Source organism: Vitis riparia, chromosome 15 (genome assembly GCF_004353265.1).
Source record: "Vitis riparia cultivar Riparia Gloire de Montpellier isolate 1030 chromosome 15, EGFV_Vit.rip_1.0, whole genome shotgun sequence".
Classification (NCBI taxonomy): domain Eukaryota; kingdom Viridiplantae; phylum Streptophyta; class Magnoliopsida; order Vitales; family Vitaceae; genus Vitis; species Vitis riparia.
In genome coordinates, this window is record NC_048445.1 from 5349728 (window position 1) to 5401627 (window position 51900).

General features: G+C 32.4%; 4 protein-coding genes across 7 annotated transcripts in view; 2 read left to right on the plus strand and 2 right to left on the minus strand.

Moving 5' to 3' along the window:
- LOC117932444 (histone deacetylase complex subunit SAP18) overlaps positions 1-3159 on the minus strand; it is a 13940-nt gene extending 10781 nt beyond the window's left edge. Inside the window, exons 1-2 of the mRNA XM_034853698.1 lie at positions 3034-3159; positions 2101-2133 (exon numbers count right to left, since the gene is read on the minus strand). Of these exons, the coding sequence (XP_034709589.1) occupies positions 2101-2133; positions 3034-3144 (144 nt within the window). The 5' untranslated portion in view covers positions 3145-3159. The remainder of the gene's footprint in view (positions 1-2100; positions 2134-3033) is intronic.
- A 7766-nt stretch (positions 3160-10925) lies between these two features.
- On the plus strand, positions 10926-24442 carry LOC117931608 (agamous-like MADS-box protein MADS3). Its single transcript, XM_034852593.1, has 8 exons — positions 10926-11281; positions 21677-21752; positions 22623-22684; positions 22917-23016; positions 23504-23545; positions 23680-23721; positions 23819-23961; positions 24184-24442. The coding sequence occupies exons 1-8, from the start codon at positions 11100-11102 to the stop codon at positions 24269-24271; spliced, it is 735 nt and encodes a 244-aa protein (XP_034708484.1). The 5' UTR covers positions 10926-11099; the 3' UTR covers positions 24272-24442.
- Positions 24443-27002: 2560 nt separating this feature from the next.
- LOC117932226 (probable fructokinase-7) lies at positions 27003-30967 on the plus strand. Of its 3 annotated transcripts, none has more exons than XM_034853356.1 (8): positions 27003-27229; positions 27943-28139; positions 28311-28523; positions 28697-28894; positions 28995-29135; positions 29276-29392; positions 30417-30558; positions 30683-30967. In XM_034853356.1, exons 1-7 carry the CDS (start codon positions 27115-27117, stop codon positions 30549-30551), a joined length of 1116 nt encoding a protein of 371 aa, XP_034709247.1. In that variant the 5' UTR covers positions 27003-27114; the 3' UTR covers positions 30552-30558; positions 30683-30967. The 3 variants fall into 3 exon arrangements, with proteins under 3 accessions (XP_034709247.1, XP_034709246.1, XP_034709245.1); XM_034853355.1 differs by having other exon boundaries at positions 27004-27229; positions 30417-30578; XM_034853354.1 differs by having other exon boundaries at positions 27005-27229; positions 30417-30967.
- Positions 30968-31188: 221 nt separating this feature from the next.
- Positions 31189-44175, minus strand: LOC117932227 (MADS-box protein SOC1). Of its 2 annotated transcripts, XM_034853358.1 has the most exons (8): positions 43810-44175; positions 43497-43706; positions 33237-33321; positions 32685-32746; positions 32486-32585; positions 32359-32400; positions 32075-32116; positions 31189-31601 (listed from the first exon to the last, which is right to left on the minus strand). In XM_034853358.1, the coding sequence occupies exons 2-8, from the start codon at positions 43676-43678 to the stop codon at positions 31458-31460; spliced, it is 657 nt and encodes a 218-aa protein (XP_034709249.1). In that variant the 5' UTR covers positions 43679-43706; positions 43810-44175; the 3' UTR covers positions 31189-31457. The 2 variants fall into 2 exon arrangements, with proteins under 2 accessions (XP_034709249.1, XP_034709248.1); XM_034853357.1 differs by having other exon boundaries at positions 43497-44175.
- Positions 44176-51900: the final 7725 nt, after the last annotated feature.

The window sequence follows — 51900 nt, forward strand, 5'->3', positions numbered from 1 at the left end:
GATGTGTGGTAGAGGTACAGTCTTAAATTCAATTCCTATCATTGGTTGAATGTCCTGGATTACCTAGTGCTAGTTGTGGCAGGTACTATCAACACCCCCGAGATTTGGGTATTCATGGGGAGTTCAAAGGGCTCAACCATGGAAGGTTCCTCACTCATTAAAAAAAAAAAAACCCAAAGAACCTTTAGATCAAAGAAAAAGGCAACACATGGAAACATCTATCAAGGATTGAATTGAATGCTCCATCCAATCAAAAGTCCTAAAATTTCTCTCTTGTTGAATAGTCCAAGAAAACATACCGAGGACATTCTTCATATTTTGCTTCTTTTTCCCCCACAAAATTCATATCTCACCCTAAGAAAACCTCCCTTACCAACCTTGGCAGCAAGCGAGAAACTCCAAAGGGGCCAAATACCAAATGCCATAAGCTTTCCACTATGTAATAATGAATAAGGATATGGTTTATTGATTCATCATTCCTTATATACATGCAACACCAGCTTACTAGAGGCCTCCTGCTGCTTTGTATTCTGAATCACCTCTAAAAGAAGCCTCAATTCCGTGGAGATCCTTGAATGCCAGACTTCTTTAGTTGGGAAAGGAACTTGAAAAATTGCTTCCAAAAATCTAAAGAAAGTTTGACAAAGAAACTCTCATCCTTAGTATCTTTCCACACCAACCCATCCCCACATCTCATACTCATCATTGCTTCTTAACACCACCCTCCCTCTTCCTCACCAAATTTGCATAAGATAACCCATTTCCAAAGCTTCTCCCTATTTTTTTTTGATAGGTAAAGAAAATTCATTAAGAGCCAAAAGGCTAGAGAAAGGGTATACACGTAGTATACCAAGTACAAATCAGCAAAAAACAAAAGGACGAGCAAGCCTGACCCTTACTTGGTGGCTAGCCAGTCAACGAAATCTATCAAAGACAATGTATGATCCTCTATGTATACCCTAACCCAATTCACAAAAGTGTACAAAAAAATGGATTTAATATCTTGATCGTTCCTCTCAATATCGTCGAAAGCCCTTCTATTCCTTTCTTTCCAAATGGTCCACATTAGGCAGAGGGGGGCAGCTCTCCAAGCTTTCTCTCTTTTCTTGCCCACAAAAGAACCATGCCAACCCAGGAGGTTTCTTTTCACAGAGGAGTGCATCACCCATTGCACCCCAAAAAGGGAAACTATAGCATATATCTAACTTCATTTACCCAAAAGTGCCGTGTTGAGTAAGGAAAAGCTTCTAATGCATAGACTAGGTTTGTCTTATTCTAATACATGATTAATCAATTAACTAAGTCAGGTTTCTTGTCCAAAGAATTGTCTCCCTACAAGAAATCATATTGAATCTTTTCTAATTTCACACAAATCACACTTGGAATAATAAATATAGACCACTAGTAGACAGACAAACCAGACAAAGTGTTCTTCATAATGGTTAATCTAACTTTTAAGAACCCTCTCCTCCACAACTTCCCATATGGAAAAAGATTTAAAGATGCACCCAAAGGAAGACTAAGATAGGTATAAAGTAATTTTAACCACCTCACAACCTAGCAAAAAAGTTGATTCCTTGATACTAGGGACCCCCTTTACTAGCATAATTTCACCTTTCTCCAAGTTCATACTCAACCCTAAAACAACTTCAAACCAAAAAAGAATTCACCTAAACCACAATATCTGATTATTAAACACATCACAGAAAAGTAATATTTCATCAGCCAAAAAGAAAAAAGAAAAAAAAAACACCAAAGGAATGCGTGGACTTCAATACGTGCTCATCAATTAGGGGCATGGTCAATCCTAAACGGTGAATGTCGAACCCCATCATCCATTCACCATGTTCTACTAGTTAGCATCAAAGAAGGACATTGAAACCCCAAAAAAAACAAAAAAAAAAATACATTGACTAAAAGGCAAGAAGAAAATTTTGAGCTTCTTAATTCGCAGCACAATGACAAACATTCTAAAAAAACATTAAAAGAAGATACGAGCGATATAACTTCAACACTCAACTGAAATATGTTGGTAAGAATTTTGAGGACAAAAACATCTAATTGAAGGAAAAAAGGTTATAGTCCAAAAGGCGAACATACCTTAGTGAAAACCCGAAGCAATAAAGGACATGTCTGCACCCAAGGGAAAGAATCATATCAATCATAAGTAAAGATTCAAAGTGCACTATTTAAAAATAATAATAATAATAATTAAAAAAATCGATATTCCCACATCTATCAGCAAACAAAGATATGAATTATCGCTTTAAAATTATCATCTTTTAATATCTTATTTACAGTTGGTCTCAAGCCATAGTAGAGGAGAAACGTTGTGGAAGATAGTTGACTGATGCAAAACATATAGTGGTATCATATTGACATGAAGACATGAAATCCCATGTTTGGTTGAACCTAAGACATCACCGACCAAATCAAACATGGAAGAGGATATGTTATCCCACCAAACATTGAAGAGGATATGTTATCCCTCTCGAATCTAAGTATCTAATCTCGTGCTATACACAACCAACCAACCAGATATAGTCAAGTTTATCATAGAATCTCTAATTGCCTCCCCTATACTTCAAAAAGTAGACACATTCCCCCAAATAGCAAAAAAACCTACGCCTAGATAGGAAAGGAATTTCTGGCTTTATAAATCAACCAGTTAAGCTAAACATTTAACCTAAAATCAGCTAACAGCTAACACGAAGTGATTACATTTCAGTCTTCTCCGGTCCCAAAAAAACCAAAATAATCTAAGGCTCGGAAAATTCTTTTAATATCTTCCATTTTTCCTGCATTTTCTAAGCAACCAAACAGAACATAATACAAATACACTAGATTATTCATAGATTCTGATAATATACCGTTAACATACATTATCAGTACTTCAAATAATCATGAAGAATAACTTTAAAACACTATAAAACTCCTGAGAGAAAGAGTCAAGCTTCAAAACCCTAGAACTAACCACGCGGTTGAGTTAAAGACATGTAGCGAGAGTTATGATTCCAAATTCCAAAACTTAACCTTTTCTCGATCGACGGGTTCGAAACGAGGACGAGGCGGCGGCGGAGGGCCTCTCCCCGGCGGTGGTAGAGGCCTCCCTGCTCTTTTTGGGCCTTCTCCGGCTCCTGCCATTTCTCTCTCTCCAGGGCGTCTATGCGTTCTCACATATAAAGCAGAGGCCGGGCCATTGGGCTCACTTCCATTTTGGGCCTGATCCATGGCCTGAAGACCAAAATGCTGTCTCCTTCTAAATATTGTCAATTCTAAACCAATAGTTTAATTGTATCGCTATAGTTTAAATACACACCCACCTAACTATCAATCACATGCATTACAATCTTTATAAATGAGTGGTCTATTAGATATAGAATAAATGAACAATATATAATTTTTCAATTTCCATATTTGCTTTTGTCTTCGTATTCTCGTAAATAATGAACACTTTGAATTGGAGAACTTGTATAAAATTTAGAATGAGGAAATTGTAGAAAGGAGATCGGAGATTAGAGATGAGAGAATAGAGAATTGTGTGATAAAGAATTAAAATTAGAGGTATTTCGAGAAAATTATTAGTCAATTATTTACTTATTTATCCTAAAATTAGCTTTGATATGAAAAAATAATAATAGCAAATAATTTATTTATTTATTGTTTAAACTAGCAATTATATAATTGTTGAAAAAGGTAATTTAAACATTTGAGATGTTCAAATTAGTTGTTATATAGTTATTCAACGAGATATTTACGATATTTGACATGCAAAAAAGAAAAAAGCAAAAAATAATATTTAAATGGTCTAATAGGCAGACAAGATGGACCGACTCAATGGGTTGACATGATGGACTACCATGTAATGTTAACATGAAATGACATGAAGTACTAGCACTATGGATTGACATAATAGGCTAACACAATGGGGTTGCCACGTTGGCAAGACGAGTAATGCCCTTAGGCCTAGCACAACCCAAAGGACTAGGTTGAGCCGGCCTAGCTAATTTTTTTTTCATGTGTCAACCCATAAACCAAACTAAGCGGCGTGACCATTTGATACCTTTAATTATTATCCAATCTAAGCCCAACCACAATATTTTCCTCACTTTTATATTAAAAAACAAGGAAAAAAAAAGAAAAAAACACTAGTCTTTTTCCATCCTTTCAGTGATCTTAAAATTGTGCAATATGTCCAAACCTGAGGTCTGCCACCTTATGTGAGAATGGGGCAAAATTTAAGGCAATGGAACCCACACACATGAGGTGCAGTGCCCCATGAGAGCAAGCAGACCATGCCACACCAAAAAGAAATAAAATTACCCTAAACTTCAACCTACTAGGCTGGCAAGAACAGCACTGCCCCACAAATTTATACACACCCACATCACCATTATTCCTTCCAAAATTTGGTAAAGAGACAAAAGAAAGTTGCAAGAAAGTCTCATTTCACTGACCACTGTTTTTCTCTTTCTCTCTTCCCACTTGATCACAAGGAATATCTATGGGTATTGCCCCAGTGATAAAGACTGAAAGCTCATTTTTCAGCTGAGAGGGAAAGGCCCTGAAGGAGGCTGTGGTTGAAAATGGTAATGTTCATTTAATGGCTCTTCTTCAGTTATCAATACCATTCCCTTTAGGGCAAACCCTAACCACCACCACTGCAATGGCATTAGACCCCCCCAAGGATGGTTCATCACTGTTTAGGGTAGTGGGTGCTGCTTTAATGCTATAGCCCTATAACCATCCCTTTTGTTTGACCCATCTTTTCTTGTCTTACTTTTGGTTTTCCTTATTTGTATTCACATTTTTGCTAATTGGGTTTTTGTCTTGCCCATCTGAGATCACCCTCAATTATCACTTCTTTCTTACCTTGTAGGGTTTTAGACTTCTTCTTAAAAATGGATTTTTAAGGATACTTGTAGGAACTTGTACTCCATCAACAAATGATCAAATTCCTTTTGAATGGTGCTTAGTGAGTTTTTGAGAGAGGGTGATTAATCATCTTTGGCTACTTTTGTATTCTATATCATAAAAATCAAATATAAGAAAATAATTATTTTAACATTTTTTTTTTATACTTTTCAAGAAGCCAAAATAATTTAAAAGTATGTTTGGATTTTAAAAAAGCCGAAGGAGGTGTAGACCCCTTTTGGTGGTTCAGATTCCTTACCGAAAAGGAGGAAAAGTGAAAGGAAAATAAAAATTATATTTTAAGAGAATACATTATTTTGATACGATTGTTTTAACCTAATTTATTTTTTTTCCATATAAATATTAAATAATTTAATATAAATTAGTCTTCAACTAATTTTAATTATATATATATATATATTTAATAAAAATCATTTTTCAAATATATTTTCATTTTTTAGTAATTTTTTGGAACCAAATATAACCTAAGAAAAGAAAAAAAATTAAAAATTAATTTTCTCATGTTTGATTTTATTTTAAAAAATAAAAAAAATTAAATATAATTAAAATTACTTTTAAAATAGTTTATTAATTTTTAAATATACATTTTTATTCTTCTTCCACTTTTCCTTTTTTTTTTCTTTTTATTTCTCTTTAAAATATTCAAAAATAAAATATAGTCTTAAAAGAAAATTTCTTAATCACACCTTTTGTTCTTTTTTTTCTTTTTAGATTTTTTTCTAATAAAAAATATTTTAAAAATTACAAAATATCCAAACCCTAATTATAATCTCAACTTCTTTTCCACCCTCTTCCCTTAGTGTTTCCTATTATTTTTTCTATTTATTTCATCTTTTCAGATACCATCAATCATGGTTGTTGCCGCTGTCGTGGAGCAACTTCTTTCTCTTTTCTTCTCTTTTTTAAATTATTATTATTTTTTCAATTTAGAGTGGGAAATTGATGGAATAATACGAAGAAATTTTGTTTAATTTTTCAATTTCAAGGTTAAATAATTTTAAAATGGGTCAAATTTAAATTATATTTATTATTTTTATATTTTTCATGATATAGTTAAATATGGAAACCTTTTTTTATACTTTTTTTTACCAATGGTTTTCGATAATCAAACATAATCTTTATGACAAAAATTGAGGTAAAAACAAAAATATTCAAATTAATAAATTATTTTTATGTTTATCTTAAATTAATTCTTTTATAATATATAAATATATATATATATATATATATATATAATATCCATATTTCTTAATATTTTGTTTTATTATTTGACACTATCCTCCCATCATTTTCTACCACTTTCTCATGTGGTCCAGCGACATCACCTTTCCAATGTCTTCTTGCTGTGGAAATCACATGAGCTCAATTCCACCTTCGTTTGCTTGGCTTGTACGAATAGTATTGTGCTTACTTCAGATTCGACCAATAATAAGCTGACACGTTTGGACGGAAGCCAATTATCGCTACTCACCACATGGTGGAGTACATTTGGCCACGATTTATTTGTGGACAAGATCCCAAGTGGTTTCCCAAAAATGCCCCTCAGTCTCCCTACTTGTTCAAAAAAAATATTTGAAATGATAGGAATGTTTTGTTTATTAAATATATGCTTTTTCCCTTCAATATGTGATATCAAAATTACCCTTTATTTATATATAATATTCCCGTTATGTCCTATAAAATTAGGGAATCAAATAAACAAAAATTTCTTATATGATCAAACAAATAAAGATTCACATCAAAGTTGATGATCGATTCTGATACTGTTTGTAACGATTCACTTTCAATTATATAGATGTTATTTACTTTTAATGCAATAAACCTTCTTAGATTTAAAACACATTTAAAATATTAAAACAAATTCATACATATATAGTATAAAAAACTTTCATTTTTGTAACATACGTCATCAATATCCTAAGATTTGGGTTCTTATGACTAGTTTGAATGGATCAATCATGAGACGTTCTCAATTATAATAATAATAATAATAATAAAAATAATTTTCAAAATCACTTATGAACCAAATCTAAAAACACTTAAAACACGCCCCTCTCTCTTTGTAATTATATTGTAGAAAGTGCAATTTCATTATTATTCTCTTTCATAGGCAACTATAATTAAACACCTAGCATATAATAAGAAATCAGAGGTAGAGTGGGCATACTACTAAGAAAGACACTAATGGGGCAAGTGGGCACATGCCTTAGGGAGACATGAAAATAGAGAAACAAAGTGGTTTCCCTATGCCTCATCCATGTTCTACTTTTTGAGTTAAGATTGTGATGGCTACGTTATTCTTCGGTGAGAGACCTTTTTCCTTAATTAAGGCAAATCTTTATGTTATGTTTGATTCTCGATGTTTTAACATATGAGTAAAAAGAAAAAAAAATATTAAAGTGTGAATGGTTTTATCAGGTTTGATTTTATACGAAAAATCAAATTTGATTAAAATTAGTTAAAAATTTGTATATTTTAAAATATTTATTATTTATATAATAAAAGAAAATAAATAAAATGAATTTAAATAAACATATAAAAATAATTTATTGATTTTGAATATATATATATATATATTTTTTTTTTTTCTTCGTTTTTTTCTTTCACTTTTTTTTTCTCTCACATTTTCCCTCAAAACTTAGATAATCAAATGTAGCATTAAGCTTATTTTTTTTCACATTTTTTAAAATTGTTACAAAAAAATATTTTCTAAAAATGATTATTAATTATTTTAATCAACAAAATTTTGTATGAAAACTAAAAATATGATTTTTATCATAAATACCTAAAAATAAACAATTATTTTTATAGAAAATTTTATCAAATATGTTTCTATGTTAAAAAACCATTTTTAGTTTCAAGATGGATCATCAATTTACATTTATACTGTTTTGCCTTTCTTTTTGTACTTTTGGGCTATTCTCTTTCTTTCATTTGATCTTATTTGGCTTAGTTTTTTATTTTTTGTTTTAAGTTATAAATTCTTTAAGAATATTTTTAATTATTGAAAAATATGAGAAAAAACTCAAGGAAATGAAAAAAAAAAGAAAAAAAAAGTGAAGCAAAATAAAAAATAAATTTAAAATTAATAAATTATTTTATATTTTCCCTTTTTATATAAAGATTAAATAATTTAAATATATATAAATTTCAACTAATTTTAATTATATTTGATTTTTTGAAACCAAATATAAAAAAAAAAATCATTCTCCTTAACATTTTTTTTCTTTCCCATATTTATATTTTTGTTTTAAGTTGAAGTAATGAAATAAATATGATTTTCTTCTTATATTTTCTCAAAGTGGTTAAACTCAATTTTTTTTTTTTTTTAAAAAAAAACTTATTTCTACATAAAGGTTTGTTAGTAAAAAGAAAAATAGGCATTGTGTTTTTTTTTTCTTTTTTTGAGAATATGTTTGACTATGTGATTCAAAAACAGTTTTCGATTTTTAAAACTAAAAAACTATTTTTAAAATTTTCTAACACTATTTAGTCGTTGTTTTCTAAAAACATTTTTAAAAAACAAAGTGAAATAAAGAAAAAAAATTTAAAAAGCAGATAGGAATTGTTTTGACCAGTTTTTTTAAAACAAAATGAAAACATGATCAAATAGGCCTATTTTTTTAAAAAAATTATTTTAATTTATTTTTTGGTGTTTTTATAATTTATAGTATGATACCCAAGGTAAAAAATCTCATTTATTTTCTATGAAATTGTTCTTATTATAAGTTGAAGGTGGTGAATTAATAAGGAAAATGATGTGACATTTTAGCAACAAGAAATGTTCTTGAATTACACAAACCCTAGGAGAGGGGTTATTGTTTTCAAACATGGGTTTTGCCCAATATAAAGGGGAATGATGAGAGGTATGTGATTTTGGGATTTGTAAAGGGTATATTGGTATGTTCGTGGCTAAAGAGCTGAAGTTGACTTGACGGCGTTAAAGACGGAGTGAGTGGGACGGGACTGATGGATCATTTGACATAAGTACCCCTCTCCTCCCGTCACTGACACGTGTTAGGGTACTTCCCCCTATAAAATTTTCGTCCATAAATTGACGCGTGGAGGTGTACTTGCCTGTATTCATTAGGCATCACATCTACTGTTCCCTCACCCCATAATTATTTTGAATTTTTGCTTAAAAAAAAAGAAAAGAAAAAAGAAAAGAAAAGTTAAAGTCCTGCGCCTTTGGAAAATCATTTTTTTAGTTATTTTCATTTCTTTTTTAAGAATTATTTTAAAAAATAATTATACAAATAATTAAAAATAAAATTATAAATATAAAAATGATTTTTAAAATATATTTAAAAATATTAAAAGTAAATTAAATATATTTTAGATTCGTAAACGGTTTTTTATTTTATAAAATATTATAAAACAGGTTTTAAAAATTATTTTTTATAATTGTTTTAAAAAATAGTTATCAAACAAAGTCTTATTATTTTTTGTATTTTAAAAAATAAAATCATTTTGAATCTTATTACGTGTTATTAAATAATTTAACCAAAAAATAACATAATTTGTGGATTGATTAAAAATCATGATCACAAGAGAACAAGACATGAGAAAACAAAAGTGGCTTGACATTTCATTTAAGAAAGGTGGACTTACATTGTCTAAAATTTCAATCCATGATTGGGCATTTATTCCCCTACTAGGCACATTGGGAATTAAGAAAAAAAATATCCCAATTGCACTCATTACTTAAATATCATAATAAATTTTTGTGTTGTCATTTTCCCCGTATTCCCCGTTTACTTAATGTCCTTTAGATATGTTTCCGTTTTTAATTTTTAATTTTGTTTTTTTAATGTTTAAAAACAAAAATAGTAATAATTTCTATTAAAACATAAAAAATTCATACAAGCTTACATTAAAAATGTAGTAAGTATTAATAAATGAAGGTCTTAAAATTTGTTTAATACGGACTTGTTAGAGAAATGATTTTACAAACAGGTTTTTGTTCTCCAAAACAAAAACACAAAAAACATATCTGATAATAAAAAATTATTTATCATTTTTTGTTTTTAAAAATAGAAAATAAGGTATCTTCAGATAATATTTTTTTAATTATTTTATATCATTTTCACTTATTTTCGGATAACTATTTTAATAAATAGTTATATAAACATATAAAATATTTAAAGATAAAACATTAAATATAAAAATAATTTAAAAACAAGTTAAAAACATTTTAACTTTTCAAATTGATTTTTGTTTTACAAAAATTAGATCTACAAAAATCAGATAATAATTATTTTTTAAATTATTATCAAAAACTAGTTTTTAGAATTGTTTTCGTTACCAAACAGAATTTTGAAAATTTTAAAACTTATTTTTAATGATATAAGATAAACTTAAATATATTTTTAGAAGTTTTTAAAAAATAGAAAAAAAAAAGTATTCTCAATGAAGCATTAATAATTGAATTTAGTTTAAAATAATTAATAACTAAAAATTAAAGGAGGCATATTAATTGATGCCTTAAAATTGAATCAAAAGGTACAATCCAAACAGAACATTTAAAAATTAAAACATCCTTCTTATTTTTTTTCCATATCTAGTCCAACTTCTAAACCCAACCCAGTAAATTTCTATATCAAAATTGACTTCTTTTCAATTGAAGCATATTCTATGGTTCTAATTTTTCAAACTACTTACTAAAAATATAAAAGATATAAAATATTTTTCCCTTAAAAAAAAATATTTTATTTTTGTCAATATTAAATGGAAAAAGTTGTGGCCTTTATTGAGTTGTTAAATTAGAGTAAGAGGACAGATGAAAAAGCTGCATGCACCATGGTGAGGGGGGTCATCGTGGGCCCACGCGCCACTGAGGCACGTAGGACTGAGACGCATATCCAGAAACTGACGGAAGAAGAAAAGAGAGAGAGAGAGGAATAAAGGGAGATATTTCCAGATTGATACAGTTGTAAATACAGAGGGAGAGAGGTGGAATTCCTAATTATAAATACACAAACTCTTAGTTTTTATTCAGAGACTGAAGGAGAATTATCAGAACCGGCCCTACCCTACTATCATTCTCACCTCCATTTTGGTACAGTACCATCACCTCATTTTCCAGTCCTCCAAGCAAGCCCAAGAAAAATTATAGAGGAGCATCTGGGTTTTCACTCAGAGTGGTGTAAGGAGAGAGAGAGAGAATGGGGAGAGGAAGAGTGGAGCTGAAGAGGATAGAGAACAAGATCAACCGTCAAGTTACCTTCTCCAAACGCAGAAATGGTCTGCTCAAGAAGGCCTATGAGCTATCTGTGCTTTGTGATGCTGAGGTTGCTCTCATCATCTTCTCTAGCCGCGGCAAGCTCTATGAGTTTGGCAGTGCTGGGTATACACGCCCATACATATGCTTTTCTCCCTCCTTTCCTCTCTTTCTTTCTCTTTATATACATAGAGATATTGATATATGCAGTAAATGGAGTATCCACATAGATTTCTCTTAGATTTTTTGTACTTTGCTTCTTTACCATCTCCTCCTCCTCTCTCTCTCTTTCCAAAAACTGTTTGTGTGGTGCATCAACTAACGCTTGGCTCTGATATTCGGTTCTTTTCATTGGATGCTGTGGTGGGATTGGAGTTTGACGTTTGGATCGAGAAAAGTATGTTCCACTCTGGGAAAGAAAGGAGGAGAAGACCCAGTGAGCGCCAACGGCAGATCGACACGTTTCGCAGTCATTTCCTGCACTGCCTTCCCCTCTCTACTGCGTTCTTTCATCGATATGTGTTCAGTAGTACGACCCCACTTTCTTCCCTGATTTCAACTCAGTTCATGAGTCATCACTCTGAGGTCGAGGTTGTTTTAACTACATCCCTTCAAGATCTAGGGTTTTCCCCATCACACTCTCTCGCTTTTTCTCTCTACCAAGTATTCATATTTTAGTCGCATAACAGATAACACCAAATCAAGCTCTCTCAATCTCCAAAGCTCCAATATCTTTTGCTCCTTGGATCTTCTGGTTTCATCACTCTCATCCACAAATGCTTGTCTTGTAGTTATAGAGGAAAGCAAGTACCCCAGAGTCTGAAGCTAGCCTTTTCCCTTGGATTTTCTGGTATCATCATGACTGATTTTAGGGTTTTCTCTTCTCAAATATATACCTAATATTTATAAAGAGTGATTGCAGGATACTGAGTAAACTAGTGTAATTGTATAGACACGACAACAGTAAGTTGTGTGTTTAATGCTGAGAAGACATGGGGAAAAAAAGGGAAATCAGTGTGTGTGCACTGTGCAATCTCATGTTTTTCGCCTTTTTAAGATCTGAGCGAACAAAAACCTCATCAAGTGAGCCCAGGACAACTCTTTGACTCAATTGAGATGAGTTTCTCATGGTTTCCCAGAGGGGCTAAAAGGGGATGCTTATATATTCCACCCAGATACAGATATATCTAAATTTTGCAATTTGTCAGTGGATAAAGTGGGTATATATTGCTGCCACTTTTCAGGCAGATGTGGGCTTTTGAGTATAGCTAATCCGAGTCCAGGTTTTAGATTTGTAGGCATTAATGTTTTTATATACAGATAAAATAGTTATTATATATGAGCGTGTATGTTTATATGTATATATAATTCATATTTCATGCTAATAAATTATATTTCCCTTTACTCCAACAGAACTAAATGCATGATAGGGCTAAAAGAGCTCTATTACCAAATAAGTTTTGCAACTGTCTCACTTCTTTCCTCTCAAGACTATACTAATGTAGAAATTTTGCCTATTGATTTGATTTCTTTTTATTTTATTTTATTTTTTTCTGTTAGATAATTAGCATGATCAAGTTGGGAGTAGGGGTTTCTAACTAAAGTGGTTGGAAGAGTTGCATTTACAGCTCCTTCTTTGTGATGCACCCTAGCTCATAAGACACTTGTCCTTTGCAGGAGAATTTTCAATTATGTGAGACTGTATGCAAACTAGATTTATTTTGAAATGATAGGTTTGTTTGACTCTCATTAGGAATTTAGATGACAATCCCTATTCTTAGCCTATTTCTAGTTGCCAGGTAAATTATTTCAGCTGGTTTTGATATTTGCATGGCATTTGAAATTTATGTTACAGTTTTTGTCTTTTGATATTGCTTGTAGTTTCTAGTCACTGTGCCAGTGAACAATGGGATTGCAATACTCCTCACATGATACTATGTTACATAATCAGTACTGTTTAAGTGATATTGATGTGATAAGCTTAAGTTCACAAAGAGTTTTGGCAATTAATTGTAAGAATGAAATTCTGGTGAAGAAGTGTAATTAACAAAGGGTTCTCTAGTGAATCCAATTGATCCTCATGAGTTATCTGTGGTTATGATCAAGTGAATCCAACTGAGATCTGGTTTCTGACAGTGAGAATAGCTACAGACATTAAGAACTTGGTTTTCCATTTAATTTATGGAGTTTTCCATCAAAGAAAGAGGGTATTGAACATCATAACAATGTTACTGCTCTGAAGACATTTCTTCAACTTTTATGCCTTTCATTTTTATATAGGAGTGCTAATTATGATACAAATAATTTGATGTGATTATAAACATTTTTGCAGGAATCACATTGAGCTCTCCTCAGTGGTGATTAACCTAGGTGGATTTTGCTTCTTCCAATCTATGGGAATTGTGAAGGGTATGAATGAGGTTAAACTGCACAACTGAGAGACTCCTCTCCTGACATCAATAGAGTTCCCAGTGAATTAAGGAAGAGTTCATCTGAAAAAAGCCAAAGCATCCACCCAATTTAACACTTTTAGGTCCTTGCAGTGCTTTGTGATAGCAAGAGCCAAACAATTAGCTTGATAAATTTTGGTGGATGAAAGAGGGGAAATTGATTAAGTGTGTTGTGTGATCAATAAAATCCATGTGCCACCTAGACACTATTGACCAAGGAAAAGTAAAACTGAGAGCCAAAACAAATCCGAGAGTCAAAAGAATTGAGCGCTTATAAAAAGGTTAAGTATGATAACACTATGAAGCTTTACTGTATATTGATTAGTTCTCAACTATTAAGGTAGCTGCTATAATTTAAATGTTCATTATTTAAAGCCTACCTGGGGATGGCTCTTAAGGGGGCATTGCCACTTTACAATATTTTAATGTCATCTTGGGTCATTGTAAAACACACATATAATATTATATTTCAAGGATCTTCAAGCGACTCCAAGGGGTTGTTGAGATGTTTAGAAAACCCGAAGAGAGACAACAATGTAGATTTATACAGAATTGGGGGTGAACCACAACACCCTCCATCATTACTTGGTTCAGTACTGATGTCTTTGTGTGGAACTTATGAATTGTGACAAAGCATTGGCTAAGACACATTTAGTTCTACACTTAGGTGTGTGTTACTTTGTTATAAGAGGAACTCCCTATGGTCTAGCATTGTGTTGTGTTACTATTTCTTTTACCTTGAGCTTATTGCATGTTGCTTCCCTCTTAGTACTTTTTTTGAGATTTTATCACCTTGATTTCTGTCTTTTTGTTGAGTTTGATTTGCCAGGGCACCTTGTCGTATTCTTGTCGTTGTGGCTGTTGATCTCCACCTTTAGGTCTAACTCTTTCCTTTTACGAACCCAAGACAAATACTTCGTTGAAGTGTGATTGGTTTTCTCACCTTTTGAGTGGATTACCCGGCCATTTCCTTTTTCTCAGTGACTTTTTTAGTTGCATGCTAGAGATGAGTGCAATATCAACTTAATTCTTATTTCTGTTAGAACCATGCAATGTGAGAAAGATAAGAGCACCACTCTAGTTTTCCCTAGGAAATCCATGCCAAATACTACGTGTTAGTAATTCCTAGAAGCAACAATCATGTCAGTCTCTTGTTCCATGATCTGATGCGTAGCTTTACCACACAAGCTGTACTATGGAAGGGCATAGCCACTTAGTTGGTGGTCCTAAGCCCCTTGGGCACCTTGCTCATCTTCAAGTCTTATTATTGCTTTCCTTTTTCACTGAAACAAAATTGCCAGTAGTATCAATATCCATCATGGCATGTATGTGCTTCCTTTTAATGTGTTCTACGACAAATATTAATTCTCTATTTTGACGGTTCTTTGACATTACTTCTGCTTTGATGAAGTCTAGCAATAAGATCTAGCATGTACCTCTTTTTGCTCGTTTGCCTTTATCAATGTATCAAGGATCTTTTTCAATAGTCCCTAGCTCAATACGGACCATCATACAAAATGTTTTTTCTTGGGGGATGGACTACCTTTTCGTCTTACTTTTCGACTCCTTATTTGTAGGGAGTAGGTTGATTAGTTCTTAAGGACCTTTGGCCCTTTGGACTTTAGCTCACCCCCACCTAAATGCTAGTCACCCACAAGTTCCTTTTGCCTTGGGAAGTCATTTTACTTATAGTCCACCAAGGGTTCAACCATTGCCATGGTCATGCTAAGATCCTTCAACCCAACTTCCAAAATTTATCTATTATGTTAAAAAAAAAAAAAAAAAAAAAATCTTTTTTTCTATTAAGTTTGGGATCTCTAGCTAGTATGAGCATGATCAAATCCTTCCTATGATCTGAAATAGACCTAGTATGTTTCAGCCTTTTCATACTCTTATAAGCTAAGTAAGCTACATTCTTTAGGTAGAATTGCTTCTTGATTTGTCTCTTGAAATCATCTCAACCATCCATATTGCAGATGCTGATTCTCTTTATTGGTATACCTTTAAGCCACAATGTACTGTTGGTATCAGAATGATGAATAGTAATAGAACATAAGTGGTTTGCTCATTTGTGAGGGATGCAGCTCAAAGTAGTGCTTAATCGCCGTAAGTAATTGTCAAGCTCCCTGGGTCTCTTCTTTATTGTGGACATGGGACTTAGGCACCTCCACTTTAAATGCCCTTTGCATAACCATAGCTCCATCGATTATAGTCTTCTTGTATGCAATAACGCCATAGCAAAATTCCTCAATGTAAGTCTCAAAGCTAAAAAAGATCTCTAACGACTCAACTTAAAAAGAAGATAGTTCCCATATACCTCATGTGTAGGAATTCAGACTATACTCAGTATACCCTTCTTGAGCTCCAGAGTTGCTATTGGACCTAATCCATGCTTCCAAAAATTGATCTACTCCTTAGTGCCAATCCTTGGTGTGGTGTGATTCTACAGCCCGTGAGCATATCACATGACTTCTTCCTCTAACGTCTAATGGTATTAGTTTCCTTACCATGAGGTGGCAAGTTTAAAGCTGTCTCTTCTATATATGTTGAAGTTAGACATAATTGCTAGCATTCTCTTTTCCCTTGTTACAAACCTTTCATAACATCAACTTAGATACACTTGGTAGATTCTTGATGCAAAACCTATGCATCACCTAGGTGTTGTGCTTTGACCTAGTTCCATAGGACTTAAATTTGGCAAAATTATCCATTCAATACCAATTTTCAGATTTAAATATTCTCTTACAAGTGAACTAACCATCACCTCCTCCAAATGTGCTTTCAAATTCCATACACCCAAAGGTGTTCAAACTCGCAAAGTATTAATTGAGTCTTAACAATAAAAGGAAGGTACATCATCTATTACTGAATTGCATATGCCACCATATCAACAACTCGTGTAGGTGTTCAAATCTCTCTTCTTAGTCTACTAACTACAATTGAATCTTCTTGTTGTGGAGGAACTTGAGTTGAATCATTTTCTTTATCTATGATACATTCACCTATCATTCAAAGGTCACTATTTATTTTTTTGACATTCGTCTTTTCTTAAAAAGATAAAGTTAAGAAAAGAGTTAAAGGGTAAGGAGCACGGGAAAATGAGAAATATATTTGTTTTTTCACAGTTTGAAAGGGAGCTAAAGAAGTTAGAGAACTCCATTAATTGTAATGGGGAAGCAATAAAATAAGGAGGAAGAGGTAATGAAGGATAGAAAATACTACAATTTGCAAATAAAGTCAATAATTTTGTCTTGGAATGTGAAAAGGGAAGATAACACTAATAACACTAATAAGAGAAAGGTTATCAGTGTTACAATAGAACTCTTAAAATCATAACATGATGTAATAAATTCAAAGTTTATCGATTATTTAATAAAGTTCCAATTGCACTTTAATCTATCCTTATTCGATATATTGTACCTTATGAACATTTTAACTTACATCTCTTGTATTGTATATAACTTGGGTGCATTAGAAGTTTCATGGAAAATCAAAGTTATGGGTTCCTTGTAAATAGATGATTTATTCACATCCGATTTATGAACTTAGACAATCCATTTTAGGTTATAATACACTACTTTTTAATTGGAAGGATGATTGGTCTTGGTCATTAGGATGAGGTTCCCATGGTGAGTTCACTAGTGTGTATGATTCCACATTGGATAGAACCTATGGTGAGTCATAACTTAAGGTTATCAAGTTTTCATGACTTCACCAAATTACTGTATTGTATTGTCTCTTAATATCGAGAGAATATTAAGCTTGTGCAGAATTTCATAGTGACTTTGACCTACGAATGAGATCCTAAAGTGTTAGCTTTCACTTTGTTAGATTGTAGACTCTAGTTTATGAACGATTATATACAACAAATAGAAGGACACTTAATGTTTTGTTATAATATACATAGGGTATTGGAATGCAATTAACTTATTATAGTAAGATGGTGAGTCAACTTTAGAATTGGATTTTGAGAAAGTTAATATTGTCTTATGAGTTCTAATGGTTATCGTTCAAGCTTATTTTCCTTAATGACATGGTTTATAAGAGTTGTATTGACTCTCTGTTCACTTATGTGTATAAAGGTGTTTTGGTAATTACATAAAGTTACGTAGGTGTTCAAATCTCTCTTCTTAGTCTACTAACTACAATTGAATCTTCTTGTTGTGGAGGAACTTTAGTTGAATCATTTTCTTCATCTATGATACCTTCAACTATCATTCGAAGGTCATTGTTTATTTTGTTGACATTCGTTGGGTCAATTGATGTTATCTCAAACTCCACCTATTGAAGTACTCACATATTCTTTTCTTCGAAATTTTATTTCTTTACATGTTTCGATAGAGTATATTCATCAAAAGTCATATCTTTGCTCAAAATTATTTTCTCTGTATTTGAATACAAAGATGATACCCTTCCACACTTATATTGAGGCCCATGAATAATACTCTCTTTATCCTTGAATCTAATTTGGATTCCTTCACATGAAAAAAAGCAATGGAACTAGAAATGTGTAAGAAAATCATAATCACTAGTAGGTTCTCTAAACCATACCTAATAGGATTTTTTTCTCCTCAATTGGAGTCAATGGTGTATGGTTGATAAGATGTCATGTGTATGTAAATAATTGCCTCGACCCAAATTCTTTTGCTTAACCTAGCACTTGACTATATACATCAAACTTTTTTTTTTTTAACAAACTTTGATTTATATGCTCTATTATGCAATTCTACTATGGTGTATCTCTAACTATGAAGTATCGAATAATGCCCTCATTTTATTCAACACCATTATTTGATCTTAGTAATTTCATCTTCCTACTAGTCTAAGTTTCAATTATTTTTTTCCATTTCATAAACATTTCCAAAATTTCATTTTTAGTCTTCATGACATACATCCAAACTCTTTTTGTGAAGTTATCAACGAAAGTAACAAAATAGTGCACTCCTCCCTAGGAAGCTACTTTGGTTGGTCTCTCAACATATGTATGGATAAGATCTAAGATACCTTTATTATGCTCATAAAATCCTAGTTTGCAAAAGTGAAATTTGAGACTACACCAAGTTTTGTGAAGCTTTTTTACTTGCATGTCCACACTGCTTATGCTATAGTCTTGTAGTTTCTAATTCTCCATCGTCTTCAGTAGCTATAGTTGTTGATTTGACAATTATACTCCCGTGAAAGTAGTACTAGTTATTCTTCCTTGTTCTTTTCATCACCACTAGTGCATCTAGCATAACTTTCAAAATCTTATCTTTCGTAATAACAATGAACGCTATGGATTCTAATACTCCCAACAAGAGGAGGCATTTCTTAGAATTTGGCACATATTGAACTTTTGTCAAAGTTTTAGTTGATCAATTATGCCAAGGATGAGTTTCAAGAAGGAGATTATAACTTTTCTTAAAAAGATGAAGTTAAGAAAAGAGTTCAAGGGTTAGGAGCATGGGAAAATGAGGAATATATATTTGTTTTTTCATAGTTTGAAAGGGAGCTAAAGAAGTTAGAGAACTCCATCAATTGTAATGGGATGGGGAAGCAACAAAATAAGGAAGAAGAGGCAATGAAGGATAGAAAATACTACAATTTGAAAATAAAGTCGATAATTGTCTTGGAATGTGAAAAGGGAAGATGACATTAATTAGAGAAAGGTTATCAGCGTTACAACAGAACTCTTAAAATCATGACATGATGTAACAAATTCAAAGTTTATTGATTATTTAATAAAGTTCCGATCGCACTTTAATTTATCCTTATTCGATGCATTGTACCTTATGAACATTTTAACCTACATCTCTTGTATTGTACATGACTTGGGTGCATTAGAAGTTTCATGAAAAATCAAAGTTATGGGTTCCTTGCAAGTAGATGATTTATTCACATCCAGTTTATGGACTTGGACAATCCATTTTAGGTTGTAGTACACTACTTTTTAATTGAAAGAATGATTGGTCTTGGTCATTGGGATGAGGTTACCATGGTAAGTGCACTAGTGTGTATGATTCCATATTGGACAAAACCTATGGTGAGTCATAACTTAAAAATATCAAGTTTTCATGACTTCACCAAATTGTTATATTGTATTGTCTCTTAACATTAAGAGAATATTAAGCTTGTGTAGAAGTTTGTAGTGACTTTGACCTACGAATGAGATCCTAAAGTGCTAGCTTTCGCTTTGTTAGATTGTAGACTCTAGTTCATGAACGACTATATACAACAAATAGAAGGTCACGACTCGAGCACTTAATGTTTCGTTATGATATACATAGGGTACGGGAATGCATTTAACTTATTATAGTAGGATAGTGAGTCAACTTTAGAATTGGATTTTGAGAAAGCTAGTATTGTCCTATGAGTCCTAATGGTTATCGTTCAAGCTTATTTTTCTTGATGACACGGTTTATAAGAGTTGTGTTGACTCTTTGTTCACTTATGTGTATAAAGGAGAAAAGGTGTTTTGGTAATTACATAATGTTACATAAGAGTTAGTAAATGATATATTTGGAATGGGCTAATAATCGACTAATTGATTAATTAGAGTTCTACTAAGTTAATTAATCAATTATGACTCTTTTTAGGCTAGAGTAATTGATTTAAGTCTAAGATGAGTTCAAGTCATTTAAGCCCAATAAAAACCCTATAAATACTACTTACGAGTTAGGGTTTTTGTTTTCCACCTCCATTATCCCAATATTCCACATAGAGAGAGTTATAATCTTCACTTTCCAGACTTTCACTGTATGAGTGCCAAGCTTCGAGGTTGAGTCACCAAGCGAAAGATCGTGGATCTATGAGATCATATTTGACTTCTAGATTATTGTATGATAATCTTCATCACAAGGATTAGATCTAGGTAATCTCGCTATTCTCATGTTCTAGATCTTGAAATTGTTTTTAAATGCATGTTTTCCATTATGTGTAGGATCTAAATGAGCCTAAGGAGAATTACATGCACCTAACTTGATTCTAGGATAGGGAATGGAGTAGTCTAACGTTTCCTACAATCAAATCATTTATTAGGGCATAAAAAGCAGACTTGGTTGGTTTATAGGAAACAAAAATTCAACCAATATTGAAAACTCTCTATAAAAGTCAATATATATCTACCTATCTTACAAATTCATTCTCTAAGTCCTCTACTTGGAAGTTCTCAAAGGGTTATACAACATTCTCCTCTTCCTTGTTGCCTCTCATTTCCCACCTCACTATCCAATAGTCAATCTCTTTTCTTCTAATTAAAGAGCTCATTATAGAAATAAAATAAATTAAGAACTCGATCTATAATAATTGCTGGAATTGACACCCTAACTGACAATATTTCGTGACATGTTTCTGCATGGTCCAAACGAGATTATGGGTTGCCAGGTCAAGAGTCTTAGTAATCATAGTGATCAAGCTTCTAAGTCATGAAATTTTGTTGGTTTCAAAGATCTCAACTATAAGATAAACTGATTGGAATCCTTTCTTTACATTTGAATGGTCGAGATAGTGATCTAAGCATGAGACTATGTATTCAAAAATAGAATTTCTCACATCTATCAATATCTTATTTTTGAATAGTTTTATGCTTCCAGGATAGGCTTAATTATATTAGTAAATTCTTATTGAAACTTGCACTAGAAGAAAAAAAAGGAAATAATGAGGCACCAAGAAAGATAAAAGATGGTGCTTTCTAGAAGTGTCACCTTCTCCCTTGCCATTTTATATTTTAATGTACAATGACGCTTCTAGGAATCGCCATCTTTAATTACTGCTTTCAATGATGCTTGAATCCAATTGGAATGAGAAGGAATTTAAGAGAATATATACATGTGTGTGTGGAGATGTCATGATTTCTAAACTGGCAACTGATCAAGGACACATTTGGCAAGTTTAGTTGTCCTCATTCCTCATTCTTTATTCTTTTACTTTATGATGCTTTATCCTTTTGATATCGCTGAATCCTTTTCTGTAAGTTGTTATTGAGTGACGATTAACCTACAAGCATATCCTGCTATGATTTCTTTCACCATTAATTATGAACAACTATGCTTTCACAGGTTGCTATATAGTTACCAATGTTCTATTTTTGCAGTACTACCAAAACCCTAGAGCGGTATCAACGTGTCTGCTACACTCCTCAAGACAACAATATGGAATGTGAAACACAGGTTAATGTTCTGCAGAATATTCCTCTTAAACACCTTATACAGTGTGTTGAATGTTTATTGACGTGTGGAACATAATCATTTTGTCAACTGACCAGCCATGAAGCTTCACTCTTTATTGGAGCTTGTCAAACTGTAATCAATCAAGCAAGACTGCCTTGGATTTCAATGGAAGACATGAAATGAATTAGAAAGAAAAAGGAAGTTAGACCTTAAATAGTTCTTCAAAATGTGGCACTACAATTCCTTCTCTTAGAACTAACAAATTCCATTCAACTCTCTAAAGATTGATTGAAGTGAATGTTATCTAGTGTGTCCCATGTTGGTTTGATCAATCAAAGTTCTTTTTCCGTATTTTTCCCTCTTTCTTTTGGTGTTATGAATTTATATAACATGGGGAACCTTTTACTTCTGCGCCAACCATAACTTCTAGATTGATTTTTGGGATATGATTGAACATTCTGTTGAGTAACTTCTTTTTCATTCAAGAAATTTATGTTCAGAAACTTATTTAGCCCCTATAGGTCTTAGATTCCATCTTTTATTTTCCCCATTTATTTTATTAATTGGTGATCATATGGGGGATTTTCATTTTTCTTGCAGGATGACAAATTCAATAACCAATTCACTAGTTTCTAAATATTTGCTACAGACTAACTTTTGCAGGAGCTTACTAATCTGCAATCCAAATTCTAGATTCATGCCTTAATGATAACACTTAAAGTTTGTAGCTGTGCTGATCATCCTGTCAAAGTCTGATATTTGAGCACTGCTTTGTCTTTCTTATTCTAGGAATTGGAATATGATAAATTTTCGATTAATTAGCTCCACCCTTTTCTTATTATCTTATGTTGTTTTTGGTTATCAATGCAGAGTTGGTACCAAGAGGTGTCAAAGTTAAAGGCAAAATATGAATCTCTCCAGCGCACCCAAAGGTTATTCATTTCCTGATAATTTCCATATGAATTTATCTTCATGCCTACAACTAGCACAGCAGATTTTCTTTGCAGCCATCCAAGTGCCATGAGGAAACTTAATCAGATCATATATACATACATAGATCTTTTGTGTTTATTGAATTTAATTGGGTTATGAGCTGGTCCAATGAAAATCCTAGCAATTGTCTAAGAATCTAATACTTAGCTGGTCATCATGTAATTTTTGAAGGCATTTGCTTGGAGAAGATCTTGGACCTCTGAGTGTTAAAGAACTGCAAAATCTTGAGAAACAGCTTGAAGGAGCTCTAGCACAAGCTAGGCAAAGGAAGGTATTCGTGTCGATTTATATATAAGTTTTATAGTAATTGCACTGAAGAATTTTGGATCTTGTGTACCCTACAGATGTGCATGAACTAGAGATTTTGATTAGAAAAGAAGTGATTTTGATTAGAAAAGAAGTGTTCTTCAAGTTGCTTCTTTTTTTTTTTTAACAATTTATTTCCCTTTAAATTGAGTTTGAGCACCATTAACCCTAAGTGACTAGGCTTTATGCTTTTCTTGATGCAAATGGCAATGTTTACTATATGTAGAAGAAAATGTTTAGATATTACAGAATCATTTACCCTAAGAGATCATAAGTTCCAGGTATGAAACAAAAATCTTAAATTCTTTGGTTTTATCTGATGTTTTCATGTTGAACAGAAGGCTGGATACCAATTTTCTTTTATTTTCTTGAGAAAATATACAAATATATGATATTACATGACTAAAAGAATGTGAATGTGCAAAGTATTGAACTTCTGAACTTCTACGCAGACCCAAATGATGATAGAACAAATGGAAGACCTTCGCAGGAAGGTAAGCTAAGTCTCTTACAGACTTAAAGTTTCATTCATACGGCTAGCTGCTTCCACCTAATTAAGAAAATCTTAATGCTTTGTTCTCACTCTCATTTCATTTCTTTTTCTTTTGGTTTTCCCAACTACTACCAGGAGCGACAGCTTGGGGATCTAAACAAACAGCTCAAACTTAAGGTTTACTTGAATTGTCAACTGTTTTGATCACATTACTGATTGTGTAATACTGAACTGCTCAACTTTTTATGCTTCCTGTAACGTATTCACCTTTCAGCTTGAGGCCGAGGGACAAAGTCTTAAAGCCATTCAAGGTTCATGGAACCCCAGTACTACAACTGCTGGAAACAGCAGCTTCCCTGTGCATCCTTCCCAATCTAACCCAATGGACTGCGAACCGGAACCCATCTTGCAAATTGGGTACACTTCAGTCTCTCATTATATGTTTTTAGCTAAGATATATATAGTGGATCAATTTCAAAGTCAGAACTCATAACTACTTACTATACTTGCCACCAAAACTTTGTCAGAATTCTTTGCAACCTTCATAAGAAAAGCTTGATTTAGACCACTCTCCACATATTTCTGAACAAATTTTTGCAGACAAAACTCTAATGTAGGAGTGGCTGTGTATTAAAACAGGTACCATCACTATGTTCCAGCAGAAGGGCCGTCTGTTTCAAAGAGCATGGCTGGTGAGAGCAACTTCATCCAAGGGTGGGTTCTTTGAAGTGGTGTTTGATCAAAAGAGAAGAAGAAGAAGAAAAAAACATAAGTATGACTTCTATATATATTTGTGTAATGTGTGTATTGTGTTGACATACTGATCACCACATGAATTGCTTGTATACTTATATAGTTTCTCTTTCATGGGGACAATATATCACCATTTCTAGCTAAATTCTCCTCATATAATTTCCTGCAATATAATTGCTTCAATGTTTAACATACACATCAAAATACTGCTTTCTTCATTATAGAAGTAAATTGATAGGAAAATGTTCAGAAGGAATTTGAAGGTAAGAAGCACTGAGGGTTTTGTTTCTGTAAATCAAATAAATTTGATATAGATTGTTTGTCTAACAACTGTACAATAGTTTAAGTCTCTTGGTCATCTCGTAGTTTAACAATGAATTAAAGCTTGATGGTCGAACCTCACAAATTGATAGCTTAACACTAGACAATTATTGAATGGAGGATATGAGATATAACCTCTCCCTAAGGTTTTAGGTTAATTAATATATAGTTTAACAGTTTAAGAGCAATTTTGATTACAACATTTTTAATTTGTAGCATTTTTTAAAAGTAATTTTTTAAATCATTTCTGAAACGCTTCATCCTTGGTTTAATATGCTTCCAAGTATTAGGAAACGTTTTCTCAAAATTATTTTCAAACAAACTCTAAGTTAAATAGAATTGACACCGTAGTAATTCATCTTTGTCTCTTCCAAATGGGTATTTATTTTTTTTGCAACAAATAGAGAATATTAGACTCTGTTTGGGAAATGTTTTTAAAACTGAAAAGCAATTTTTGATAATAGTTTTTTAAAGTTATATTCTAATGTTTTATAGAATAAGAATCTACTTGGAAACTAAGAATATTCTAAACTTGTTTCCATGCGTTTGAATATGTTCTAAAATTAATCTTTATATATAATGTTTTATTTTTAATTAATTTTCATATATGTATTATTATTTTTTGAAACTATCCTTAAAAACTATAAAATTATTTTTAAAAACAATTATCAAACAAGGTCTTAATATTGCATGTTTCCACGTCATGTTGAGTTTTGCCCTAGAAGATATGAATGGGGCCGGTCATAGGAATCACGACCGATCAACTTCAGTTAAAAGATAATGGTATAGTTAATGATAACCTCCATTTCTGATCCAGTTTTGTAGCCTAAACATTAAACCATATGGATCTCAACCACTTCATAGCCTTGGAGAAACTTTAATTGGGAGCTCGAATTTGGCTTTTGTGAAAGAGATTTGCAAAATTGAAGACTTTGACATTTTTTTTTTATACTAAATTTGCAAAAACAACCTTTGATGAGTAGATAAATAATTAATTTGGTAAAATGTGACTAACATTTGAAATATATACAATCATATTAATAAAAAGGAACATTTACGACTTTAAAAAGTTCTTTCTATAATTGAGATGAGCATGCCAAATATATAGTATTAATAATTTTTCACCCTAATCGATGTGACATCTCAGAATTACCACTACTTTAGACACAAACTTTAAAAATTAGTACTAAGAATTTTGAGTCCATTACATATATTATGTCAATATATGATATCACGATCATTACAAATATTCAAGCAGTTAACTTGGGATATCACAATCCTTTCTATAATACTTGTATTCTCCCTAATAAATATCATTCACCATGAGCTAAACCTTGAAAATATGTCCATATAATTAGGGCAATCAATCACATATAATCTCAAGAAACTTCTTCCCCAATTGACATTGGAATTCACGTATCCTAATAAAACATAATATTGATATATTATAAAGTATAAAATAGAAAAAGTATTAGAATCCTCCGACCAAACCACCCTAAAACATTGGAATAATGTTCTTTTTGTTTAGATCTTCATGATAGTAGCTGCTCAGATTGGAGATTCAATATGCAGATGAAAAGAGTCCAAAATTACCATTGGATGAGCCCTAAAATTTCTAACTCCAGCAGTATCCAAATTAGATTGACCCCCCTTAAGTTGATAATTCTTTATCATCACAAGCTGATCATGAGATAAATTTCAATCCATTGTGGTTACAGTTTCCACTTAAAATATGATAAATGAGTTGAATGCACTTAACATAAACCCAAATTAAGTTTCTTGATTTATGTGACAAGCCAGACAAGTAAAGAATAAAATTAACTATGATGTCATTTGTAATGACTCATTCACAACCGTGTAAATATTGTTTGTTTTATATTAAAAGAGTTTTCATAATTTTATAATATATTTATAAAATTAAGATGAGTTTATATATATATATATATATATATATATATATATATATATATATATATTTAAAAACTTTTTATTTTTTATTTGATATAAGATATTACAATGAAAACTTTCTCAGAGCATTTATTAAGAAGTTTGGTTGTATCCCATAAAACAAAAAGAATAAGTACTACAGCCATGTTGAGTAGAAAATATGATCTTTGCTATTGTTTTCGATGTCAAGCAAATAGAGTTTATGGACAAAAATTGAAGATCATCACCCAGTATTTGAAATGTGTAACACAGAAATTAATCACACTTTAATCTATGATTAAATTAAATGAAATTCATTAGAGAGAAGGAAAGAAAATTGAGATGAACCAGAGACAAAGATTGAAAGCAGGAGAAGCTGGCAAGTGGGTGTACAAGAAAAGGAGAAAGAAAGGGTCACAAATGAAAATGGAAAATTAAAAAATAGGAAAAGGGCGTCGGATTCCCGACACAGTAGGACAAAGGAAATGTTTAAATCTAGATAGGATGAAGGGGTAAAAATGGTATTATCGAAAAGTTGTTCCTGGTGCCAAGAACTTTTGTGTTGTTCTCATGTCTAAGTCTAATCGATCCAAGGATGATGAGGCCAGAATGTCTGGCTGCTGCTTCCCTGTAAACCTTGATCGATCCATGAAGAGTGGTCTTAGCTTCAAGAAGAATTCATCCGGTTAGCAGTTTTTCTTCAATTTCAAGCTTACCCACTTTGATTCTTGAGCTTAAATGAATGTGAAAAGTGTTGAATCAAACCAAGTTTTCTTCCCGTTCATGGTTTGCAAGAAATGCCATCTTGCTGAGATTTTTCTTTGATTTTCAAGCCTACCCGCTTTGGTTCTTGAGCTAAAATGAAAGCAATGTTGCTGAGAATTATGGAAACATAATCTGTTTTTCACAGTTCAAAGTCTTAATCTGGGTCATCGTTGAAAAATAGACCATGTGGGAATCGGTTACAAGAAATGTCATCTTGCTAATCATCTGGTAATGACCCATATGGTGATTTATATTAGAGTGGATTACAAGAAGTGCCACCTTGCTGATTATTATTGGGTCATTACCCAGTTTTAAAGATTAATCATTCAACATCTTCACTACCGATCATTTGTGAAGCTTCTTGTTCTGATTGATAAATGATGGGTTATAAAAGAATTTTCTTTTCCTTTTCTTGTCTATGTTCTTTTTTATACCCATTTTCTTTCCTGAGCAAAAGAAACATCATTTTGATGACAAGAAATTTATTCTCTGGGTTAGGATGGATTGTTTGTTCTTTTCTTTTCTTTTCTTTTTTTGTTTCATAAGCAGAAAACATGTTATCTTGATCAGAATTGTTGACAGTGAGTGTGTTCTATCCCTAATTCAGTGATTTTAACTTTTGATTCTGTGTAGGTTCTTTCAAAGGAGAGTCCCAAGAGAAGAGGCCACTGGTTGTTTGCTTTGGGGAAATGTTGATTGACTTTGTACCAACTGTTGGAGGAGTTTCTCTTTCAGAATCACCTGCTTTTAAGAAAGCCCCTGGTGGGGCTCCTGCTAATGTTGCTGTAGGGATATCAAGATTAGGGGGCTCATCTGCTTTTATTGGCAAGGTGCCTTTGAAGTTCTCTACCCTTTGTTCTTCAATCTTTTATCCTTATATCATCAATATACCAAATAAGATTAAAGTCCCAATACATTTCCTTCCAATTGTCATGGCAAATACTACAGTTTTCTAAAGGGCCACAACCTTTACTTGTTTTCTTATACCGTCTGTATCTCAGGTGGGTGAAGATGAATTTGGGTTCATGCTGGCTGACATTCTGAAACAAAATAATGTTGATAGTTCTGGCATGCGGTTTGATCGAAACGCAAGGACTGCACTGGCATTTGTTACCTTGAGAGATGATGGTGAGCGGGAATTCATGTTTTTTCGTAATCCAAGCGCTGATATGCTTCTTCGCGAATCAGAGCTTGATGCAAACCTCATTAAGAAGGTAAGAATTCAACATCAGGGAGAAATTCGATTGTTCCTAAAAGAATTCCCAATTGGGCTCAACTTAAACAAATTTCAGTCTCACAATTGGAATCAGTAAACAAATTAGTATAGAACTCGCTGATAATATCCTGGGCCTAGATCTGATTTCACGTTCTTTGACTGTTAATGCAGGCAAGTATTTTTCACTATGGTTCAATTAGTCTGATTGAGGAGCCATGTAAGTCAGCACATCTTGCTGCAATGAACATTGCTAGAAAGTCTGGTAGCATCCTCTCTTATGACCCAAACTTGAGATTGCCACTATGGCCATCACCAGAGACTGCTCGAAAAACCATCATGAGTATATGGAACCAGGCTGACCTTATTAAGGTATATATATCTTTCTAAAACCAGGGAGTTCTCCCCAAGCATCAAATTAGATTTCAACTTGTTTTCAATATACTCATTCACAATTTTTTGGGAATTTTAGATTAGTGAGGAGGAGATCACATTTCTGACTGGAGGTGATGATCCTAATGATGATAATGTGGTGTTGAAGAAGCTTTACCACTCAAATCTTAAGCTTTTGGTAGTGACTGAAGGGTCTAATGGCTGCAGATACTACACTAAGGTTAGCCTTTTATTAGCCATGAATTTCTTTTCTTAATCATTCTATCTATTTAGATACTGAACATTAAATTTTTCTTCCTTTTTCTTCTTGTGTATGAACCCTTGAAATTCTCTTGGATGTCAACCGAAATTTTTGAGCAGGAATTTAAAGGCAGGGTTACTGGTGTTAAAGTGAAGGCAGTAGATACTACTGGTGCAGGAGACGCTTTTGTTGGTGGGATACTGAACAGTTTGGCTGCCGACCTAAACCTGTACAAGGTAAAGTGTCCTTGTTCTTCCCTGAATGATAGAATATCTGAGTGTTCTAATTTTATTCAATGTTCTCTCTAATTGGTCGTTTTCGACATTTAGGTTTTATGTTGAGCTGTGGACATGAACAAATGCAGATGCACCCAAACACCCTAGGAGTGAGCCCATTTGAGGTTCTGAAGTGTGGATAGAAACTCTTAAGTATCTCTACGGGGCTTTTGTTGTCTAACACTCGTGAGGGAATTCTATTTATCATGTATGTGGCAGTAAGAACAGCTTCCCCCCAATAGGACTTAGGAACATTCCCTTGAAAGAGTAAGACTCGGGTTGTGTTGAGTAAATGCCCATTTTGCCTTTCGGCTACCCCATTTTGTTGGGGGTGTGTTAACACATGATGAGTCATGGAGAATGCCCTATGATTGAAAATAGGGTGACAAAATCTGGTTGAAGTAATCTCTAGCATCGTCTGTCCTAAAGCTTTTTATTTTAACCCTAAATTGGTTTTGACCCATTGAGTGGAAATTAGGTATAACAACGCTAACATCAGATTTTTGTTTAAGGAGAAAGATCCATATAACCCGAGTGCAGTCATCAATTAAGGATACAAATCAACGAGCCCCAAAAACATTAAGTTAGACTATACATACAATTTATATAAGAGATTACAAGAAAAGAAATAAGAAACAAGAGACATAATAGGAAATTAACTTATTCCTAAATCATAAAACTATCTATTTACAGAAATAAGAAACTAATATAATAGGAAAATAATTCTCTTATTCTATTTACAACTCAACATTTCATATAGAGTATGTAAAACAAAGAACGAACGATAATTATTACTCTGCAAAATGCTGATGGGCTTGGATAATCTGACCTAAATTAGTCTCTAGTTCATAAATGATTTAATCATGTCAAAAGGTTCTAGTGAAAGAAAGCCATGGAAATGTGAAAAATACTCTGCTTGAGTTTCAGCTGTCAAGTCTGCTTAAGAAACTAAGGGTTTTTTTTTTTTTTTCTTTTTATACTGCAGAATGAAGAGAAATTGAGGGAAGCTCTCCTGTTTGCAAATGCCTGCGGGGCTATAACAGTGACTGAAAGAGGAGCAATTCCTGCACTTCCAACGAAAGAAGCAGTCCTCCAAATTTTGCCTAAAGCCAATGCTTGATAAGATAGTAATCATCCTGATGATCATGTATTTGCTTGAATATAAATCAATCATACAGAATTAATTGGGTTTCCACTTACCATACTGAACTAACAAAGTTACTGATTTGCTCCCTTTTCTTCCCATGCTAGTGTATACAGTTGTATGTTAGAGATAACATCGGTGTTTTTGAACAAGCCACATAATATGTGGAACCCATGAGATGATTGGATTCAACAGCTTGAAGCCTTGAAGATTAGGTTCTTTTTTCATTCTGTATCACATATCCCTCCAGCAGTCTCTACACTGTAACCATCTTCAATCAAATTTATTGTAACCCTCACCAGGCTGGCTTTGATAGCTTGGTATTATCTTTAGAAAGGAAAATTACTACTGTCACATTCTGAACATACTTTTCTTAGGGTTGTTGTATGCAAGTGGCTTTCATGCATGGTTCCTGATTGAAGGTATGACACTTTCTCATTGTCCTTGTGTTTTGAACTGCCATGAAGAAAAACATACTATCCATCCTAATAAAATTGATTCATACTAAGTTTATTTAGATGTCGAAACTCTAAACTTCTGGCAGCTCTTTTCCTAGCTGGTGTCCAGCAAACTACATGTATGGCAGCATACTTCTTACATCCATCTCATGCAGTGAGCGACAATAGGGCAGAGGTATATCAAGAGGGGGTGGCGTCACCATAAAAACATTACAGGAGAAAAGCACATTGTGAAATTTAATGCAGGGTAATTTACATCATAATACAATTTTCTGAGAAAGTATTCTTCTGATCATACCGACCATTGAGTGTATTCAATAGACAAAACATTACTCTTACTACACGTACGACTGATACTAGAATCATTGCTCGCGCTGGTGCAACTCATAGTATATAGCAGTGTTGCTGAGCATGGACCCCTTCATCAGTTTCCCAATAGGAGGCGCTTGGCTCTCCCCTCAGGCAGTCCAATGAACAAGTCAGTGGAGACATCTGAATTTTGGCTTCTGTCTGCACTAGGCAAAGTTTCATTCTCTTGATTCGGAGCTTGATACGGTTGCACCCCACACTGAAAACAAAAGCAAAATCGACAGGTTTAAGCATATTGAGAACACAAGTAATGCTGTATATGATGAAAAATTTTACTGCACTGCTTCTCCAAAGAGACAATCGTTATAATTATCCATATGCCTATATATCATGCCCTTTTGTTCCTCGACTATGCAAACCATTTTTCTAGCAACACATCCACGAGAGTTGCTGGAAATTCCTAAGGTAGCATTGCATAGGACTATATCTAATACTGTGGTGTCTGAGGCTGTGCCTTTGGGTTTCCTCAGCCCATAATTGGAAACTCTATCGCCCTTGCTGGCTTGGCAAAATTGAGTCCTACAACAGCCTTTCCAATCTCTAAGTAGTTATAAGATTTTGAATCTTCCATTTTTTTTTCTTTGTCATTCATGGAACCAAAGACAGAACAAAGCTCAAGCTTCGACAATATTGCTACAACACAAGGAAAAAATATAGTAGAGATGTGTTCACCTTTTCACACAGCATTGCATTTTCAGCTGCTAGGGCTTTCTCCTGAATTTTATATAAAAAACAAAAAAGAATATGGGTTAGGAACTAAGCATATTTTTCACAAATCTTATGTCTTGGTTTGATTACTGAGACATCTAGGAAAAGAAAAGAAAAGTTGTGTTTTAGGATAGCCACACTACAACTCAACTACGACTCCAAGTTTTAATTTCCCTTCCTACAATTCCTCAGCACGGACAAGTCTAAAAGGTGAGATTAGAGCATGATCAATCTTTCAGACTGTTTACCTTTTCTTTCAGTTGCTCGATTTGTTCCTTGAAAACCTGATTCTGAAGTATAAATGGTAAGGATGTTAAAATCTAAATGAAATTCCTCAGAGATACGTGTTAATGACTTGAGGTTTTAATACTGGACCTTTCTTGCTCGGATGCTGCTTACGCTGCGCTCCAACTGTTGTTCTATCTGTTGTAGTTCTTCAATGGAGCATGACCCCAAACCTTCTCCTAAGAGTTTCCTGAGGCATTCCAAATTCAAAATTCAAACATGCTTTTCTGACTCAGAAAAAAGAATTATGTGTGTGTGAGAGAGAAAGAAAATCAAGTAAGAGTTGAACCGTTTGGAAATTTCAAGAAGCTCTATCTTCTTTGCCATATTTGCTGCTTCATGCTTCAAATGCTGCGATTTCAAACCAATACTATTCATGAGAAAATCAAGAAAAATTTGTTCATAAAGTTCCATAGTTGCAAGGAATGCAGCGGAGAAGAAAGGAAAATGTGAAATCTTCTTGGCCACATAACTGAAACCATTATAGATAAAAATGATATTGAGAAGGCAACTGTAAGTTTAACCCTCCAATCAAGCGCCCTTTCTGATGGTGATGCTCGATTTTAGCACATGAATAACTGCCATGGCTTACAGAAAACAGGTTCTAAAACATCAAAGCTAGCACCCAAATCATGGATTTTAAGACCACTCTGATGTTCTTTTTGAAAAGATGTGAGACATGCTTGATAACAGAAATAGTTACATGATAATATGAAACATGTGAGTGTTAAATCTTGTGACAAATCTATTCTAATATGAGTAAAAGTGATATTTGAAACAGGAGTTCTCCCCAAACAAGCTTGTGAACAAAGTTGGTATGTCCAAAGAGATGATGCAAAACCTGCATGTTATGTTCGGTAGTCTTGTAGTTGTTGGTATGAACATCTTTTGTGTGCCGTTGATATCGTTCTATTGTCTCCTGCATACTGAAGAATTTCACAACATAATACCAATCAATAATTTGCACAGAAATATGGTTTAATACAGTAGACAGCCAGAAAAGATGTGTTGTGAATCAATCAGTGAAAGTTGTTCAATCTGTCAATTTACTAAGTGTTTATGTTAAAAAGGATATCATTCCATTTTAACCAAAGATGTGAAACACAATAATTTAGTATGCCTATCTGGTGCAAGGAATATCTATGATCACTATATCATGGATGGAATCTCATCAAAAGGAGCTGGTCATTTGCTTGATGTATATAAAAAGTGTTTCTGCTGACAATACAAAATAGTAGTATGGGAATTTGACTGAATAAGCACGACATAATCCAGTCTTAGTTTCCATATATCAAATTCAATTTTTAAAAGAACTGTCTTAAATTTTGTATTCTCTGATGCATGGCAACCACAATGGAATGCAAGGCAATGACAACAGAAAGGCACAGTAATTTGAAGCCTAAGTTAAGCCATAATGAACTATTCGTGAGGCATTCATATCATGGATAAGTTGTATCTCTTTTAATACATCAGCAGTATATTAAAGTGCCTAAGATTTGGATTGCAGATGAACATGATGCATAGCATTAGGCATGTATAGAAGTTCATGGTTATTAGTTCCTTACAAGCTTAAAATTAGTTCACAATCACAAAAGAAAGTGAGTAATCTCTGTTTGCCTATAGCAATGCATAGTTGTTATTTTATATGGTGTGACTTGACTTAGTCATAGGAGTTGTCGAGCTTACAACTTATATTTAGGCCCTTGTTGTGTTGTGATTGGAATCCAAAATATATGCTCTAATGGAACATATATGATGTGATCTATGCAACATGAAAGGCTCAACTTATCTAAATTAACTTAAATTGGTACTAAGACCCTAGTTATGGAGCTAACATACCTTTTGGGTTTAATTTTATGTTTAAGGGGGGAAAGAGATGTAACTTTCAAGAGTCAATTTCAAACAAGAAATAGGAATGGTAAATATGCCTAAAGAGAGCTCAGGACTTGAGAAACATGATGGAAGCCAAGCAAAGCCAAAAAAGACAAGTCAACTATGAGTGATGGAGTCTATGAACATGTTTGAAGATGAAATTATGTGGAAACAAGTTTAAGCAAAAATTGAGAAGAGCTGCAAGATAGTTGAAGATTGAATGAAGCCAACTATGAATTTTGACCAAAATTTGGAGCATTTCCCAAGATCATTTTAAGACAAGCGATATATTATCTTGAAGCTTGGGAAGTCATGAATCCAATGCTTCAAACAGTTCATAAATTGAAGGTGAAACGAAGAAGTTATGGTTGATTGAAGCAAGCTACACAGTGATAGAATGTCAAGTCAAAATGCATGTCAAAAATTTCAATCCCATAATTTCTCAAGTCAAAATGAATTTCAACGACATGTTGAAATTTGAAATTTTTTGACTTAGTACATTGGTTATGAGTTTTGCAACTTCCCATGTCAAAATTTTCAACAAGTGACTCATCCACACTTCTTCAACCTAAAGTGGGCCCAAATATTTGGAAATGATAATTATATTAATTTTTTGATAGTTTTTGAAAATAAGTGGTCAATAAGAATATGTCACATGTTGGGTTCTTACCCAAATCATAAAAACTCAACTTATAGGTTATTCTAGGAAGTTCTAGGATTTTCAAAAGAGAGAAGAAGACATAAAAGGTTTTCTTGGTTTGTTTTTCTCCTTTATGCCATTGAATAAAGTATTGTTTTTAATTTCTTTGAATTTAAGAATGATTCTTTCTTATTCTTTTATATTTTGTGTGAATGAAATCACACCCATCATAGGTTAAAAAGTCATCTTAGGGTGTGAAACATGAAAACTTAGGATTAGAGCCTAAGGGAAATAATAGGTAAAACCAAACTAAAAATGGAATGAATGAAAGGTTAAGACATAATAAAAATAGAGTTACCCTCTAAGATTGATTTAAATTAGGGGTTACTACAATTGGTCATTCCTTGATACTAGGATTCTTAATCCCTAATTATTTGAGGTTTTATTATTGTTATCTACCCTACGTCAAATCTTCACAGAGTAGTAAAGGCCTAAATCCTAGACCTAAACACAAATTTCATATTCATTCACCAAGTAGGTACTTCAAAATGGAATAAAATATTAAAAATTAGAATATTGATGCAATATTAAGTTATAGAACTCAGGTTGATTTGATTAGACCATACATTTTGAATACCACAAGATTAATTAGCAGTTGGTAGATTTGGTTTGGCTACAAATCGGACAAATTAAACTCAGTGATGTTGTGAATTTTTGTTTTAATTTGGGAGGAAAAATCCTTGACTCTAAAGTGGTTGAAAAAATATTGAGATTTTTTCCTAAGATATTAAGATCTAAAGTAACCATAATAGAAGAAAATAAAAATATGGACTTAATGAGAAGGATAAACTTGTAAGCTCTTTACAAACCCATGAGATGACTTTACCATTTGCTAAGAGACCTAAAAAGGATAGCCTTAAAGGCTTCCTCAAAAGAATACTTTGAGTTTGAAGATTAAAGTGAAGAACAATTTGAAATTTCCACATTTGCTAAAAGAATAGAATTTGTAAAAATGTAAAAGGAGGCAAACAAAAAAATGGCTTAAAGAAAAGGAAGAAATCCTTTTGCATTAAAATGTCCCTTAAAATAAGGAACGGAAATTTTGCTTCAAATTACCCTACTCCCAAAAGAATAAGAAATCAATAAAAGTGACTTGAAGTGATTCTGAATCTGAACTCACAAGTTTAACTGATAATGAGGAATACAATAATCTTGTTGCTTTCACTGCCTCGTTACCTACATTTTCTAAATTTGAATTAAAAAATCTAGTTGAATCTAGTGAAGAAGAGGAAGGGGAACTCAATGACTAGCAACAATACCATGAAAGTTATAAGATAAAAATGTGAGGATGTAATAGCTTAAAAAGATTTTGAATGAAGAAATTCTCAAATTCAATTAAATGAAAAAAAATTTAAATTATTCTCAAAAAAAAAAAAAAAAAAAAAACATAGATGATGGTAGGATCAATGAACTTATGGTTGAAAAGTCAAATCTAATTGAAAAAATTAAGTTTCTTGAATCTTAATATCTTGATGTGATGATTAAAATAACTCTCTTACCTTGGACCTAGATCAACTTAAAAAGAAACTAAGGAGCCAAACTGAAATTTTGGTCCTTGTTTTGAATTCTTAACTAAAATGATCCAAAAAGGGAAACCTTTGGAGATAAAAGGGGTTTAGACCACATAAGCAAATTTGAAACTCCTATACATAGAAAGTCATTCCAAGACTTTCTAAAAAAGTTGTGGTAAATAGAAATCCAACTAGATGAATTCAAATTGAATGTGTTCACCTTTACGACCTAAATTAATTAGTTGAAATAAAAAGGTAAGATGGAATGAGAATCTCAAGTTGTTAATGATTTCATTTTTTGGAATTAAAGCCTCATTTCTTATACTTGTGTTTTATTCTTTCTAATCTTAAAAATCTTGTGAATTCTAGATATTAAATTATTTTAGTTCTTTTCTTACCCCATTGAACAATTTTTCAGGCCTTATTACATCTTGATTACATAACTACCACCTAATTTTCTGAAAATTATAATTCTAAGAGTGTTTAAGCATTTAAGGAAATGCTCAAAAGTGATCAATCATGATTTTTGGGAGTTTAGGGATTAATTTGAACTTCTTTGTGACCATAGAAATCTAATTTAGGAAGTTGGATCAATAGAATTTAGAGCTTCATGGATTTATGAAGTATTAGGTTTAGAGAGAGAGTATTTTGATTCCTTTGGATTATCTTTTGGTAATTTATTTACTTTTCGCTAGCTCTTATTTATGTATGTATGTTAGAGTCCTTTTATTGGTTATTCTCCTTGTGTGCCTTTTATGTGTTATTTTCTTATGTTTGTTATTTTTGTGAGCAATATTCTATTAGTTTTGTCATTACTATGTTTTTCACAGGTTTATTGTTTAAGTGTGTACGGTTTACAAGGAATTGATATCACTACGTAAGGGAAGGTTTAGACTAGGAATTGTTTTTAGGTTGAAAGGAGAGTTGAAAGGAGTGTTGCATTGGGAATGTGAAAAACAACTATATGTGTTGCCAATCTAAGACTATGAAGTGTAGGTGTTGCTAATCCAAGACTATAAGGAGTAGATGGATTGATGAAGTGATCTTTGAAGATGACTCAACCTGTCACTAGCCCTTACGTCATGGTAGACACACGACACATATACCCTGGTCCACCTATTAGCTTGAAACTCTACATCAACACAACTTTATTTCCTTTAAATATCCATCATTGAAAAGTTTTGAGGAGATGTTATGAACTCAGTCATGTGGAAATTCATTATCTAGAGAAGTGAAAATAAAGCATTTCGCATAAGCGTAATTCTTCTTTTGAATGGAGCTTAACTAGATTGAGAAGTTAAAGTCAAACGATAGGATCCTAGCATTACTTGGTATTAGATAAGGTTAAAGAAGCCAATGCAATGAGAACTACTAATATCATTATTGAAAAGCTAGTAAGATGGAAATTTGATTTTGGGTGAAAGTCAATTACTAGGTTTAATCTTTAAAGAGTCTTATTTTTTGGTCTCCTACAGTGGCCAATCACATTGTTGATTGTTTGGCTAAATAAGGGATTCCTTAGGTGTTTCATAAAATAAATTGACTCGAGGTGACTTATTTGAGGTTCATTAAAATTTGTCAATTTAAAATCATTAATCTTATCTAAATATTAAGGTTATTTGATAGAATTATCTTCAAAGCTTTCTAAAACTATTGAATTCGACACATTTACTCTTATTAATATCAAGCAATGAGCTTATGAGATAAAACTAAAGGAAGAACGAGTTGATAGTTATAGTAAATAACTGACAAGAAATTGAGAGTTTTAGGCAATGAAGACAAACCAGTTTGAATTCAGAAAAAAAATGATTTCTTTGGACCTATTACTTTAAGTTAATTTTAACTGCAACTAATGACTTAAAATTAAGTCATTAAATTGATTTATCAAAGCATCTCTTAATTTCCTTCATACTATATCATTTTTTTTTTTCTAATGAAAATGTGTATATATATATATATATATATATGTATGTATGTATATCATTATGGAAAAGAAACCAAAGTGGTAATCTGTTGGGCTGTCTAGAAGATTAGGGATATGAGGTGAAACATGTGATAAAAGTCATTTGAGACAGAATGAATTTCATCAGAGACTTTTTAATTGAAAACCTGGGTCAACAAATTAGGAAACTAATAGGCCAGCTTATAGGGAGCTACTTCCTTGGTTGAGTTTACAATCAATTTTCTCCCCCCAGTGTTTTTGCTACTTGGTGTTGTCTTTCAGTTTTATTTTGCTTGCTTCTATATATATATATATTGAAGGATCTTTTATCTTTTTGTTTGTTCATTTTCTTATTATTAATGAAATATTCCTTTCTTCTGAAATAATTAATTTCTTTGCTCCCCCAATTGGCACTCTTGTTATCTTATCAACCTTACAATTGTTGGTCTAGTATACATCGTGAGCTCAAATTTTAGCAGTTTAAACTTAAGCCGATAATTTGATGTTAAAACTATGATTACCTAGAGGTCTCAAGCTTGAGTCTCTCCTACTTGTAACCCCCAACTACATTCAACTCTTAAAATTTTTCCTTACAATCCATAATTGATTTTTCTCTGCATGTATGGGATGATTATTTTTAAAAGTGATTTCAGGAGTTTCATTCTTAAGAAATTGCTTGCTTAAGTTGTTTATCTGAAATCCATAATTAATTTTTCTCTCCACACGCGGGATGATGATAAGAGTGATTTCAAGAGGGGAACCTAAGGTGGTGATTCTGGAAGTTTCCTTCTCAAGGAATTGTCTTTTCTAAACTATAATCTCCTATGCCATCCATATCTTACGTAGAATGATAATCTTATGTAGAAGTCAAGGAAAAATTTGAATTTTCATTTTCCTTGAATGCACAATGATGTGAAGTAGCGTATATGTTCCTAGACCTGTAGTCCAAGCATACTCATATTTGCCTGAAAGCATTTAGATGGAGGAGGCTTGATCCACAGGATTGATTTCAGGAAACGTGCATGAGTCCAATGATTCAAGGCGTGGAGACGTTCTATGATTGCTTCTAGAACATTACAGTCGGTGTTTTCTTTGATTTAATGGGGATGATCCAGAAAGGCTTTATCAAGCTAAGCAAATTTTCACTGATCCTTGAAGCCCTGCCTCATACCAAGTCAAAATGCATCTTTTCATTTGGAAGGTGAGACGATTCAATTATTTATCATGGAGGCGATCAACTTGGCTAGACCACAAGGAGCAGTTTCACATTATATATGAAAATAAAACCTGCCAACTCCTTTTAGATGGCCTGAACACGATTACCTGCCCACTAAGATAGACCACAATAAATAGCAGAAATATGAGTAAAACAACTTGGCTATAATTTTGATTAGAAGTGAATGGGTGGCATCATTACAAGAAAAAAAATGTTGTTCTTGATAAAGGGTAACAAGGAGACCATGTTGGAACCAAATTCAACAAGGTCTCCTGAATTTTGACCTAGAGAAGAAGCTCAAGGAAAGAAAAATAGGAACTGATTCCGGTTATTGCAGGGTCCATCATGGTACTTACTCTCTCAAATGGAGAAGGATGGCTATTGTTAAGAGGGACTTTAATGGGCCATTGAGGGGTGATTGGGGTACTTTCCATTGAAAGAATCACCTTAACAAGATCATCTGCTCTGAGTTAGAGCTTTTCTTAATTGCAATCTCATAGAGTTGTGTCAGCACTTATGGAAGAAGGTATCATATAACGAGGGCCACTCCTAGGTCGAAGTCAAGGAAAAAATGTCTTCTTCATCCAATCTATTTGAAGCTTTTTCATTGTTCTAGTAGAAATTTGGGCTAATTATTTTGCTAGACCTACTCCCCTACACCTGAAAACCCTAACTTAAACATAGATTATATGGACACTCAACTGAATTTAACCTCATTCCAACTTTTAAAATCAAATTTAGAAGGACAAATAACATCTTAAGGCTATGAGATTACTTCATAGTCTAAATCATCTTCATGTTGGTGCTTTAGTCTTCCTTAATCATGTTTCTTATTATCTCTACATTTTGTGAGTAAAGAAGTCCAAACACTATCTTCAGGAATACTTCACTATTTGGTAACTTCCTCCATCTGCCTAGAAGGAGACCTCATTAATTTATCAGTATCTAATTAGAACTACTTTTGATTACTATTACTATTATTATTTTGCCTTTTATGCTTAATCAATTAATTTCCTTCTCCCATGGTAATTTGCATGTAGCATAAAGGATAAAAAGACCAAAGAACTACCCATCAAAGTTATGTTCCTATTGTCTGTTAGTAAATATAGGACAAGGAAAATAGGAAGATATGTCAATGCCCATAAAAAGAAAGAAACTCTTTTGATAGGTATAACACCGATACAAGATAAGTAGAATTCCTTTCAGATGTCTGATGGAGATCAATGACCATATCAATGAAGGAGGATCGATTTGATTCAAGTTGAAAGATTAACAAGAACATGAAGATCGCCAAAGGGGAAATATGTTGTAGCTGGAAGTGAAGAGACTAAGAGAGGATGTCATATTAGCAAATGGCAAGTAGTTGAGATGATGTTTTCTTAAGGTAAAAGGTTGCGAAGGTGACCGAATCCAGTGGACAAAAAGTAGCCTACAATCATTCTCTTCTGGAGGTAATCATAGCCAAGAGCAAACCCCTAAAAGAAAGATAACTTTTCAATGTTAAGTTTAGAAAGAAACCTTCAAACCTATTCATGATATTCTCAGATACTAAAGTTTCTAAGCAATACAAGTTTCCATAGCTTTAGAACTCCCCGGTCCATGAATAATTCAAATACAAGGAAAACGGAAAGAAGCTTACAAGCTAAACCAGCTGAACTTAGATGAAGAGTATACCAATAACCAATGAATGAGAGGAGATATATAAAATATTTTTGAAAGAATATTAATGAGAGAATTATTTATATATTTAACCATGGAAATGAATTCAGCCTCAAGCTTCTTATTACCCATGAATGATGAATGGTGATTGGTTTTCAATAGTGGGACTAAGAGCTTCTTTCTGTAACAAGATGATAAGTGTACTAAATTGAAGCCAAGACTACATTAAGATCGAGGATAAATACATACATATGTGCAGTGTTCAATAATGTGCTTCCAAGCACAAGAACATATATATGTCACACAACATATATACACGAGAAATTAGCTTGCCCCCATTGTACTTATCACCGAGAAAACATGCAGTTTCTGTATTGCATGTTTCAAAATCCTTTGATCTTTAGTTGGGAAGAAAATCTAGACTTATGTTGCTAGGTTCACAGTCCTTTTATTAATGAAATGCTCCATTTTTTCTTCTTCTAGTCCCCTTATTTATGTCTGACATAACTATATTTTATGTCCCATGAATTCAACATATTAACAACCAGAAATAGCTCGCTGTGACAGTATTGATAACTTCTACTCCTTACATGAGGGGAGGACTAGTTTTGATTCCAGTTGAAGACGTGACAATATCAAAATGGACAGCCATCGTTGGGTTGTAGCTGGGAGAAAAACCAGGTTTCATATAGCAAATACCAAGTAGTAGACATGAGATTTTTCTTAAGGTTTTGATTCATATGAACAGCTACCAAATCCAGTGAACTAAAAGTAATCTATAATCATCGACTCTTCTGTAGTGATTATGGCAAAGAACCAGCCTCCAAAAGAAGGTATATTTCAATCCTGAGCTTAGAATGAAATTTCTACACCTATTTAAATTCAAATAATTATTAAAAAATAATGATTTTAAAATCTGTTTCAAAAAATGAGGTATTAAAAAAAAATATTCTATCTGAAAATTTAAAAAAAATTTATAGTGGGTTTTAAAGGTATAGGGTAAATTTATATATATATATATATTTTTTACAAAATATTATTCTTTTAAAAAGTTTGTGATTTAGAAAACTCAAAAATCCTAATTATAACAATGAACAATGATTAGTTTTCCGTGATGAAAGTATGGTGACAAGACAGTTAATGTACTAAATTGAAGCCGACTCCTCACTAACACAAGGACGTACTTATGGACATGCACAATGTTCACACATGTTTGCCTTTGAGATGGCAACATGCACTAGAAGCTACCCCTCATTGTGGAGTACCGAGTACCCAATGCTGTTAGCTATGATCTTACATTGTTCATATTGTAGGCTTTGGATCTATTGATCCATCTTTAGTTGTAAAAAAAAAATGAATTGTCAAATGGTACTGCGGTTTTCAGACAAACATAACAGATATAGACATAGCATTATGGAGGGTGTAATGCAAAGGACCTCTCTCTCTCCCTTTCTCTTTTGGGTGGGTGAGACGAGAGTGAGTATTGCTTACCGGATATAACACAAAGGACTACCTCTTTCCACGTTCCAAAAAGTACCTACCTCTATGCAGGAACCCCATTAATGAATTAAACCAAGGGAAGTACAGTATTCTATTTCTACTTTTATCAGTGATAAACCCTATTGCATCAGTGGTTTAGAAGAAAATGAATTAGTCATGTATTTTTGAAGAATTGTGGTGTCGGTATGATGAAAATTTGGTGTAGCAGAAACTTATAAAAGAAAAAGGTATGAGAGAAAGAAGCAAGTAGACAACACCGTACAAACCTATGAAGAACATGAAACCCAGCTATCCTCATTACATTAATGGTCTTTTGAAAGCTGTTTTGGATTGACGGTGCTGCACCATCTCTTTGACAAATGGGTTGACCGTGCTTTTCCTCTAATTTTTTTTTTCTTTTTGGATGAATAGAGACAAGGAAAGAAAAAAAAAAACCATAAAGGAAATTGACTAGAAAAGGAAAGCAATCTGTAAGATGAATCAATTGAGAGTGATAATTTCAGATGAGATCTGGTTGAAACTGAGAAGAAGAGAGCACTGCCCTAATATGAGACTCAGAGACATAAGTGTGCATGACATTCGTTACTAATAGTCTTATTTATGAATTGAGAAAGAAACAGTAAGAGAAGACAGTCTGGATGTTGCAGTGATGGATCCGCCATTAATGTGAAAAGGAGAAGGAAGAAGGAAGGAAAGCATACCTGGAACTGGAAAATTCATAGAGCTTCCCTCTTGGAGAGAAAATGATGAGCGCAACCTCAGCATCACAGAGCACGGAGAGCTCGAAGGCCTTCTTGAAGAGGCCATTCCTCCGCTTAGAAAAGGTGACTTGCCGACTTGTGGCGTTTTCTATACGCCTCATTTGAGTCTTTCCTCTCACCATCTCCAGAAACCCAGTTGAAACTCTCCAACTGCGGAAAACCAGACACAGTACACAACACAGCAAGCTGAGAGGATGCAATAGAAGGGATTGAAGGGAATGAAGGGAATGAGATTGAGAGAATGAGATCTCACAAAAATAGGCAAAATCAAGAAAATCTTGTAGAGGCAAAACAAGGCAAAGATGCAGGAAAAAATCTGATGACAGTGAGCAGACTAAAGACGACCCAGATGGAAGCAGTGGATGTCTGTGTTTGATTGATTCCTATTGCACAGTCCCCTCCTTGTTTTGTAATGCCTTTTTTTCCATTTCCTCTCTTCTTTCTTTCCTTCTTTCCCTTTATTTTCTACTCTCCAATGGCCAAACAGACACACCCCTTTCCTTATTCATCTTACCTCTCTTTCCCTCAAGTTCCTCAAACCCCACCTAGAAAAAGAAACAAAATATTATTAAAATTCATACGATAACCTCATCCTTTGCTTGTTTTGGTAAAACCCACAACACCCACCAAAAAGAGAAAATTGGGATACGAAAGGAAAACAAATAAAGTGGAAAGTAATGAAAGAGAGAGAAAAAAATAAAATAAAAAATACCCAAAAAAAGATAAAGAAAAAAGATAGATTATGTGGTAGATATTAGTGGAGGTTTTCCTCTGCTTTTTTATGGCAGTGTGGGGTAAGACATGGTTAAAAATATGGGGCCGTCCGTACATATTAGAAACAAGTCCCCATCGTCCGTACATGTGCGTACAAATGGGGACCAATGAGAAGCCGAAAACGCATCACTCTGATCATCACAGATCGTTACTTTTGTCAAATGCCCACTGACCCCACTTCACATGGCCTCTCCCCACACCTACATTTACCCTTTTTCTTTCTTTCTTTCTTTTTTTTTCCTCGTTTTTTCTTTTTTCCTTCTTTTCCTCTTTCCTAATCCGTCCTATGACTTTCCTGCTCTTCCCCCACTCGCCCTCCCTCCACACATGCCAGCCTCAACTTCAACAGTACGTCCCTCTGCAATTTGGCATGTGTTAGTAGTGAAAATACTCAAAATAGACATGGATTGTTGAGAGATATTCCCGTTTTGTGAAACTGCCGGTAAAGGGTATGTTGGGTTTTTGAATGATTTTGAACTATTGATATGATTGCACTTTCTGAATCAGAAAAGAAATATATATATATACATCTTTTATCATTTGTGGAATCTCCATTTTATCTTCATATCTAACCAGAGCTCCTGAATTCATGCGTGGGAGCTTTTCATTGGCCAATTGATTAGCTGATTTTTTTGGTTGTTGAATGTGTGAATCTCATTCATTACCTCTCTATTGATTTATGACACCATGTCCTTTACCCACTTAGAAAATAAAATAAAATAAAATTCCCAATATATTAGTGAGTTTTTCTTGATGTATTTTTACACTGAGAACTTATTAGATTTAAAATAAATAATATGTTGAAGGAGTGAGTTGATCCCTAATTCTAATGTAGTGAAAATGTTTATTTAATTAATCGCATAATTTTGTATGATATAATTAAGAATAAGAAACATATATGGTTTAAGAGTACGACAATTTTCACTATTAAATAAAAATAAAAGTTTGGTTATATTCATATGATTTTATTATTATAAAGTTTAATCTCAAGTTCTTCATCAGACTTGAATTGTTTCACGTGGTAGCTCATTATTAATAAAGACAAGTCATTAGGTGAAATGAGAAATATGTTCTTATTAATTAATGGTGATAAGGTTGTCCCTTCCTTTCTTCAATGGCAAAGATAACCCATTAGCCATTTAAAACCATATACAATGGATGTACATTGACTTGAGAGGAGACATGGTTGCAGTCTTGATCCATTGGTCAATAAAAAATGATTGATCATATCAATTTGATTTTATCATTATGAGGGTTGATCCTGCCTTAGACTTTGTGCATCTCCCTTAAATAATTGTAACTAACAAGTTCGGGAGAAAATTGATTGTCCATATCACACATGGTGAGACTTGTCTCAATTTGTTTGTTGGGGTCTTTATGACTTTTGCTATATGAGGGGTGAAGTATCTATTGAAATGTCAAGTGCAAAACGGAAGTGGCAATAGGTTAGGAATATGTCAGTATGGTCCAACCTTGAGAAATGTCATGTTGTGTTGCTAAAAAGATTGGGTTTTTAATTTAAATAATATATATTTTTTTAAAAAGATAGTATTTATTTTATAAAAAATACAATACTTTTAAATCATGTTTTGAAAAAAAAAAAAGTATAAACTTGATTTGTAAATTTGTACTAACATCGTCATTTTAAAAAATGATTTTGGCATGCACAGAAATAAGATGAAGCCATTTTTAAAAAAAGATGATTATAGTATAAACATAATTTATAAATTTATGTTGAACTCATTGAAATGGACACTTGAGTAACCATGATGAAGATGATAACCAAATATCCGTGTTCGACAACTATATGAATCATCTGTGTAGAAAAGAACTTTAAAATGATCATATTAATATGAGTACGACCTCATCCCAAATCCAGAAGAATATTTTTCAAATACATTAAACCAGTAGACACAATACATAGAATAGGGTAAGCAATCACAATGCACCAACACTCGCTTTTTCAAAAAACGATTTAACGCAAATACAAAGTATTGTATATTTTAAAATAAATTCATAATTATTCTTTTTTTTTAAACATATATAATTATGAAAAAAAAAAATTCCATCCCTATGGATAAAGATGAACATGTAAGCTCCAATTCAAAGGCTCAAATTATTTGATTAGTTGCTTCAAACAATTCCAAAAAAAAACAAAAGTAGCACATCAATGCATATCTCTATTCCTCTTCTTTTAGCTTGATTAAGGCCATATTTGACTGTCTTGTACCTTTTTATTTTATACAAGTAGTGATACAAAGGAATCAAGTTGATCAACTTTTATTGTGTTATAGTCTTTTTCAAAAATCACCCACTTCCAAAGAAATAAGACATGAGTTAGTTGATAATTGATGTATCAATGTACCATAAACAAATAAAGATATTAACATTTTAAAATTAAATAAGAACGTATATGATATGATGCCTGTTGGTACAAAAGCTTTTAGATTATGCTGATTGATGGGCAAATCCAACTACTCCTTGCCTTGCCCAATTGAATTATGACCACATAAGTCGCCTGTTTACATGACTGCTAGGGTAAACTCCTACAAATAAAGATGGTTCAATGTCTCTACTTAGAAACATAACGGTGGAATTATTAGAAGTGTCATAAAATAGAGGAAACTAGCGAATACTGAATGACTCGAGACTTAAAGAATGAAGCTTGAATGATGTATGGGGATGAATAAGTTTTCGGATCTTGGCGACGACATGTGTAGCAACTCATCGTCCGGGCACTAGAATGTCTAAATCTTGACTATGTTACATGTGGTGGCTTATGGCTGGACATTGGTGTCTAGATCTTGACTACAGCATGTATGACAACTCATGATTGGATATCGGTGCCGGGATCTAAACGATAGAATGAAGGTGTTCTTTGATCTAGTCATTCCTAACTTCTCATATCTAGAAATTTGGGCTTGCAGACTTCATCAACAAGACAACAACCTATCTCGAACACCCTTGGACAAGCCTAAACACACCAATTCTTTCAAGAATGCGAGGCAGGTTGCGGTCGGGCACTAGTTTAGGGTATGATGCCAAGGGCTCTTCCATGACCAAGTTGCTTCTGAGTCCCAAGTGTCAAGGGATGGCGTCTCCAATCCAATGGATATTTGGTCTGTCTAAATAGCTCTCGTGTCTTGGTCGATTCCGCCGGAGGGCTTGAACCCTTTGGATATGATATTAAATCATTAACATAGAATTTCCTAAGGAAAGTGGAAAACTAGTAGCCATTCCTTTTTGCTCCCCTCCGTGACTTGTACTAGCTTTTGATCATTTCATTCTGAATATGTGGCCGGCAGCCAACCAGCTACCATGGCTGATAAAACATCTGTCAATATTAATAGAGGGGATTATCCATTCATGTGATCTCCATCTATACAAGGACAATTATAATTGAAGTTATTGTACTTTTTGTCTCTTGTCTGCATTGAAGGAAAGAATGGAGTATGGGTCATCTGAAAATATGCTTTTTACCACCATTTATGCCACTGTCATTGCGCATTTGGTGCGAGAGCATTTTTCTCAATACTGGGTCCCAAGTACTCCTATTGAGAGCTGGCACAAATGAATTCTAGTCTACCTAAAAAATTTTGGAACTTTGGCAACAGTTTTTAAAATAATTTTCTAAAAGTAATTCTTAATTATTTTTAAAATTAAATTTTATTTTAGATATTTAAATACGAAGAATAATTTTCTCGATCTAATAGTTTCAATTATTTTTTAGTTAAATTTATTCTTACAAAACCCATCTTTAAAACAAATTCTCAAAAAAAAGTATTATTATTTAAATATTTATTAAACATTTTTTGAATTAAAAAATTATTTTCAAGACTAATCTTACAACGTCTGAACCTTTGGCCTCTTCAACCAATCTAGTTTCTTTAGGAAGCAATGCATTTGAAATTCATATTTGTTGCTATATTTTTAAGTTGGGAAAATAATGGAACAAGTTTTTATCGATACCTTGCCTCTTATGATACTCATTTAAAATAAGTTGTAAATAAATTTGAGAATTTTTTTCTTCTTTTAAAACTTCAATTAGAGAAGGGTTGGAAATGGTTTGTTTTATCCCACCTCAATTATATATATAATTAAATAGACAATAATTTAATTTTATTTTATTTATAACAAATTCAAATAAACACAAATATATTTATTAAAAATATAAAAATGATTTATTTGTAAAATACATTTATTTATAATGTAATTAACATTTTCAAAAATTTAAAAATATAAATAAATAAATAAATTAGATGGGACAAGTATAGAAAACCCTTATATTCATCTCCGATATCAACCCTATTTCTAATTAGATGAATATAATAAAAAATAAGTTTATAAAAATAAAAACACATCAATCCACATAACTTGGCCATTTTGGGGCTCTTCCCAAATAGATACAATTTTTTTTTTTTTGGACAAGAAAATTATCATAATGATATGAAAATTCAAAATATCATAACAATTAACAAGTTTTTGGTAATATATTATATAAAAAATTAATTAAAAAAACTTGTAAAATACCTTATTTTTATAAGAAAATGCTTGCATTAGAAAACAAACATTTATTTTGATTAAAAGTGAATTTTGATATGGTGAGGAAAAAAATGATTTGGCACAAAAACCCTAATGAAAATAGAAAAGTATTAAAGAGTTTGAGATTTGAGAAGGAAGAAGGGTGGCAAGATGTGAAAATTAGAGGAAGGAAGGTGGGTGCAGGTGTCAGCAAAATAACTTGGATATGCCATTTATGTGCATTGCCAAAGGTTTGTTTCTCCAAAGCTTGTGGGTTTCACACTTGGGTGAAAGGCCCAAATCATTGCCCTACTTTTGTTTCCATTCTAGATTTAGTGTTTTCCCATCTTTTTTTTTTTTTTTAGCATCTGTCCCTTTCCCATTCCCCTCCCACGTCATTCCCACTCCTTTTGCTCTCGTCACCTTCCTTTCCTTCTTTAATTCTTTCCCACCTCCCCTCTCCCTTTCCTCTTTTTCTTTTTAAATATAATGAATATATATTTATTTAATTGACTTGTGTTGACTCAAAAAGATATGAATGAAAATAAATACCATTCAACTACATTTTCAAGAAAATATCTATAAATTTTTTTTATGAATTTTATTCTCGTCTTTATATTTTAACCATATATTTGTATTTTGGTCACATTATCTATGTTCTCGTTCAACTGTCTATACGTTTTCATGTATTTTTAATAATAAAGATTAAAAGTCTGATAATTATTTTTTTAACATCTTAAGTGATATTTGTTTTTCGATTGAACAGAAAAAATGAAAATATTTTATTTTTTTTATTAAACTAGAAATAACATGTCCATATCAATTAACGTAACTAAAATAAGTATATTAATAATAAATTTATTTTAATTATGTTGTTTGATATTAATAAATATTAAAAAAAATAATGCTTGGAAGAATCAAAATCCGTTTTTTTTTTTCTATTGATTTAAATGTTTTTGATAAGTCAAAAGTCATATAATATTTTAAAAATGTATCACGAGAAATTTGTGGTTCCATTAAATAAGTAGGTGGCAGCTTTTAAACAAAAATACTATGGGGTGATGGGAGAAACAGCACCATGTGTCTAGTGTGGTCCAGGCAACCATTAAAACGCTAGGGCATCCCTGACAATGAAATAAATATTCAAGCCAAAGTTCATCTAGTTATTACAAAACCTTTTATGTTTAATTGCATTTGAATATGAAAATTTTAAAGTGGGGTTGGCATATGGAAAGAGACAAAATCTACTTTAGATATTAACAAATTGTTTTTGGTCACACCAATATGGGGTACCATTGCTTTCTTTTATTTCATATATTCCTAACTTAAAGAACGAAAATAATAACGTTTACATATAGTTTTGTCGTAGTATCAACCCTAATCCAGTTTGGAAGAAACTTTTTGATAATCAAGTCAACATTTGGGACGTAAAAATCTATCATAAATAGTCTTTTTCTTTTCTTTTTTAATGTGATAGATCACGAGAGATTTTATTTGTCTTGACATGATGTAATATCGTTTTCAAGATATTACATCATTCGTTAGAATCCAAATTCAATTGCGTTGAATTGTCAACTATATATATAATATACATGATATTATTGATTCGACAATATCAAATGTCCTATTGGTTTGGCTTCATTGGTTTGTTGACCAATAGCTCAAGAATTGATAAATTCAACATGTTTTAGTTGAAGACTGACATATCTTAGAAGGTTATCCTTCATCATACGATGATGATCGATCAATTCAGCTCTCCCTAATTAAAAACCTACATATTTAAGAGATTATCATATCAGGTTATATGTCATTGAAAATTTGTTAATGGTGAGTTGAAATTTAATAGTTCTAAAAATCAATTTTAAATTTTATAAAAAAATTGAATATAAAATAATAGTATTTTAATCAATTTTGTTTTTTTTTTTAACTTATTATGTAGTGGGTGAGGAATGTCAGACAACTTAATTTATCTTCTGAATTATTCTAATTGATGTGAAAAGCAATAAAAAAAAGTCATCTCTAATAAGGATAACATTAATTAAGAAGTATATAATATATTGTCAATTACGTGGAAAAAATAAAATAAAAATTAAAGTAGTTATTTTAATGAAATTATCTTCTTTTCTTTTATTAATTTTGTATTTAAAAAATAAAAAGCACTATTTGGACCACCTAGCATGTAGGGCTCGAATCGTACGGACAAAGGTAAGCGTGGGGTGGGGCTGGTATGGGCAAGTGGAGCGCCATCGTTCTCTCTCTCTCTCTCTCTCTCTCTCTCTCTCTCTCTCTCTCTCTCTCTCTCTCTCTCTCTCTCTCTCTTTAAAGTCATTTTTAAAAATTAATTTATAGCCTATTTCACCTTTATTTTTAAAAATTTTAAAAATAATTTTCAAAGATATAAAATAATATGTTTTATGTAAAAATATAAAAGTTATTGATGTTTTTTATTTTTAAAAATAAAAATAAATAACTTCTCCCCTTGTGAACAAATTAAGAGTTAGTGGTCAGTAATTATTGGAGAAAATGGTTTTCTATTTTTCAATGTAAAAACAGTTTTAAAAATAAGTTTAACAATCAAAGAGTAGAAAATAGTCTTATGTTCTTAAAAAATAAAATATAGTATTTTCACTTGTTTTTAATATTTGTTTTAAAAAATAATTATATAAATATAAAAATAAAAAACTATATATAAATATTATTTTTAAAACGTATTTTAAAACCTTTTGAGGTATCCAAATAAATTTTTGTTTTACAAAATATTAAATAACTATTTTTGAAAATTATTTTATAATATTTTGTAAAATAAAAGTTTATTTCAAAACCTGCAAATTAATTTTTATATCTAGTATTTTATTTTTAATCTTTTTTATATTTATATAATTATTATTTTTCTTTCTCATTATTTCACAAGTTGTTTTTACTTTTGTTTTTTTTTTTTTTTCTCTCCCTTTATTTGACTTGGGCATTATTTTCAAAAGTAGTTTGCTTCCAAAACAATTTAATTAGTCATTGTTGCTCGCCAAACTGGAAAAGCACAGGGTAGTTATAA

Excerpts from the sequence above, each read along its gene's own strand:
- LOC117931608 (XM_034852593.1), top strand. The coding sequence starts at position 11,100 with ATGGGGAGAGGAAGAGTGGAGCTGAAGAGGATAGAGAACAAGATCAAC. Across the intron at positions 11,282-21,676 it reads TATGAGTTTGGCAGTGCTGG|TACTACCAAAACCCTAGAGC; the intron begins GTATACACGCCC and ends CTATTTTTGCAG. Across the intron at positions 23,017-23,503 it reads CACAAGCTAGGCAAAGGAAG|ACCCAAATGATGATAGAACA; the intron begins GTATTCGTGTCG and ends ACTTCTACGCAG.
- LOC117932226 (XM_034853356.1), top strand. The coding sequence starts at position 27,115 with ATGTCTAAGTCTAATCGATCCAAGGATGATGAGGCCAGAATGTCTGGC. Across the intron at positions 28,140-28,310 it reads CATCTGCTTTTATTGGCAAG|GTGGGTGAAGATGAATTTGG; the intron begins GTGCCTTTGAAG and ends TCTGTATCTCAG. Across the intron at positions 29,393-30,416 it reads CCGACCTAAACCTGTACAAG|AATGAAGAGAAATTGAGGGA; the intron begins GTAAAGTGTCCT and ends TTTATACTGCAG.
- LOC117932227 (XM_034853358.1), bottom strand. The coding sequence starts at position 43,678 with ATGGTGAGAGGAAAGACTCAAATGAGGCGTATAGAAAACGCCACAAGT. Across the intron at positions 32,401-32,485 it reads GCAGCATCCGAGCAAGAAAG|AATCAGGTTTTCAAGGAACA; the intron begins GTCCAGTATTAA and ends TTTATACTTCAG. Across the intron at positions 31,602-32,074 it reads ATGCAATGCTGTGTGAAAAG|TGTGGGGTGCAACCGTATCA; the intron begins GTGAACACATCT and ends TTTTGTTTTCAG.